This window comes from Juglans microcarpa x Juglans regia, chromosome 8D (assembly GCF_004785595.1).
Source record: "Juglans microcarpa x Juglans regia isolate MS1-56 chromosome 8D, Jm3101_v1.0, whole genome shotgun sequence".
In the NCBI taxonomy this organism is placed as follows: Eukaryota; Viridiplantae; Streptophyta; class Magnoliopsida; order Fagales; family Juglandaceae; genus Juglans; species Juglans microcarpa x Juglans regia.
The window spans coordinates 20,085,539-20,157,627 of record NC_054608.1 but is presented as its reverse complement, the minus strand read 5'-3'; the positions used below and the strand labels follow the sequence as shown (position 1 = coordinate 20,157,627).

Below are 72,089 nucleotides of genomic sequence, written 5' to 3'. Positions count from 1 at the left end.
GTAAAGCTACTCTCACCACTCCCGGTCCCTGTCCCGGTCCCGATCCTGCTACTGGTCCGTTATATATTTTTTAAATTTTTTTAATATTTTTTTTACTTAATGATTAAGTAAATATTTTTTAATAATATTATAATTTTTTTATTTTTTTTAAAAATATTTTACAGTGTTAAAAAAATACATATATAAAAAAATAAAATAAAAAAATAACATTTTACACTATCGGTGGCTCCCAACGGGACTGGGACCGGTGGTTGTAGAGCCACCCTTTTATAATAAATTAAGCCACGCTGAATTAAATTTAAAAAAAAAAAATTAAAAGGCAAAGATTTGAACATAAACTTTTGAGATGCTAATACTAATTATTTTTAGAGGAGTCACTCACTCAAAGGTGGTGTCGTCACTCTAAGAGAAGGCTAAGGAAAATATTAGTATAATTTTTATATGTGTCTATTCATATATTTTAATTTTTTTAATTTTTTTATTTTTTTAATAATTAAGAAAGTGACTATAAATAAATTTATAATTTTTATTTTATTTTTTAAACAGTTAAAAATATTTAAAAAATACCTAAAAAAAAAAAGAAAAAAAACTATTTACACTAATGTGCATATATATTTAGAATGCACCCTAACATTAACCGACGACCAAAATAAGTCTTATTAATTCGACTACTAACCACTAGTCAGAGATCACAAGATCCCAACATCTGGCCACACGATTTTTGGTGGTCAGCAGCCACCATCAATTAAAAAAGAGTAGATTTATAATTTTACTTTTAAAATTTATTTTATTAATTTTTATTTAAATTTTAAATTTATAATTTTATAATTTTCATTACTATCAAAATGTGTGTATTTTATTATGTATCATTAAGTACATTTGGCATTTTTCTTTATAAATTTATTTTATAAGTTTTTTTTTTTTTTTAAAACCAAACATTTTTATAAAAGAAGACAGCCAGTTTATAAGCATGAATTGAGTCGTGTCTCCCTAAACATGAATTGTTAAAAGGAAACAACCAAAAACAGAGGAAGAAAAATGCTTCACCTACAAGAAAAATCTGCCAATTAGGTAATGATACATAATCAAGATTGTATAAGTAGCATTGCTTTCACTGAACAATATCTCAAAATTTTTTTTTTTAGAATTCGATAATCAAGTTCGAAGACAAGCAACAAAATTATTCTCTCTTTCTCTCTAGAGTAAGAGAAGAAGTTGGTAGTCAAAGGCTCAGCCTTTGGGTTATTCAGTGTATTGGGAATAGCATGGAGGAGATTGTAGACAATGGAAGTGCTTGAGATTGACTGAGGAAGAGGATGATACGTTGGAATTGGAAGAAGAGATTCCAGAAGAGGTGAAAAGAAAAGGAGATCGAAGTGTGGTGGGCAAGGTATGGACGGAAAGGAGCATTAAAAGAGATGTATTGAGTTCGACAATGGGGAAGGTGTGGAAGATCAGTAAGGCGGCATCCTTTATGGAATATCAGAAAAATCTCTTTATCATCACGTTTGAAATGGAAGCGGATAAACAGTAAGTTATGGAGGGACGACCATGGCTCTTTGACAATTCTGTACTAGTTATGAAGAATTTTGATGCGTACACACAGTCGCAACTGATGAATTTGGAGTATGAACAATTTTGGGTGCAACTACATCAGTTGCCAATGGCTTACATGAATGAGAAGTGTGGATCGCGTATTGGGAATTCATTGGGTAAACTCATTGAGGTGGATGCCCCTGATGATGGAGTGGGATGGGGGAGTTTTCTTCGCCTTAAGGTTGAGTTATGCTTAACAAAGGTGATTGAGAGAGGGCGTACTGTTAATGTCCAAGGTAAACGTGTATGGATTCCATTACGTTACAAAAAAACTCCCGAAGATTTGTTTTACTTGTGGTCGAATAGTGCATGCAACGAATGATTGCCCAAAGGATGGAAGAACAAGATCAGGGGATACAAGTATCAAGCACAGTTCGGTGCTTGGTTACGAGCAGAATCAACACAGAAGTGGAACTTAGGTGCGAGTTTTCACAGGTACAAAAAGAACTCTTTTCCTGAGTATTGGAAGGTGCCATATCCTGTATCGTCCATGACCGACGGAGTTTTGCCGATACAGGCAGGGGCGGAGGCAGAGGGAAGGAAAGCCGTGGAAGGCGGAGTCAGTTACGGGAAATTGAATTCAAATTTTGAAAACGTACGAGATATGAGGGATGATGAGGATAGCGAGAATTTGGGGCATTCAATTGCTTCCGAAGATACGTTGGGTCAGACTGATAGGGATCAAATTGAGGATGAGACCTTGGCAGTTATGGAACCTTGCACTAATATGGGCGCGAGAATTTTGGGAAGGGATCCCTGTCATAATACTATAGATAAGGGTGAGCATGCTAAAAAGGTGGCGTATGAAATGGTCTCTTATACAACTGAAGATAATGGGCTGGTGGGCTGTATGCAAACGGGCCCAGTTCATGAAGTCAGTAATGATAGTGGGTTGGGCAAGATAAGTCGGTCTGAGGGGTTTGAAGATAGAAAACATTCCGTCGAAAGCCGAGGAAGGGAAGCTAAGACAGATACGGGGAGGGCTACTTGGTGGTTATTCTACTCGAAGCTGGAAGAGAAGGGCTAGAGGGAAGGAAAAAAGCACAGGTGAGAAGGTGCAGGGAGGGATAGGGAAACAAAGTTTAATTGAGGAAGAATGTAACGCACAGAACCAAGGCTGTTCAAAACGCATGCAGGGTGTTTGTGATAATGCCGAAGAGAAGAAAGAAACAGATAAGGCGATGGCTGCGTGGTAGCCCACCAAGTATAATGATTCTCCTAAGTTAGAACTACCGAGGGCTTGGGAACCCTCGGATAGTTCATGACCTTTGCCTCTTGGTGAAGGATAAGCAACCCAATTTTGTTTTCCTTATGGAAACATAACTATGTGCAAGCAGATTTAACTTTCTGAAATAGAGATTGGGGTATGATGGATGTTTTGTGGTGGATGCTAAAGGCCGAAGTGAAGGTTTAGCCTTATGTTGGAAGTCTAAGTGCTTGGTGGAGATTATCAACTACTTCGAGAGACATATAAGTGCATGGATTACTGATGAGGAGACTAAGGTAAAGTGGATGTTAACGAGATTTTATGGCCACCCCGATGTTGCAAAAAGAATAGCAGCTTGGGACCTCTTGGAACATTTGAAACCAGATTTTCAACATGCATGGTGTGTGTGTGGGGATTTCAATGAAATCCTGTTTAGTATTGAAAAGAAAGGAGGCAAGCCAAGAAAGGAAGCTCAGATGGTTAGTTTCCGTGAAGTTTTGGATAAATGACAGTTATATGATCTCAATGTTAAAGGGGACATGTACACTTGGAGTAACAAGCATGGTGATGGTACCTACACCAAAGAGAGGCTGGACCGTGTGGTTGCAAATCCCATTTGGACTTATAGGTTCCCTAACTATGTAGTAGAAGGGCTTGTAGCTAGGTGTTCTGATCATAAACCCTTGCTGATGAGGTTCAATAACGGGGAGGAGGTACGCAGAAATAGTGTGAAGCTTTTAAAGTATGAGGCAAAATGGGACTTAGAAGATGATTGTGGAGGGGTGGTTCTTGCAAACTGGAAATACAGAGGTCTATCTTCTGATCCTTTGACTAAAGTAAGAGGGATGTTGGAGAACTGTGGCAGTGCATTGGGTGGATGGAATAATCAAAAGAATAGCAACAATGGGAATGAAGTTAAACACTTGTCAGACCAGTTGAAGAAATTACATGACAATGAAGATCAGTATGCGATTCCTGAGGTGCAGAATTTACAATCGAGATTGGGAGTCTTGCTAGAACAAGAAGATATTAAGTGGAAGCAATGGGCTAAGAGGAACTGGTACAAAGGAGGGGATAAGAACACGTCATACTTTCATGCATGTGCAACAGAGAGAAAGAAAAAAAACACTATCAAATCAGTGCAAGACGAGCATGGGAATGTGTTGACAGAGGCCTCAGACATAGATAGGGCTTTCATGGATTATTTTGGGAACATATATAACTCTGATGAGCCTTCAATTGAGGCTATTACTAGTTGTTTGCAGTCTCTAGAAGCTCGTGTAACATCTGAGATGAACCAGATTCTGGATACAGAATTTACAAGAGCAGAGGTTGATGAGGCAATCAAAATGATGGGGGCTCTAAAATCTCCAGGACCAGATGGGTTCAGTGCATGTTTCTTCCAGAAGCATTGGCAAGTTGTTGGAAATGAAGTGAGCAATGCGGTTCTCAATTTCATCAATGAAGGGGGGTACACTTTCTAACTTGAACTACACTTTATAGCTTTAATTCCCAAAGTGAAAAATGCTATAAATGTTAGTGCTTTTCATCCTATTAGCCTTTGTAATGTTATTTATAAAATTATTGCTAAAGTAGTGGCTAATAGACTTAAGAAAGTGTTACCTTTGATCATCTCTTGTAATCAAAGTGCTTTCCTCCCGGGAAGGTCGATAACTGATAATGTTATGATTGCATACGAAGTGCTACATTTTATGAAGACTCGCAAGAAAGGAAGAGTGGGGAGTCTAGCTTTGAAGCTAGATATGTCCAAAGCCTATGACAGGGTAGAATGGAGATTCTTGGAGGCACTTATGGAAAAGCTTGGTTTTAGTTAGGGGTGATAAACGGTCCGGTCGGACCGAACGGACCGACTGTTTAGGTCTAGACCGGACCGGACCGAGACTTAGACCGGTCCGGTCTGGTCTACATTTTAGAGGACCGAAACTTTTCGGTCCGGTCCATGGTCCAAGGTTTTTTTGGACCGGACCGGACTGGACCGAATGAAAAAAAAAATTATATATATTTTATATATAATAATTGTACAATTAACAATATAAAAATTTAAATATATTATTAATACTTGTTAATATTCTATAAATTAACAATATTATATATATATATCTTCATCTAAGATATCACTATTAACAATATAAAATTTTAAATATGTTATTAACACTTGTTAATATTCTATGAATTAACTAATATATAATATCAATTAGTTAATTATATAGTAATTATATAAATTAATAATATAATTTTCATCTAATTTATTATCATTGACCATATAAAATATTTTTTTATTGAGTTTGTTACATAATCCACATTAATAAGTCACTTAATTTAATTTAGTATTTTAAATAAATTTTTTTTATTAATTATTTAAAAAAATAAAAAAATTAAGCCGGACCGACTGGATCGGACCGGACCGGTCCGGTCCGGTCCCTTTGGGTGTTCGGTCCGGTCCGAAAAAATGATGGACCGAAAACATTAGGTCCATCGCTGGACCGGACCGGACCGGACCATTTGCAGCCCTAGTTTTAGTGGCAAATTCATAAAGCTGATTTTGAAGTGTATCAGTTCAGTAAGTTTCTCTGTGTTGGTGAATGGCTAACCAGGAGATGTGTTTTTTCCTAAGAGGGGCTTGAGACAAGGTGAACCTTTGTCACCATACTTGTTTATTTTATGTGTTGTAGGTCTAAGCTCAATGATTCAGGCTGCAGAGAAGAAGGGAGATATTAGGGGAGTATCAGTGAGAAGAGGTGGCACTAGCATCAACCATTTAATGGTTGTGGATGACTGTATCCTATTTTGTAGAGCAAAGGTATCAGAATGGGAGAAGATTCATGAAATTCTGAAGGGTATGAGGAAGCCTAAGGTCAACAGCTTAATAAACAGAAATCTTCTTTTTTCTTTAGTTCCAACACAAAAGTAAAGGATAAGGAAGACATCATCAAAGCAGCTGGAGGGAGTGTGTGGGAGTTATGAAAGATACCTAGGGCTGCCAGCATTGGTGGGGAGATTCAAATTCAAGACTTTTAGAGGCATAAAGGAACGTGTTTGGCAGAAAATAAGTAGTTGGAAATCATCTTTCTTATCCCAAGCTGGGAGGGAGGTACTCATAAATCTATTTTACAAGCCATGACAACATACACTATGAGTGTGTTTAGATTACCAAAGAATCTATGTCATGATATCACAAGTCAAATCTCAAAATTTTGAAAGATTCATTGGAAGAGTTGGGGCACAATGGGGAAACCAAAGAATGAGGGTGGTATGGGGGTTAGGGACTTGGAGAGTTTCATTGAAGCTTTACATGCCAAGCAATGTTGGCGCATGATGTAGTTTCCTTCCTCTTTGGTTGCTCAGATTTTTCAAGAAAAGTACTACAAACAGAAGAATATCATGGAGTCTAAACTGGGTAGGGGTCCATCTTTGATTTGGAGAAGCTTATGGTCAGCCATTGGGTTGTTGAAAGAAGGTCTAAGGTGGAGGGTGGTAATGGTCAGAATATAAAGATTTGGGGGCATAAATGGCTTCAATCTCCAACTACTTTCTGTGTTCAATCTCAAGTAAGGATCTTGGATCAAGATGCCTGTGTTCAGAAGCTTATTAATGTTGATGGCCATGGCTGGAACAAAGAACTAATAACAAAGATTTTTGAGAATGAGGAAGCTGAGCACATTTGTAATTTACCCATGAGTCGTCTTGGAGGTCTTGATAAATGTTACTGGGGGTATTCAAATGATGGGTTTTATACTGTGAAAAGTGGGTATTATACTGCACTTCAACAATAGAGAATGAAGAGGGGTGACTTCTCAGTGGCGAGTGGATTGGAGAAATGCTGGAAGAGGCTGTGGAGCTTGGAGATTTCAGGGATAGTGAAACACTTTTTTGTGGAAAGCATGTCAAGATGTGCTGCCAACTAGGAAGAACCTTTATAAGAAACAAGTTCTTAAGGATCCTTTGTGTATGAGCTGTAAGGAAAAGGAAGAAACAGTCACTCATGTGTTATGGAGGTGTATTGCAGCCAATGACATATGGGTGGACAATACCAGCCTAGTTCAGAAATGGAGTGTGAATGAAAGTGAATTTATGGAGCTATGGAAGAGATTTAGTGATGGTTTGATAGAAGCTGAGCTGGAATGGGTAGCTATTGCTATGTGGAGGATCTGGCTAAGAAGAAATCACTTCCTATTTCAAGGCAAGATGATGGATCCTAGAAAGATAATCCAAGGTACTGATGAGCTATTGGAGATGTTTCATGAAGCACAGGAGCAAGGGCAGGGGTTCATCAAGGGGATCCGAAAGGCATATTGCTCAAAGATGGAAAAGACCAGCTGAAGGTTTCATTAAGGCCAGTTGGGACGCAGCAGTTGATGAAGGTGCAAGGAGAATGGGAATTGGGGTGATTGTGCGTGATTATGAAGGGGAGATATTGGCATCGCTGTTTGTCAACAAGCCATTTCATTCAAAACCAGTTTTAGCCGAATGTTTTGCTTTGTGTAGAGCTATGGAACTATGTAATGAACTTAACTTCGGTAATGTTATCTTTGAAGGTGATGCACAGGTGCTTGTGAAGGCAGTGAACACTAAGGGTAAAATTGGCTTTGGCTTGGACAAATTGTGGAAGATATACAATAAATGCTTTAAAGGAGGGCAAATTGGAAGGTGTCATAGGTTCCAAGAACTGGAAATTGGGTGGCACATTAGTTAGCTAAGCTAAGTTTCCGTCATGAGAGTGAGATTGTAATGATCGAGGAGGGTCCTGAGATTATCTCAGGTAATGTCTTGTTAGAAAAACTCTGTAATTTATCTATTTTATCAATGAGATGTCCTTTCCAAAAAAAAAAAAAAAAACAATATCTCAAACTCAATTAAAGAGAACGTCATACCAACTATGTACGTACCTGATATTGCTGATTCCATGAACGATAGAGGGATCCTGATGACCCAAATGTGTAAGCCAAAAGCCAATAATGCCGGATATAACAAGAAATCCAACTGTTTGTAGAAGATAGGAAGCCTGAAAACAGTCTCTGCCATCCCATCTTGATGGTTTGATGATTCCACTAACATCCTGAAGTATCTAGATTTTTCTTTTCCTGGATGGAGCAAGGTGATCAGCTAGCTAACCCGAGGATACTCTATTTGCCTGCTTTGCAAATCAGAGGCAGCTTTGAAGTGGACAACACCAGACACTCCTGCATTTCAAAAATCTTATTATGGACTTGATACCTCTTCCACTTCACCCCTAAATTTCATATAACGGACTTCTTCCCCACGAGATTTCTTCAATGCAACTTGAGCATGGAAGAATGATTCTGCAACTTCATTGTCATCAGGTAGTTCCCTCCTCAAGATCTCATAATCCTTCACAGCATCAGCCCATATTTCCAACTGCAATCCACGGTAACTAATGGCACAAACCATACAAATTCTAAAAAATTTGAAAGAAAATAAATTGAACGTATAGTTGAGCCAATTACCTTGCTGTTTGAGGCAACCATTTGAGAAAAGTGCTTTTAGCTCACATGGAAGATAAGCTGGACCATCGTCTAAAATAAATATTAAAAAACTAAGTTAAATAGATAATAAATTAATATAAACAAGATTTTAAAGTTTCAAGTAATTTATATATAAATTTTACCTTCAAGGTCAATCGACTATACACATTCATCCAACTCACAGATGTCGACTGATTTGATCCTTTGCCAATTTTGGCCAGTGCAAATGAGGACTAAGACGATGAACATCTTAAAGGATCCAAGATAATTCCTCCAATACAAAATGTGGACTCTGATGCAACAGTGGAAATATGGGTGGCTAACACATCACGTGTTACCTTAGCAAGGACATGATAATAGGTGGCATTAATCTTTCACCAATCTAAAATATCAAAACCAGGTGAGCTTTTAACACACCCCTCAAACAAATACCTCTCTAGAGTCGATCTAAACTCCATAAAACCCTGCTCCTCAAGGAATTTGTCTAACATGACATCAAATCTACGCAGAGGCAGTGTTGATTCATTACCAATGTTTGTAGAAGTAGTGCTTGGCCTCCCTTAGTCTCTATCCTATCCACCAACTCGTGCCCTCTACAATTTTTTAACCAAAACTTAATTATCATTACTATTGTATCATGGCACAGAAGCAATTCAAACATAATAAAAATTTAGTGGTGGGCACCTTAAGTTGTTTTCCATTATAGCTCAGAAGTTCTTGTGGATTACATATACTTCCCTATACATCCCTCTTAACATTAGATGTTTGACTTTTTTGAATTCTTTTAATTTTAAGAGGAGAAGTTTCACATTCATTATGGAGGTGGTGCATCATGGATGAAGTGTTTCTTGTAGTGGCAATTGAATAGCTTAGCGCAATAATTGCGCTGGACTTTCAAATTATCATGGTCAATAGGTTTCCCTTTAGTAAAATGTTTCCATACCACGATTGATTGCTAGATGGTTTTTTGGATTTCTTGAATAAAAGTGAGATGAAATGGGTAGGTTTTTGTATGTGTGGATAAAGGGGTTGGAAAACTCTCAAACTCCACCATTTTCACAGAAAGAGAAGAAGAGTCACCACCAACCCATTGAATTGTACAAACATTACAACTCAAAGTATATTCTTTCATCTGTTATTGAGTAATAAAGACCACTAAATACACTAGAATAAATAATATAAAATATTTAAAATGATGATTTTGGTCACTTGCTGCAGCAAAGTTACAATTACATATTAAAATTTTTATGTTTCATTATTGACATAATATATGAAATAATGGAACAGAGGCAGAAAATGGAGGCCATAGAGACATGTGAACTCATAAATCGTGTTAACGGGTTGTATTCGTGTCGTATCAAGACATGTACATTATACTATATCGGTGAATCCGAACACGACCCATTAAGGCTATCGTGTCAAAATCTCAAACCCTAACACGACCTATTAACTTAACGGGTTGACATGACCTGTTTTGACCCATTAGTGAATACAAAATAGATTGACCCGACCCGTTTACGTTAATGGGTTGAACAAACCCATTTCAACTCATTTGACCTAATTGATTTTATATCAATATTAAAATATAAATAGTATCTATAAAAAATAAAAAAAACTAACTACAAGTCTAAAATTACAATCCAAATAATAAAAATACTCTAGGGAACCATTTCCATAAAGCTTCTTATAAGAAAAGTCAACAAAATGAAGTTTGTATCGAGGATCCAATATAACTACTATAGCCAACAACACATTGAACTCAGACTAATATTTCTCAAACTTAGCAAGCATTTGACAAGACATTTTCATGTAGTCATCTTCATTTTCAGAGTGCTCCTTTATGTCAAATAAATCAAAACACTGTTGGAAAGTACAAATTGGCTGCAAGGTATTTGGTTCCAGAAAAGTCACAAGTGGCATCATAAACACTCCTAATAAACTGTTAATCTTCTCCACTTTTTCCCACTCAGATGTTGATGGACAATGCTTAAAATTGGAATCAGTCAACTCCAAATAGCTAAAGGCACAACGATAGAAAATAGTACTCTCAAGGATAAGAAAAGTAGAATTCCATCTAGTAGGGACATCCTGTCTCAACCCTTTCCGAGTCCAGCATGTCGAAGTCAATCAAATCGTCATTTTCGCCTGCTGCCCCACTCATCTGACAACAAACAATAAGAACATATGTTAACAATGTTAACAACAAACAAGGTTGTCTATGAAACTATAAAATGTATGCCACTTAAAAAAGACAAATGAAATGGCTGGATGAAGAATAAAAGATCAAATCCATGCATGCATCAATAAACACTAACAGAACATATTGTACGTTGTTAATCTCAAAAATTCATTAATTAGTGGTGGTGATTACTATATATCTAAGTGTTGGACTGAAAATCGTGAACTTAAACAGATTAATTAGGACTAGGACACTTGAAAGACTTCTTAAACATTTTTCTTAGCTATTGACTTGTTATTATCTCCATATTTTCGTTAACTAATATATATGAGGTATGCATGCATTGTATGGGTTAATTAGACCCTCAGAAACTTAATTTGGGCTTAAAGATCAGTTTCGTGGGACCTTAATATTATATATATATATATATATATATATATATATATGATTTTGGCTCTACCCATGCATGATAGTTCAGAATTCATTTCAAATAAATAAGCAAAATCAAATGGGTAGTTAGCTAATCCTCCACTACTCATGATGTCTGGCACACTGAAATAATTAAGTTACATTTGCTGCTTGTATTATTCTCACTTTTTTCCACTAATAAGTAATATGCGAGAGTTTTCTCAGAGAGATCAAAAACTGATTAACATAGACACGCGCACGTACACATGGGATTGTATTTGGCCTCAAATACAATAAATAGAGTTTTAAGTTACAGATCAAAAGGCTGATCTATACACACGCACACACATGAGAAGCCTAACAACTCAACATGCATAATCAAACTGGAATTTCTGCAAGGACTCATGTCTCTGTTGTTTCTTAGTTTAATTTGTCTGATTTCCTTGTGCTTTCTCTTGTGATTCTACAGCTAGCCCTAGGGGTTCACATGCTAAATTAAACTTGATTGTGTGTATATATATATATATATATATATATTTTGCAACTTAATTGGCTATATACTAAAATGTGACTCTGCAAGTTGCCAAGGGTGGGCGAATTTATAACGGTGTTACCTTTGTGTGAAGATCCCTAGGTTGAGAGTTTGAGCCAATTGAAGATCTCTGGAAGAAGAGTAGAGGGGGAGACTGTAGTGGTCTGAACCAACTAGAAAGGCAATCGTGGTGAAGGCATTGAGGATGAAAGAGGCTGTTAGTTAATTCTATTAATAGTTTACTTCAAGTGTCGTTTACATTTTAATAGAGTTAGTAAGTGCTACGAGTCGTTTAGCTCATAAGGGAATAAATGAAACGCACGTTTTGATGAAAGTATGAAACGGTGTCGTACGATATTACTGTAACTATAAAAACAGATTGAATGAGAGAGAAACACACGAAGTATATTCATTAAGTTGATTTCTCTCCTGATCTTCTCTTTCCTTTTCTCTCTCTGATTGTCTCCCTCCTTCTTATTCTTACGTAAATCTTTTCCATCTTCTTACTTCTTCCTTTCCCTAAGATCTTATCAAGAGTTGGGTCCATTACACATGGAAGTGGGGATGAAACACACTTTCGAGAATCAGGTGATAGAACCATCTTAAGGGGAATCAAGATTGAGTTTCCAAGATTTTTTGGTAAGGATCCTTCGGCTTGGGTGTATAGGGCTAATCAATATTTCCTATACAACCAAGTGCCACCAGGACAAAGAATTTTTATTGCCTCCTTCCATATGGATGAGGAAGCATTGGTATGGTTTCAAGATGCCAGTGAAGCAGGATTATTCCAGTCTTGGAGGATCTGACCCAAGCAATTCAAGTAAGGTTTGGTTCATCTCCCTATGATGATCCAATGGAATCCCTTACAAGGTTAAAGCAAGTGGAATCTATCACAGCTTACAAAACAGAATTTGAGTTAATCTCAAATAGAGTGAGAGGCATTTCTGAAAAGAATAAATTGAGTTGCTTTTTAAGTGGCTTAAGAGAAGAAGTGAGGCTGCCTGTGAGGATGTTAAGTCCCAAAAGTTTAAATGATGCATTGGGCTATCCAAGATTCAGGAGCAGTATGTTATGATTACAAGAAGACCATGGAGAAATAATTCTTTTGACACATCAGTTCTGTCATAAAAACCAACTCCAACTCCTTCAATTTTGGGACCTCCACCAGTCAATTCTAAGGTACAGTTTGCTCCTAAACTTTCTTATCAAAGACTGATAGACTCTCAAATCCAAGATCGAAGGAGGAAGGGGCTTTGTTTCTTCTGTGATGACAAATGGCAGCAAGGTCATAAATGTTCAAGGCCAAGATTGTATGTCTTGGAGAGCATGGATTTATCTTAGTTGGAGCCATTGGCTTTTAAGGAAGACTCTGATCAACCCTTGGCCATAGCTGATAAAGATGTGCAAGATATGGCCACAGTTACTTCCATCTCTATGCAAGCTATGGTGGGGACACCTAACTTGAGGACTATGAGGGTTTTTGGTCAGCTAAAGAAGAGGTGGGTCACCATTTTAATCGATACTGGCAGTACCCACAACTTTGTAGATACTACAGTTGCGAAGAAGTGTGGCTTGTTGATTCAGCAATCTGTTCCCAGACCTGTAACGCCCGTCCTTGTGGTGCCCGTTCTTGTGGTGAGACTTTTTATAAAATGATTTTAGAAAGGACGACGAGAATTACCGTTCGATTTAAAACTTTTTACTTTCATATCCAGGGTGCAATACTCTACGTTATAAAATAAAATGTGCTTTAAGAATAAAAGAGGTTTACAGCGGAAAACATTAATTTTAACAATAAAATGCTTCTCGTACATTTAAACACTTATGCCTAGACTTCCGTGCTCTTCCCCATGGGCCATATCCGTCCTGACGCATACTTCTCATTCAGTTCCTGTGGGAGGGGGGGGCGAGGGGCATGCATAAAAACTAAAATGAGTCGATGACTCGTAAGCATTACTTCATACAGTTAAAATATAATAACATAGGTTTTCATTCATGCATTTATCATTCAATACATACTATACGTACATGAATACATGCATACGTGCGTTCTTTTGAAAACATCACTGGACGGAGTTTTCTTTTAAAAAATGGCTTTCTTTTCATAAAACATTTCTTCCGTCAGTTGCTTCATTTCTTAAAGAGTGTGATGCATTCATGCATTCTTTCTTATCACTTTCATAGGCTAGTACACATTGTTACACCCCATGTGTTGGGGTTAGCGGTCTTCCTTTGAACCCGGACTCCACCCGTGGCCACGGATTAAGAATCCCTTTTCAGTCAGGGGGCAGCACTGGGTGCACCTCTAGTACTACTTACTCGGCATTGTAATCTGCCCATTCATTGGTACCCTTTCCATTCATTCATGTGGTCGTTACGTATTTTCATACAGTAAACGTTCATTTCATTTCAGTCCTTTCTTATAGTTCAGTCCTTTCAATTCAGTCATTTTCATTTAACAGTTCATTCATAGAAAAACATATTTTAAAAGCATGAGCTTAAACATCATCTTTTAATGACATCCGTAAAACATCAGTTCATGGCATCATAAAACATCAGTACATTGATTTTCTTTAGAAAATACATACAATAGATACAACGTATAGTCATCCATTCACATATGTACAATTAATACTTTTGGTGCGTAAAAAGAGGTTGCCAAGGAGGGGCCATACATATTTATACCTTTGAACACTTAACATTTTCTTTTGTAAGGCGTCTTTCGTGTCTTTTCGTAAAGCATCTTAAAGAGAAAAGCGTTTCGTTTTCTTTTTCATATATTTTAGAAAACTCTAGAAGAGTATGAACGTAATACTTACCTAGACTCCATGCTACTTTCATATCATGCAGTCCATTCATGTGCGTGTCAGATGGCAACCTACATGCATATACATAACTTTCATGTCATTCTTTATATAATGCATAAGCAACTTAAACTATAATTAGAACTGTACTTCACTTGGAACGCTCTCCTTTTATTTCATGCTCTTACGTGCCCTTTACTATGCTAACACCTTCGGGGACCACTTACGGTCACTATCTCTTTCCAACTCGACGTTCTTGTCTCGAGTGCTCATCACTGAAGTGAACTTGTGATTTACCTTAGGATTAAGACACTAAGACATTCGTCTTACTCTTCCTGTTGACCACATTCAGACCGACAGAATCACGCATCCCAATCCTAGACAATACATTCGTCACTACCTTCATGCACCTTAGCCCACACTCAATCCTCATTCCCATCCATACACGACACACGGCTCTAAACCAACTCTGAGGCTTAAGTACCGTGTAACCATGCTTAGGACAGATTACCCATTACGTACGGTGAATCTGTCCGGTACATGTGTCTCACCAGATTACACATGTATCTTACCCCTTTATCACCTAAGATCAACATATAACACGTTGATCACCTGCTTGTGTAAACAAGCACCATACTTCGATACCAACCTTCTCTTAACCCGGCTAGCATGACTCTTCACGCTATCCGTCCCTTTTGACAGTTCATCCCAACAATTAACACGACAAGACTCCATTTACAACTACGCCTTACGTCATGTCATATAGCTTGGGACTACTCCCAAGCTGCACCGTGACCTTGTCACATCACCTAACATCCTACTACGTCATTTCTACGCCAACTCCTAACTCATCACGAGTATGGTCCCTCACGTACTCCTGTCACATCGTGACATCTTGTCACGTTCCTGCTACACCACTTCAAAACTAACTCCTCACCCATCATAAGCATGACTGCTGGTAACCATGTCACTTCGTGACATTCCCTAGTCATGCTTCCGCTACGCACTCTTACACTTGTTCTGCCACTTCACGCCTATTCCTAGCCATAAGTCAATTACGGTGACACTTGTCACCTTAGACTACAGGCCACACCTTAACTACCTCGAGCCACTGTTCCACAGTTCCCGGCACTACTCGCCAAGCTCTACGCCCATCAATCACACAATCATCCTTATCTCTGCGACACGTCACAAGGTGTATCGCTGCACCTCATGGAGTACACTCCACATATACTCCCTTCACACATGTTACGCCACATCACCACTATGGCGTACACGCCATATGGTGCATCACTCCATCACATGGAATACACTCCGCGCATACTCCCTTCATACATACTACACCACACAGAGTACACTCAGCGTGTACTATTCCCATTCCACATCACACCAAGAGGGTATATTTTACATTTACTCGCCTTATCCCACACTACACCATGAGAGTACACTCTCTCTTCCCAATCCACACGATGTCACGCCACTATTACAGCACAGTCCACAACACTAGACAACACAGTTCTCAACTACGCTCCACACTTCACTACACAAAACATCACAATACAGCGAACTCCATAATACTAACAGCACAGTCCACAACCTAATCAACTAATCAACATCTAACATAAATAACGAGATATAGAGGGTTATACCATTGAAGGGATAACCCGTGTGTTGCTCTCTGATCGTCATAGTCGATGATGTCGGAAGGGTCGTACGTGGCGGCTAACCCACGTATAGTGGCTATTTGGGCGTTTGGATAGCTAAGTGTGGTCTTGGAAGGGCTCATGGTGGCCTTGTGATGGTGGCAAGGAGTTTAGCATGGCGGATCTGGCCATGTGCAGTGGCGGTCAGTCACACACAGTGACTGTCCACTGTGTGTAGTGGCTGCCCACCACATAAAGTGGTGGTTCGGGCTTAGGGTTAGACCAAGGGAGGTCAAGGGAGGTTGCTGGTGGAGTCGTGGAGGCTCAGTAGTGGTGGCATGATGGTCCACGGTGGTGGAGGGGAAACTGGCTGTGTGTGAGAGGGAGAGATGCCGTGAGAGAGTGAGGGAGCATAGGTGGCAGATCGGGGCCATGGGTGGTTGGGGTAGGTCGATGGTGGTCTGAGGATGCCAGAGAGGGTGGTGACACGCCGTGGGTGGCGGCGTACGGTGGTGGAGGTGGCCTAAAGGGAAGTGGGCGTCAGTGAGAGAGTGAGGGAAGGTGAGCATGCATGGTGGCTCAGCTAGACTTGGGGATGGCTAGGAGAGGTGGTCGGTGGCCAAAGGAGGTCCCGGTGGTGGTGCGGTGGCCGGAGGAGATGGAGCTCCACCGTGGGTGTGGAGAACCCGTGCAAGAGAGAGGTGGACTTCGTGGGGGCAAACGACAGGGAGATGGAGGCCGAGCTCGCTGGAGGTGGATGGCCGGTGGGAGGGGAGACTACCTTGGAGGTGGTGGTGCAGGAGGATGGCGCACGACGGTACAACAACATCAAGCCCATTCTGGCAGTGCATTGGCTGTGCACTGTCGAGAGAGAGGAAGATAGAGTGTGAGAGAGGGAGACCGGTGTAGGGGACTCGCCGAAGTGAGGTGGTGCTAGTGGAAGGGGCGGTAAGGCTCACTGGCTCATGGCGGCGCCGGGCTGGGCAGTGGAGGAATCGGGCAAAGGGGGAGAGCTGTGTACAACGTACGCTGAAGGAGAGGGAGGAGAGAGAGAGAGCCGGGGGAAAAGTGAGGGAGAAAGAGAGAGGGGCTGGTGCTTTATTCTAAAACCCAACGTCTGGGGATCTATGCAACGATCTAACGACGGACCTCAAACACTGATTTAAAATACGTAAACATTAACTTAATTAAAAAGAGTTTTGCTATATACAAGCAAGTTTGCGTACTAATCTGTGTACTAATACTGTTGTCTTCATATTCTAAATTCAAATTAGCACTGTTTTCAATAAAGTTTACTTTCTGACCAATCATATTGAATGGGTGCGCGTATTAGTACGCAAAATCGCTTACAACTAGATTTTTCCAATTAAAAAGCACTGAGAGGAATTAAGATAGAATATTATTTAAAATAATATTTCTTCAGTATTAATAAAATGATGAAGTCTTGTTTAATATCTTTAAAGAATAAAATCATTTAATTTAATTAGAGTTTTCAATATAATTTAATTCTCATAATATTTTAAATAACTGAAATCATTTTAATAAATAATATTAAAATGATTTTCGACAATTATAATATTTTTGGAGCTCGTAAAAAATATTATAATTGTCGTATTTAAAATCAAGTTTAGTTCAATAACACTGGAAATATCTCATACATATTTCCAGTACATTTAAAATACTGGGCGTACTTTAGAAACACCTAATATCTTTTGAAACATGCCATCGAGGTCTGGCACTCATAACGAGACTCGCAGTTGAATTTGCTTACGTCAGAAAGAATTAGCCTTACATCGAAAAGAATGAGTGTACGTAAGAAGGAAGGAGCGGGGTATTACAAGACTAGTCAGAATTGCAAATGGTGACATGATCAACAGTGTAGAAAGATGTGACGGAGTGTCTTTGCATGTGCAAGGTACAACATTTGAAACTGAGTTGCTGACCTTGGATCTGGGTGGCTGTGATGTGGTTTTGAGAATCCAATGGTTGCTGTCATTAGGTCCCATTTTTTAGGATTTTGGTAAGCTTCACATACAATTTACTTATAAAGGCAGTTTGACCTATTTGAATGGTTTAGTTTCTACTTCTAGCAATTTAGTTGATGATGTTGAGATTGCTAAACTTACCTTAGTGCATTCCAAAGGTCTACTTTTGCAAATAACATCTCTTCAGTCCCAAGAAGTGGTAACTAAGTTACCTAAGGATATCTTAAATCTGTTGGACAGATTCACTAAGGTTTTTGATGAACCTAAAGGCCTTCCCCCTCAAAGGTCTCATGACCATCAAATTACCTTAAAACCAGGTACAACACCAGTTAGTGTAAGACCTTATAGATATCCATTTTATCAAAAGACTGAAATTGAGAAAATAGTGACAGAATTATTGTAGTCAGGGGTTATAAGACCTAATCAATCTCCTTTTTCTTCACCTGTGATCTTGGTAAGAAAAGGAGATGGTTCTTGGCGCATGTGTATAGACTATAAAGTACTTAATGAAGCAACACTCAAAGCAAAGTATCATATTCCTGTGGTGGATGAGTTACTTGATGAGCTTTTTGAAGCAATTGTGTTTTCTAAGATTGATCTTAGATCAGGTTACCATCAGATTCACATGAAGGATGAAGACATCTTGAAGACAGCATTTAGAACACATGAGGGTCATTATGAGTTCCTTGTAATGCCCTTTGGACTCACTAATGCACCCTCCACATTTCAAGGACTCATAAATGATGCGTTTAGACCTTTTTTAAGAAAAATTGTCATTGTCTTTTTTGATGACATATTGGTTTATAGTCCAGATTTTCACTCTCATTTGGATCATTTAGCTTTTATATTACATACCTTGGAACGCCATCAATTGTATGCAAAGCAATCCAAGTGTCACTTTGCATGTGCTGAGATTGAGTATTTAGGGCACCTTATTTCCAAGGAAGCGGTTAGAGTAGACCAGAAGAAGTTGGACTCAATGCTAACATGGCCTGTACCTAAAAATGTGAAAGCCTTGAGAGGTTTCCTTGGCTTAACTGATATTATCGAAAGTTCATCAAGCATTATGCCCTCATAGCTGCTCCACTAACTGCCTTGTTGAAGAAGGAAGCTTTCCAGTGGACTGCTGAGCCAACCAGTGCTTTTAATCAACTTAAGCAAGCTGTAACACAACCTCCTGTTTTATCTTTAGCTAATTTTTCTAAGCATTTTATAATTGAATGTGATGTGTGTGCTAGTGGTGTAGGTGCTGTATTAATGCAGGAGAAAAGGCCCTTGGCTTTCTTATGTCAAGTCTTGAAGGGAAAAAATCTGCTGCTGTCAACCTATGAAAAGGAGTTCCTGGCATTGATTTTGGCAGTCAAGAAATGGAGGCTTTATTTGCTTGGGGGCTCTTTCATTGTGAGAACTGATCATCATAGTTTAAAATATTTGTTTGAACAAAAGATTGGAACCCCTACTCAACAAAAGTGGCTGTCAAAGCTACTGGGCTATGACTTTTCTGTGGAATACAAGAAGGGTGTGGATAATAAAGTTGTTGATGCTTTGTCTAGAAGGGGTGCACATGAAGATGACTCAATTTTGCTCACCATAACTGTTCCTAATCTAGTTTGGTTAGAAGAAATAAAGAAGGCTTATGAGGCTGATCAAGCTATCCAGCAGCAACTTACTCAATTACAGCAAAGTTCTTCAAACAATGCAGCCTATTGTTGGAGAAGAGGTGTTTTGTTCAGAAAGGGAAGAATTTACATCCCTGATTGTGCAGAGTTGAAATTGAAAATATTGCACTTCATCCATGCAAGTCCTAATGCTAGTCATTCAGGGTTTCACAAGTCACTGCATCGAGCTAGAAATGACTTCTATTGGCCTAGAATGAAAACTAAGATCAGGAAATTCATCAAGGAATGTGAGACCTGCCAGAGAAACAAGGTTGAAAATGTCCTCCCAGCTGGGTTGCTACAACTCTTACCAATTCCTCAACATATTTGGACAGACATTTCCATGGATTTAATAGAAGGATTTCCTGTCTCTAAGGGTTACACAGTGATAATGGTAGTTGTGGATCGATTCTCCAAGTATGCTCATTTTTTGGCTCTCAAGCATCCATTCACTGCACCAAATGTTGCTTCTGTTTTTATGAATAACATTTTTAGGCTTCATGGCATGCCTAAAAGTATTGTCTCTGATCGAGGTTCTACATTTACAAGCTCCTTTGGGAAAGATTTTTTTAAGTTACAAGCTGTGAACCTGTCCTATTCTTCAGCATACCATCCTCAAAGTGATGGTCAAACCGAGGTTGTCGGCTGCGTTTGGATGTTGAACTGAGTTGAGTTGAGTTGAGATGATAAAATATTGTTAAAATATTATTTTTTAATATTATTATTATTTTAGAATTTGAAAAAGTTGAATTGTTTATTATATTTTGTGTTGAAATTTGTAAAAGTTGTAATGATGAGTTAAGATGAGTTGAGAGGAGTTGAGGATCCAAACGAACCATTTGGAACACTTTTTGAGGTGTTTTTCTAGTAACAAACCTAAACAGTGGGTTGAGTGGTTACCCTTGGCTGAATGGTGGTATAATACCACATTCCATGCCTTTACTAAAACCACCCCATATGAGGCTGTTTATGGAGTAGCACCCACTAAGTTGCAAGATTATATTCCAGGTTTGTCACCTAATGAAGTTGTGGAAGAAATCTTAAGAACTCGTGAACAGATTTTAGACACTTTGAGAAGTAATTTGGTGCTGGCTCAAGAAAGAATGAAGACTCAATTTGACAAGAGACATACTAAGAGGTCTTTTGCTGTAGGGGATTGGGTGTTTTAAGGCTCCAACCATACAGACAAAAGTCTTTGGCAGTTAGAAAAAATATGAAGCTTTCCCCAAAATTTTATGGTCCTTTTCAAGTTTTGGCAAAGATTGGCCAGGTTGCTTACAGATTGCAACTTCTACCACAGTCTCAACTACACCCAGTTTTTCATGTTTCCTGTTTAAAGAAAAAGGTTGGACAACATGTATCTCCCCTCTCAACCTTACCTCCTGTTGACAGTCATGGAGAGTTGGTGCCTGAACCCTAAGCTATTTTACAGAGACGCACCAGGAAATACAACAATAGAGCCTTAGTTGAAGTTTTAGTACACTGGCAAGGAACTGATCTGGAACACACCACTTGGGAGCCATATTGGCAGTTGAAACAACACTATCCTCACCTTGTGGGCAAGGTGCTTTGAAGGGGACGGGTGTGTAGTGGTCTGGACCAACCAGAAAGGAAATCGTGGTGAAGACATTGAGGATGAAAGAGACTGTTAGTTAATTCTGTTAATAGTTTACTTCAAGTGTCGTTTACATTTTAATAGAGTTAGTAAGTGCTATGGGTCGTTTAGCTCATAAGGGAATAAATGAAACGCACTTTTTGATGAAAGTATGAAACGGCGTCGTACGATATTACTATAACTATAAAAACATATTGAATGAGAGAGAAACACATGAAGTATATTCATTAAGTTGATTTCTCTCCTGATCTTCTCTTTCCTTTTCTTTCTCTGATTCTCTCCCTCCTTCTTATTCTTACGTAAATCTTTTCCATCTTCTTACTTCTTCCTTTCCCTAAGATCTTATCAAGAGTTGGGTCCATTACAGAGACCGATGTCATGGGATGCCGCGAAGAGCTATGTACCTCTGTGTGAGGAGGACGCCGATGGCTTGGGCCACCACGAGAGTCTGAGACAGAGAAAGCTCTAGGCCAAGACTACGCCGCTGCGTGGGTTATATCCAGTCCTAATTGCCAACCCACTACTCCACTCCTACACATGGACATCTCCCCCTCCCTAGGTTTCTTTTTGGTTCTCAATCACATACATACATACATACATATATATATATATATATATGTTTATCCTTCCTGCAAATAGAGACGCTACCCCAGCCGCAAAGCTTCAGTGTAGTACAACCTCCATGTTGCATGAAAACTGCTGTAGCTTCTAGCCACCGTCGCCTCAGCCTCCTTCTCCCGCTTCCGGTGAGCATCGAATGGTCTTTCCTTCTCCAGCAGATAATTCTTCATCAGTTAATGCCTTTTATTTTATTTTATTTTACTGAAAAGTATATGCAACTACAAGTTTGACTAGTCTTGCCGTAAGTTGTTTCCCTTTATGTGTGTTTTATTTTCACCCTTTCCCAAAAAGCCCCTCCACTAATACTATAATTATATTTATAAACTTACATATATATTAATTATGGAGACTATTACGTCATTTTATTTGAAGTTGAATTGGGCTTAATATTTCAAGTTGAGTTTAAGGAATTTCAAATGTATTTTAAAGTATACTATTGAGCCTATTATTTTAGTTAATATTCCTCTTTGTCTATTTAGTTGGTTTTTAATAAAATCATTATGTTATACTTTAAATGGAAAAATTAAGAAATATGTTATGAGTTTTGAATAATATTATTATGTATTAATTAATATGATTAAGTCTATTTTATTAATCAAATGTTTCCACCAATTATTTTAGATACAAATATATATATAGTTAAATTATATTTTGAAAGATTAGATATCGTATTAGTATTTAAAGTTCAGTAGTAAATAGCAAGTGTTTAATCTTTATGTCTATCATATGAAGAGAATTTCTACTGTTTATTTCAATAGATTTGATATAATTATGCTATTAAAGTCGTAGATTGAAAATAAAGAAATATGTTAAGAATATTTAAATGACATTAATATTTATTAGATTTCTTATTGAATAATTATGCTAATTATAAGAAAGGAAACCAATTTTAAGAATTAAATTTTCATGACTTTTTTTTAATAGAATTAAATATATCTCAAGTATTATACTAAGTAAGATTTTGAAAGTAAGAATATGCTATTAGTATTTTGAATAATTTAAAATATCAATATTCATTGATTTTTGTGATAAACAGAATATTTATTTGATTATGTTCTATGATATGGATCTAATTAAGTGGGATAGTAGGACACGTTTTCCTAGACAGATTTAGTGGCATTAATACTTCGTATAGGTGACAAGCTACGAAGTGAGTTTCAGATAGCAGCACAGCGAAGCAAGTAATTTGATCATAAATTAGGATCATCATAGTACAGCTTATATATAAGTATTATTCAAGCCAGTTCATTGACATCCACTATTTATGTACTACTCATGTCATATGCAAGCATGTCACCAAGCACAACACATGACCATGTCATTCAGCATCATTTTCAGATTCAAAAAGTTACAGTTATTTTATATCAGTATGTATATCATGCATCACATGTCGCATAAGACATACAAGCTATCTTAAGTCAAAGTGCAAGATAATATTAGATCAATTTAATCAGTTAAGTTTCTTCATATCAGTTAATCAGATGGTCATTCAGTTCAGATCAGGGTGTGAGTGCAAGCCACGGACTCAAGCGTGGTCTACCGTAGTATGCCAAAATACTTCTCAGCGACTCCCCTCGCTGGAGTGGGATGTGGAGCCGGTGCACAACCTTGCATATAGTGTTAAGTGTGCGGGCTAGTTAAATCAGTCAGAGCAGTTAAATCAGTCATAACAAATAAATCAGTCAGATCAATTAATTCAGTCAGTTCAGATAAATCAGTCAGTTAGTTAAATCAAATTAGTCAGTTAATTCATATAAATTAAGACAAGTCATGCATAACATAAACATCAGTATGATCAGCCATGATTTTAAGCTCTCAACATGAAAATCTTATGAAAACCTTATACTTATTATGTTTACGTTGTGATGGATTTCTTATTGAGTATTCAACTCATTTTAGTTTAATTTCATATCTTTCATCACCCAGGTGATGATAATCAATACTAGCAGGCGTGCTAGGCCTAGAAGGGGCAGACTATGAGCACAGTAACTTATTGTGTGACTACATTTCCTACTTCAGTTAGTGGAAATGTGGATATGACTATGTTGAGACAATGGCTTGACTTAAGTTTTCTTTTGGAATAAACAATGTTTATTTATGGAAAAATTATGCAAGTCTCTTATCTGGCTTCAGTCACGTCTGCACGTGACACTCCCTAGCTTACGGGAAGGGGGAGTTACAAATTAAGTGCTTAATTCATTTTTGGTTAAACAATTTATTCACTTAAGCAACTTAATCATGCAACTTTAACACTTTATTAAAGGGTATAAACATAAATTCAACTTTCTTAACTAGTGACCCATTAAGTAGTCGTGTCTTAATGGGTCAATCCGTTTGACCCCAATCCGTTAAGGTTAAATTCAAATCCGCTTTTATCGTGTCATGTTTATGTTGGATTAACGGATCGTGGCACATATTACTACCTCTAACCCCTTGTCAAGCGATGGTGTACACAAACATCTTAAAATTTCCACAAGTTCTGGCATGTGGACGAAAAGAGTTTTGCATCTATGCCCACGAGGGGATGGGCTACTACACGTTCTAGCAGGTTTGTATGCATCTTTATTATTTTTATTATTATTATTATTATTATTGTTGTTGTTGTTGTTGTTGTTATAATTATAATTATTATTATTGTTATTATTATTATAATTGTTAATGTTGCCAGCTAACATTCAAATGTCCTTAATTAGGGTAATGTTGTCTTTTACTGCTTTAGCTTATGGGACTTGAATCATCATATATTGTTAATTTGTTACTATTAGAACTGCAATTTCAGCCTGTCCAATGCCACTAGTTTATAGCTTAAACTGTTCTGGGAAAAAGAAAAAAAATGAAAGATTCAATAAGATCATGTTTGTCTGTCAAGTCACATAGGCCATGCGGTTTTAATCCTCAGCCTAAAACGACGTGGTTTTGATACTAAATTAACTTTTTAAAATCAAAATCGGGTACTAGATTTTAAACCTAGAACTCAGCTTCTATAACCATACTCCACCCTGGTTAGGTCGGATTGGATGTTCTGGTTTTTGGCTCAGGACAAACCCGTTCTGGAGGTTTCGGATCGAACTGAAAAAGACTTGACATAAATAAGCAGTCTTACTTATAAATATAAAATATATTATTAAAGCATGTTTTATATGCATGATGAACCGGCAACCACTTCTCTAGTTTAACAGGATGAATTATTTGATTACATCCATAAATATTCTTTTTTATTTAGTAACTCAACATTCAAACTTCAAAATATATCTTAAACTATTAAAAATATTTTAATGCATGTTGGCCTAAATGAGGGGAGTGTTAAAGTTTTTAGAACATTGACATTGATTTCATTAAAGTCATCTTCAAAATTTAATAAAAAATACATATTTTTCATAAATCTGAAATCTCTCTATCCATAACTCCACATTGGATTAACTATTGAATTCATTAAAAAAATAATATAATATTATTTTTTTACTAATAATATTTTTATTTTTTTTTTCAAATTTTACAATTACACTAACCATATGTACATTAATAATTTAATTTGATGCTTCAATTATTATTTCTCAACCAAATTTTTTCATCAATCTAATTACCCACATCATACTTCTGGTTATTGTTTACTATAATTATTGCTTGCCAAATTCAATGACTCTCATTCCATCACTATATGCCAAGTATTTGTTTACCTATTTTGGTACCTATACACAAAAAATAAAAAGACGGTTGTGGAATTAAACAAGAATAAAAAAATATATTTGGATTGTGAACAGTAGCACTCCAAATATGAAGGAAAATAGTGTTTTACTGTAGCTCAAAATTTCCAATTATCTTTTGGCTAATCTAATGTAGCTGTGTTTGGAAGAAATAAACTATACTTTGCATTTGATAAGGCTTTTGATCATGAGCCTAGTCAAATGCAAGTTTTGAATTAAATATTTTATATGTTGGCCTAAACGAGGGGATCAGTGCTAAGACAACTAGCATACCATAAATATAAAAGAATCATTGTTTTAAATTAAGTTATTTTAATAACTGAAAAAATGCCACGGTAGGTAATTCTTTGGCCGCAATATAGAGTCAAGACATTAAGGACAAGAAACGCCAAAGTAAGACCCTACCCAACAATTTCTTCTTATACGTACCCTTTTCTAACTTCATGTGATGGTGTGGGACATCCATATGCAATAATTATGGCCTTGACGAATACAATCTTGCCCACATTAGAGCAGTAAATGAACCAGTTTGTTCGATTGTCCGTTCGGTATCGTTCAGTTAAACTCGAATTGTACTAGACTCTTGAAAAAAGAAGCTCGTTTGTCAAAGTAGATATCCGTTCAATTAGTAAATGACACGTATTCGACAAAACTTCTACTAGACTCGACTAAGGCTCATTAAGGCCTGCTAGTTTATGCCCGAATCGACTTGTTAGTTTGACTCGATTAAAGCTCATTCATATATTGATAAATATATACATATATATATATATATTTATATGTATGAGCTAATAATCTAAGGATATCACTTTTATAATTAAATATATAACATGTAACCTAATTACTTATGCCTATATACTGAATATACTCCATAACTATATTTTATAATTTGTACAATAATTAATCGATAAAATTTAATAATTTCATATACTACTATGAGGTAACCATATATGAAATAGATATATGCTATCATATTATGTATATGTATTAAAAATTTATGTAAGCATATAACATATTGTTATTATGGATAAATATTAACTAGCTAAATATTAATTATTTATAAAATTTTAAAATATTATAATTCAATAGAGATTCTACTTGTTAGTTGTACAAATTCAATATTAGATTTGTTATTTATCTAATTTATTAATTATTAAATCTTATTAAAAAATAATAATAAGCAACTCGAGCAGAGCCGGGCTCGACTCGAGCTTCAATTGGAAGTTTAGCTTACCGAGTCGAGTTCGAACAAAGATTAAATATAAATCTCAAGCTCGAGTTTTTTGAGTCGAGTCTAGCTCGGCAAGCCAAAGACCAACTCGACTCGGCTCAATTACAGCTCTAACCCCAATTATGGTGTACAACTTGGAGGGTATGCTGAAATTAAAAAAGAAACAATTAGAAAGTTGGATTGCAAGTTCTTTTTTTTTTTTTTTTTTTAAAGAAATGGTAAAATAACAGCCAATTAATTAACAAGTTTCACATAATTTATTCATAAATATTAATATTTTTTAAAATTTTCGGAATTTTTCTTTAATTTTAAAGGGTTAGAACTTTAAAAATAATGAGAACATTGTGTGAAAATGGCATCTAAAGTTAGAAGAAGTTGCAAGGAAATTGCCAAGAAGTTACTTGATGCAGGACATGGATACAACCAACGTGGCAGCGGCTTCCTATGATTTTGGAACATGCAAGTAATCGGTGTGAAGATGGAGTTATCAAGCCTGAAGTTACAGCGTCAACTTTACCTTTAGAATTGTTTCTGTTTTCAGGATGATTTACGATTTGTTTTCAATTTATTATTTCCGTTTCTAAGTATTTCCTTTATCAATTGTCTGCTTTCCTTTTGTAACCTCCATAAATATTGGGCTATCATTGTAATGGAGGATGAAGTTTGGAATAAAAACGGACAGTGCTTTATTTTTTTTCTCTGCAATTCAGCGATAGTTTTTGGAAGACACAGTTCTTCCGCTATTCTCTATTTTTTCCGTAAGTTTAATTCCTCTGTTTTCGTATTGAACGACTTCCTCTACGCCATTACTGAACATCTTTCTTTGAATAATTTAACGCGGCATTGACTCAATTCATGACTTCACACGGCATTGACTTAACGCGGCATTTTTTTTTTTCCCCCTAATCAAGCATATTATAGATTAAAAAAGAGATATAGAGTTTAAGGAGGATCTATCCACTATCAATATATAGAAAATATCTAGGAATATTATCTAAGGGTAGGCTTTCAAAAGCATGATTAGTAGCTGTCCATTGCGTAACTGAGTGTGCACATCGATTTTGGATTCGATGTATCTTAGCAAATTTTCAATCTTGATGAAGATTGAATATGTGTTGAATGTCCTTGATAATAGTTGATATGTTCCAGAATGAATAGGTATCTGGACTTTCGATGGATGTAATTACTGATTGGGAATCCCCTTCAATTATCGCAAAGCATTGAGTTGAGGCCATATTGGCTGCTGGCAACGCTGCTTTTGCTTCTGCAATTAAAGGGATAGTAGTTTGTACCTTTTCCGTTATTATTTCCAGAATATCTCCATTGTGATTTGTTCGAATTGCTGAGACTACTGAAAATTGATCACGTACTGCTGCATCAAAAGAGAAACTTTGATAGTTTGGAAGAGGATATCATTTTTCTTCTTTGTTTTGTTGATCAACTTTTTCCTTCCACGCTTCTTTATAGCCTTCATAGATGCGCTTTATCTGAATGTTTGCCTCCTCAACTGATAGAGAAGTGTGATTATGAATAATGTCGTTTCTCTTTTTCCAAATAAAGTCTATCATTATAACGCGGCATTGACTTAACACGGCATCTTTCTCTTAAGTTGCCATGAAGAGACCATTAACTGATAGCTATGGTGTGAGAAAGCGGCATGGCCTGGAGTTGTCCTTTTAAAGGAGAGTCGATGATTTCCAACTCTCTACATCCAGTAAGTAGAGTGATCATTAGGCATTACATACACACGTACACTGACTAATTTATTCCATGGCCTTATCTACAATCTCTTCTAGTTCATCCTTTTCTTTAGACACCTCTCCATGGCGCTACGATGTGTTCTTGAGCTTTAGAGGAGAAGATACCCGTAATACTTTTACTGCCCATCTCTACCTTGCTTTGAATCGAAAGGGAATCCTCACCTACTTAGATGAGGAAAAGCTTAGACGAGGTGATGAAATTTCACCTGCACTCCTCCAAGCCATAGAAGATTCAAGGATTTTCATTATTGTACTTTCAAAAAATTATGCATCATCAACATGGTGTTTGGATGAGTTATTGAAGATGCTTGATCAAAGTAAAAAATCAAAGCAACAAAGGCTTCTACCTGTGTTTTACCATGTAGATCCATCTAATGTACGCAATCAAAAAGAGAGTTTTGGGGAAGCATTGGCTAAACATGCAGAGAAATTGAATGTAGATCACATGAAGTTGCAGCTGTGGAAGGCAGCCCTTCAAGAAGTTGCCAATTTGTCTGGATACCATCTGATCAGAAATGGCGGGTATTTCTAATTGCTTAATTAATTTGTGTTGTTCATTCATGATTTCCCCCCATTCTATCATATGTATAAATCACTAGTCTGTGACTCTGCATCTTGTATATATATGGGTTTTAATATGGAACTAAAACATTAATTTCTTTATAAGTTTATTGGAAATTAAAGCTGAATAAATTGAACTAATCACAACCTGAATGAAACTATATAAAAATCCAAGTTTTTGTTTGGCCTTTCTATGATCGCCAACTAGAGTACATGCAGAGATCGATCAACTCGTACGCTCTGCTTATGTTCCTTGTCTTTCTTATTTTAGTTTATTTTCTGGTTGTGGGAAAAAATTTATTTAGATTATGTTCCTTGTTTTCATGCAAAGAGCTGTATTCATTAATTAATCCTTTTTTCTAATTTATATTATATATAAATAGGAACGAATCAGAATTCATTGAAGAAATCGTTCAAGACATCTCAAGAATGGCAAATGATCATTTATATTTACATGTTGCCGAGCATCCCGTTGGATTAAAACCTCATGTAGAAGATGTCAGTTTGCTTTTAAGCATTGGAACGAAAGACATACGAATGATAGGAATTTTTGGAGTTGGGGGAATTGGTAAGACAACTCTAGTCAAAGCAATTTATAATTTGATTGCTTTTCGATTTGAAGCTAGTTGTTTTCTTCCAATTGATAGCGTCACTTGGAATCAAGTGAATCGTTTGGTCCAACTACAAGAGACACTTCTTTTTAACATTTTAGGAGAGTGTAGAAGTTTGAAGGTTGACAATATTGATACGGGAATCAGTAAGATAAAGCGTAGGCTTCACTCTAAAAGAGTTCTTCTAATTCTTGATGGTGTAGACCACTTGGATCAATTAAAAACATTAGCAGCAGCTCGTGATTGGTTTGGTAAAGGAAGTAGAATCATCATCACAACAAGAGATCAACACTTGTTGACTGCTCATGGAGTTGATTCAACATATGAGATGACGGGATTGAATCAAGATGATGCTTTTCAACTATTTTGTTGGCATGCTTTCAGAAGTGAGAAACCGGTTGACGGTTATGGAGAGTTTGTAGAACAGATCATAAATTATGCTGGGAGCCTTCCACTAGTTTTAACCGTGCTTGGTTCGGATTTATATGGCAGAACTAAAAAAGAGTGGGTAAGTGCAATGGATGAGTACAAGAAAATCCCTCACCAAGATATTCAAAAAATACTTCAAACAAGTTATGATAGATTAAGTGAAAACGAAAAGAATGTTTTTCTTGACATTGCATGTTTTTTCAATGGACAATGGCTTGATGATGTCATTATAAAGATACTAGATAGTTTTGGTTTTTTCCCAAACTCTTCGATCCCAAGACTTAGGGAGAAGTGTCTTATTTCGAAGTCCGATCGAAGATTGCAAATGCATGACTTGTTACGAGATATGGGTAGAGAAGTTGTTCGACAAGAATCGCTCAAAAATCCAGGAGCACGTAGCAGATTATTCTTTCATAAAGATGTTCGCAAAGTACTAGAGGAAGATATAGTAAGTCATGTCAAAATCTCTTTCAATTAAGCATTGTTTCAAATTTGGAACTTGCGACATATTATACGTGTGTGTACATAAATATATGCATAGTTTATTTTTTGATCTTGTTGGCACACTTAAACATGCATTGTCTTCCTATATAGGGAACATATAGAGTTGAAGCAATTGCTGTAGATCTTCCTGAAGGTGCTGATATCATCCGCTTGAGTCCCAAGGCCTTCAAGAATATGAAAAGACTCAGATTATTTAGATGCCGCAATGCACACTTTTCTGGCGAACCTAATTGTCTACCTAATTCAGTAAGTGTGCTTGATTGGCCTAACTGTCCTTTACAATCTATGCCATCTGAATTTCGTGGAGACGAACTCTTTATTCTACGCATGCCTGGTAGTCGCATTCAAGAGATACACTTGGAATATTTTAAGGTACAACTGTTAATATTTTCAATATTTCTTTCTTTAAACTTAGTTTGATTTTCTTTTCTTTTAACAGAATCTCACTATTATGAATTTCCGTGATTGTGATTTCTTAACGAAATTGTCGGATATTTCAAGTTGCCCAAATTTGAAGGAAATAGATCTTCTTTCTTGTAAAAATCTAGTTGAAGTTCATGATTCTGTTGGATTCCAGCTTGATAAGCTTGTTAAGTTGAATCTTGGTGGATGTTTCAATCTAAAGAGCTTTCCAAGGGGACTCCAATTGAGATCTCTGAGATTCCTTGATCTTAGTGATTGCTCAAGCCTTCAAAACTTTCCTGAAATAGAATGTGAAATGAAACATTTACAAGAAGTCCACTTAATGGGCACCTCAATAGAAGAATTGCCTTCATCTATTGGGTACCTCACTGGGCTTGCATATTTACTCCTAAGTCGCTCCATAAACCTTAAGCGTCTACCAAGTAGCTTTCATCAGTTGAGATCTCTACAGTATATTAGCCTCGACCATTGTCCAAATATTATAAGTTTTGGGATGGAGGAAGAGATGCATAATGGACAACCCACACCTTATGTAGTGTCTACAAGCTGGGAAAATGAAGCTTCATTGGATGCAGAATTATTCCCAGTGCCGCCTCCAACAAAATCAACCACTTCTCTTAAATTGTTTCTTATCAACTCTGGCCTATCAAAATCGAATTTCTTTGGGCCATTTAGTTGCTTTCGCAATCTGGAACTGGAAGTATTAGATCTGTCAGGTAGTGATATCGTAAGCATTCCAGCAAGCATCAAAACATTTGTTAGATTGTGGAGACTTCATTTGGATGATTGCAAGCAACTTCAAGAAATTATGGAATTTCCACCGAATCTAGAAGAGCTTTATGCTAATGGATGCATATCACTGGAAAGATTACCAGAAATATCAAACATATTTCATTTCCCACGGCTAAAATGGATTACGTTGACCAAATGCTATAGTAAGTCCCTATATATATATATAGTTCTCTTTTCCTTATATATCCATTTGGTGTATTGTGTGGCTAATCGATTTCTGTATTTGAATATGGTTGATATATATTTAATGATTTATTCATCCAACAGGCTAAGATGATATTTCCGGGAAATAAGATTCCAGATTGGTTCAGCCATTGCAAGGAGACTTCAAATGGTAGTCATCGGTGTGAATTTGATATTAAAGGGTCCCCACGGTATAATTTGGATGACATCATAGGAATTTCTTTTTGTGCTGTTATTGAACCCGTTGGGACTGAGCGTTTGACTGTTGACATCATGATAGGATCAACTAAACTCATAGGTGACAGATGTGTAGGAAAATTTAATGAAATGGATTCAGATCATGTATGGTTCGAGCACTTACGACCACGGATTGTAGAGCCAGTAGACAATGATCTGAGGATTATATTTGAAAGCGATCCAAATTTAGTGACCTTCAAATGTTGCGGAGTTCATCTGTCATACAAAAACCATGAACAGAATGTGAAAGATGATGAAAATGTTGATGTCCATTTGGACGCACCCATTGAAGATATTGGAAATTTAGCAAATCCAATGGATCATGGAAGTCAAATTTCAAAGAGGCGTCGTGTTGATTATGATGATGATGATCGCAACGTCATTGAATCCGACTTGTACCCACAACAAACGAAGCCAGCTTCAACCTTGGACATCAAACTTTTTCTGAGCACGCTGCCGCCAATTGATCCTACCTTTTTCCATAACCTTATGAAAAAGTATAAATTAAGTCGTGATTAAAAGTACATTTCCTATTATATATAATGTCCAGGTCTTTAATTTCCATTATATACCCATGTTTTTATCTATATATTAAATGAGTTGAATCTCTATTTCATTCCATTATTTTTCTCTACTCCAATTGCCTGAAAATAATTACGACGTTGGATTGCGCTTCATGTCACCTATAAGAATGTTTTTTCATTACGAAATCTATAAATTGATTCTATAAAAATATACATGACTTGATGTGAGACGCTAGATTTATTTTATAATAAAAATAGTTTTAAAATCTAACGTCGTACAACATCAAGACACATGATCATTTTGCAAATTTCTTTTTATAATATTTTTTTGTAAACCAAACATTTTTCTAAAAGATGACTCCAGTTTAAAAAGCATATTGGACGGTGTTTGAGATGAATGAAGTCATGTTTCCAAATAAAGATCGTACAATTAACATTGCTTTCACTGAACAATATCTCAAACTCATGAATTAAAGAGAACGTCATACCTGCAACTAACTCATAAAGACAGAACAATTAAGCACATGCATGCATCCAGATAAGTAAATAACCAGGTTTTATTGAAAATCAAGTTATAATTTGTGCGCGCCTTCGTTAAAATATTGTTCAACATTAAGATGAACATAAAAAATGACCTACGTGCTGGTATATATGTAGAGGTCCGCTTCTAAGCAGTCCGGCCGTTTATCTCTAATAAACAACCCTCCTACTAAAATCAGCCACGTCAGAATTTACACCAAAAGAAAAATAGTCGCAGCCACACAAGATCAGCCCTGCCCCTTTCACTCTCTTCTTCCCTGCCGTTCAAATCACACAAAACTGCCCTGTCCCTTTCAAATTCATCTCACCGAGACAAAAGCATCTCTTCCGTCAGATCTCTTCCGCTCGAGTTCATTGCCCGAGTTCGACCCCATGCGTGTAAGATCGAACCTCTGATCTCTCCCTCTTTCTCTCTCCTCCACAAGGATTTAAGAGCAAGACATGAGACACCAAATACTGCACAGTCAGCACCAGCACCTCTATCTCTCTCTTTCTCCTCCACGAGGATTTAAAAGCAAGGCATTATTGGACAATGCAAGAAACAAGACCGTGAAGACGCACCCGGAAATATCAGGCGGCGATCCGATGCGGCAGACAAAAATAAAGATGAAAGGGAAACACCAAAAGCCAGTAGTCATTCTAATCGAGTTTGGTGCGGTCACACGAAAATAAAGATGAAATGCGTACGTGTCCAAATACTATTGGTGGACTGTTTTTAGTGGGTTATAAGCCCAACCGGTCAGAAGCTTTTCTCATATACATATGATCATAACGTAGAGATTAAGTTAACAAATTGCAGTATATATTTGAGGACTAGAAAATACTTTTGATATAAGCTCATATCAAAATTATAAAAAGAATATATAATTTGAGGAAGTAAATTTAAATAATCTTGCACCCACCAAAAAACAAATTAATGGAAGGAATATATATATATATATCCACAAATTACCAGAAGTACTATATATATATATATATATATATATGGTTCATATCACTTATCTTCTCGAATAATATTAGGTACAAGTCATAAATAGAAAAGTCTCATGCAGATCCTTGGTAAAAATGTGAGTCACATTAAAAAATAATAATTTTTATTTTTTATTTTTTTACACTTTTTCAAAATGGGTTTACTTTTTTATAAAAGCGTGCGTGAGGTTTGTTTATCTGAGACGTGTATAAATTATTTCTCTTCTCTTTTTTTTAGTACAAGTGAGTAATGATCTTTACGAACACAATCATGGTCTTGGAGGGTATGCTAAAATTACAAAAGAAAATAAAAATCGCAGTCTCTTTCTTAATTTTACCAACTCTTATCCTTTTTAATATATTAATATAAGGTGGGATTGACTTTATTATATTTTGTTGAGTAAGGAAGTTGCCATAATTGATAGGTATGATGCATGGACTTGTCTTTTCTAAGGAGATCGAGTAGTGGATGTGCAGTGCAACTCTCTCTAGTAAGTAGTGGATGAGCAGTATAACTCTCACTACTTGTGGGATTGACATCAAGGACCATGCTATTGAGTCCCGTCTACGTGCAGTCCCCGATGCCCACGCAGACTTGAATATTTTGTCCCTAAAAGTATTTCAATTACAATAATGCCCTTCCATCAATGCTAATTTTTCCTCCGATTGTAGAAAGAAAGATCTTTTTGGTGTTTGGTTTACGTGCAGCGGACGATTTTGCAGAGCACAAAAGCAATGACGATTTTTTTTTTGGTAAGTGAAACAATGACGAGCTTGGTTGAAACCCAGATTTGAAACAATGATGAGTACTGTTTATGTGGGCCGGGTTTTTTCTCGGCCCAATTAGGAACCTAGAAAATTGGATTCCGGTTCCGGGTTCTGAACCAGATCAAAACGGATTCAAAATCTGGATTGCAAAACCTGGACCAACACGTACGAGTTAGGGACCTGGATACTGGGTTTAAACTCGGTACCCGGGTCTTTTTAGACAAAACCCCGTGTGACTGGCCCTACCCCCCCCACTCACTTTTCTCTCTCTCTCTAGTCTCTCGCTCTCTCTCTCTCGTTGCACTGCGGAAGAAGCATAAACCCAAGGTCCCCAGCTGCCGCAATCGTGATCCTGTCGCCGCATCTCTGTCTCTGTAGACCTTTGCCTCTAGGTCGTTCCGATACTCTCTCTCTCTCTCTCTCTCTCTCTCTCTCTCCCGAAGAATCCCTAGCCTCCCTCCCTCAATGCTGACAAAGAAACGCTAGCCTCCCTCCCTCAATGCTGACGAAGAAACCCTAGCCTACCTCCCTCAGTGCGAACGAAGAAACCCTAGCCTTCCCCCTCAGTGCCGATCGAAGAAACCCCGTCATCCTCGAGACCCCATCATCGTCGTTGCCGACTCGCCTCATCCTTGTGACCCAAGGTTTGTTCTCTGCAATTTGGGTCCGTTTTATTCTGATTTGGGTCTGTTTTATTACGATAAGAAAATGCTATCTGCTGATGTTTATTCTCACCTCGATCTCTCTCGCTTCTCACCCTCTCTATCTCGCATCGTCAGATACCTTGGAATGACGATGATGAAATGCTATGGCTTGTGTAGCTTTTGTTCAGGTAAGATCTGTGCTACGACATTCTGTGCTAGATCTGAGTTTTTTTTGTTATTTTGTTAAACATGGGTATATAGTATATGCTGTTAGTTTGATAGATCTGGGTTTTTTTTTTTTTTGTTATTTTGCTAGTAAAATGGCCTAGAGATTAGAACGTATTTCCGTTTGGTGGAAGTGTTGCTCTATCTCTCTCTCTCTGCTATCTGCGATGTCGAACAGTGGAAGTGCTTGAGCTTTCGATCCAAGAGATTAGAACGCATTTCCGTTTGGGTATGTTTTCTTTCTTCCCTTTGTTTTGTTCTCTCTTTGTTGATTTTGGGTTTTTTTCTTATGAGAATGTTTGAATGTTTGAGTAGTATTTTTATGGGTTAGATCTGTTTGAATGTTTGAGGAAAATTTAAGGGTTACATTTTTTAAAGCTTCATGTTTCCATCAAGCTGATTCATTGTCTTTGGTGAAGCAGCTAGTCCTCTAATCACGTTTCTATATTTAATTGTGAATATCTATTACAAGTTTCAACCTCATGCATTTATTTTTCTTGTTAAATATCCACTTTGAGGCCAACTTTGGGGATCAGCAACAATTTCTTCACAGTCATGGTACTGCACCAACTATTTGAACTATAGTTTGTATAAAAATACTTGAAAAAAAAGGTTTGAAATTGCATGCTTCAATGAAACAAAGTGGATGTGCATGCGTCAGGTTTTGTTGCATGCTTCAATGAAACAAAGTTGAGTACGTACTAGCACAAGTACTATTGTATTAAGCATTTTGATATTCATATTGTTAAGCGAGTGAGGACAAAGATAATGTGTAGCTTTTTTATAGTTGAGTACTACTCTGTTTTATGTTCTTGTTTATTAATTTTGCTAAGAGAAGTGGTTGTCTAGGGATATCTATTTGAATGAAAACTCTACAAAATATTTGTTAGTGTGGGTGTATTTGGAAAAAAAAAATAAGAATCCATTCTCATCTTAATCTTTAATTTATTAAGTGGAATTTGTCTTAATCCTTGTATATAATCATTGTTCAAAACTTTGTGTGTTTTGCATGATCTCAGTCAAATTACTTGAAGTTGCTATTTGGTGTAGAGATTAAATCATTGATAGACATGTTACTGATTTTGCAATTCATATATTGTAATTTTATATATTGTAATGTAATGTATAAATATCAAATAATGTAATACGTAATGGATTGCATTGTGATGCATGCATGAATGAATTTATACATTTAGTATTTAGAACACATTATCGGTCTCAACTTGACTTCTTTAAAAAAAAATTTAAAAAAATAAAGGCTTTTGAATAAAAAATAATTATGGTTTAAAACTTTTTGTGTTTTGCTAATTGAGCTTTTAGAACACAAATAAAACTTGACTTCTTAGAAAAAAATTTTAATAAAATAAAGGCTTTTACTAAAAAAAAAAAAAATCTGGGTACAACCCGGATTCACCCGGGTTCTAGCCCGGGTCTGATCCGGACCAATCCCAGGTTCCGGTCTGGGTATACTCGGCTTCCTAAGTCGGAATCCGGTGAACACCCCTAGGATGTGCAGTGCAACTCTCTCTAGTAAGCAGTGGTTGTGCAGTATAACTCTCACTACTTGTGGGATTGACATCAAGGATCATGCTACTGAGTCCCGTCTACGTACAATCCCCAATGCCCACGCAGGCTTGAATATTTTTTTCCCTAAAAGTATTTTCAATTACAATAATGCCCCTCCATCAATGCAAATTTTTCCCCCGATTGTAGAAAGAGAGATCTTTTAGGTGTTTGGTTTATGTGCAGTGGACGATTTTGCAGAGCACAAAAGCAATGACCATTTTTTTTTGGTAAGTGAAACAATGACGAGCTTAGTTTAGATAGAAACGCAGATTTGAGAAAAGGCTTTAGACAAAATCGGAGAAAAAAATAGTCTTCCCGGATAGATTTTTTCCTTTTTATGGTATGAGTGAGGGCGGAGAAAAAAATAGTCCTTCACCACCGTTGGCCTCTTCCACCATCGTTCATCTTGGTTGTAAATCTCCACGGTGGGTTATAGAGTTTCGACTGTTTCCACGGCATTCTCTATATTTCTCGCCCCCCCCCTCCCCCCCTCTTTTTATTTTTTTTTAATGTTCAGTAGATTCTCTCCACATGAATTGCTAGCTAGTGTTAGGAAAATCATACAACTCATCGATCCTTTTCTTTTCATTGCTACCATCTTGGTTAAATTATTTTCTTTTCCCGACAAAATTTAGCAAAAAAAAAGGGCTTTCATGTACTAATCAACAGACACTTTCTCTTTCAGATGGATCTCGTTGAGGTACGGGAGAATGAAATCTCACGCTGAAAAAGGGGGAAGGAATTGGCAGTGGTATGTGCTTCCTCGAAACGATGCATTTTTCCATTTAATGAAACACATCGTTTCATTAAACGGGGGTGTGCACATAGTCCTCACTCGGAGATTGCAAACAAAATTTATCTTATAGATATTGAAATTGGGCATTAAGAGAGAGCAGAAATCAGAAATCAGGTACCGAACGTTTTCGAAATTATATGGTATGTCCCGAATTCTGGCCCGGAATTTTCGGGTTGGTTAATTTTGTTCGGGTCGATTAAGTACTTAGGATATGCTAACAAAGCATGTCAATCGTGAATGTGTGACTGTAGTATGAACATTATAGATGAAGTTCAAGGATTAACAAAAGCATAAGGAAACAAACAATGAAAAAAAACTATTGTGAAAAGGATGACAGAAATGCAAAAGGTAACCAGAAGAATTAAACAAATATTTACATGAAACAAATTTAATGTGGTTCAATAACGTGCCTGCAGAATTGTAGAGGATCTTATTTTGTTAAGAAATCACAAAATACACTTTGGAACAAAATTCTACTATTCAAAATAGCTATATTGTTCATTAAGTACATATTTTAGGGGTGCTACCTGCCCCCTACGGGCGGGGTAGACCCCACTCCGCCCCGCATGGGCTGGGGGTATTTTTCAACCCCGCCCCCGGAGTACGGGGGTTGAGGACCCCGTCCCGGATAACAGGGTGCGGGTGGAGGGGGTCCTCCATCTACCCCCCCGCACCCTACTGGGCCAAAGGCCCAGAAACTGCTGAAATGGGCCGAAAATGGCCCAGAAATAGCTTCTGAGCCATTTTGGGCCCATAAAAATAAAAGTTTGTTTTTTTTTTCACAAAAAAAAAGAGTTCGAAAAAGAAAAAAAGTTACAAGAATAAAAATAATATATACACACACAATTTTATATAATTAAGACTCTAATGAAGTAGTACTACTACAAGTCTACTACCTAATAAACTAAAAAATAATAATAATAACTAAGTTATTACAAAAATAAAATGAAAAGTCTAAACAATTACAAAATTACAAAATCAAAAAGTGTCCAAGGGAAATTGTATCAACATTACAAAATTACAAATCAAATACATAATACGTACAACTGATTCAAATTTCAATATTCTAATAAATTAATAATCTAAAAAAAGAGGCGAGCTGTTTGGGTCTTTGACTGTGACATTTAGGGCGGTCGGATGGGCAGTCTTTTTCTCCTTGAGCACATATTCATATTGCAGTAGAGGTAGACATTCTCTGAGTCGTCTCAGGTGTTGCTACAACAATCAATACTAAAATTAATACTGATGAAATTGAAATGAATATAAATAAATCAAAATAATAAGATAAAAACAACAATAACCAGATGGTCCAGATCTAGACTGATCATCACCCTATTCGTCGGTCTCTTTAAAATCTAAGACATCCAGAACATAAACATCTTTTCCCATCGTCCAACTCTGTGTGCATATCAATGCCTCCACAGTTGTATGAGACAATGAACTAGGGAAATGATCCAATATGCGCCCTCCGGTACTAAAGGTAGATTCCGAGGCAACAGTGCTAATTGGGATGGCCAACATACAACGGGCAATCTCAGAGAGGATGGGATATTTCTTTGATGCTGCTTTCCACCATCCTAATATGTCAAAATCATCATCATCTTGAATAAGATCCCTTGACAAATAATTATCTAACTCTGAAACCACCTTCGTAGATTGATAGACTAGTGTGGGATTATGTGCGAGGGTCTTAGTCCATGCTTGATCATGCGCAAGTCCCAAACCATATAACATGCCTGAAATTTTTAAACGGGGATCAAGAATAACAGCCACATATAACAAAATATTTAGTCTAGTCAAATCTCCCCAATACCTGTCATATTTGACCCTCATGGTCAATGTCATCCCCATCATCCTTATATTGGAACCCCTACACATATCGTCTAATTCTTCTTTCACCCTATATATTTGTTGACAAAATTCATGGAATGTAGGGTATAAAGAAGCAGATAACTTCAACGTGACATCGTAAAAAAGCTTGAGAAAATCAACAAAAGTAGCAACTACCTCCCAATCATCATCATTAGGCTTTCCTAAAACCCCGTACTCATCAAAGTATTTGACATATTGAATGTCTTCATCACCCAGTAATTGAAAGGCTGCCTTATATTCTTGGGTTGCTTCCAACATCAAGAAAGTTGAGTTCCATCTGGTAGGAACATCAGTACAAAGACCATTCTTTGATGTTATGCCCACACTTTTGCAGCAATCTTGAATTTCTCCAATCTATATGGAGAAGACCTCACAAATTTCACAGCCAGTCTAACTCCTGCAACCGAGTCATTGACATCTGTCAACCCTTCAGTCACAATTAGATTCAAGATATGTGAAGAACATCTAACATGCAAATATTTACCACCCAAGAATGTCTTATTTGTCTCTCTAAGATAAGTCTTCAGATATCCCATGGCGACGTCATTAGACGAGGCATTGTCAACCGAAACTGTCAAAACCCGTGCCAACCCCCACTCCTTTATTGAGGCCTCTAAGGCCTTCCCAATCGTCTCACCTTTGTGATCAGTTATTTAACAAAACTTAATAATCTTTTTATGAAGAATCCAATTAGAATCAATGAAATAAATAGTCAAAGACATATAATTAAAATTTTGGACAGAAGTCCAAGTATCGGTAGTGAGGCAAACTACCAAACCCGCCAATTGGCATCTCAACACATCTTTATCTTTCCAGTACATCTTTTTAATATACTTTGCCACAGTGTAGCGAGAAGGAAGCATAAATCTAGGTTCCAATTCTTGGACAAATTCTTGGAACCCTCTCTCATCCACAAACTGAAAAGGTAGCTCATCTATGATAACCATACGAACTAACTTCTACACTCATCAGCATTATACTTTGTATACCCCTTCAACGTTGGAACCCCCACTACTCTCATCCGCCATTTTTTTTAGTCCAATTTATAGTCTAGATTGACTGTTCTCCAGTAAGGAAATTAATATTGGACTCTTCTTGCACTGTTTTTCTGGATAGACCTTTAACTGGGATGTATCATATTTTCTATAATGACATCCATATATTTTTCCACAATAATTACATTTAGCTTGGGGGTTATTGGGGTCACCACCCTCTAGTTTGATAAAATGAGACCAAACTACGGAAACATGTTTCTTGCTTTGTGTGGACTTAGGGGCAGGGCAAGGTGTATTTCCACTCCCTGGGATTTGAATAGGGTTAGGTGCTGGGGCAGGGGTACTGGTAGGGGCATGGGTATTGCTAGGGATAGGAGAGCTATCAGTGAAATCCCTTTGAGAAGACATTCCTGATTCCACAACATAATAAAAAATTATAAAATCAATCAACACACGACATAAGAAAATCATAATAATACACCACACATGAAAAAATAAGGCAAAGTGCAAAGCCAACACAATTTAGGGTTTCGGATTGAAACCTCTAAATTGAAAATTTCATTTGAAACCCCTTAATTGAATTAAGGGGTTTCAATTTTATATATATTTATATATATATATATTTATATATACTAGTAGTAATAAAACGTCCAAGGGACGTTTGCCTAGTTCGGTCAAACAAATTTTTTACAAAAATAGTATGATTTTTACAAGAAAATTTGATTAATAAATAATTTAATGCATAGAAACAAAAACAAAATTTGATACAAGTTTACAAAATAAAATACCATACATGCCTAATGTCTACTCTGTTTGATACAAGTTTCCAAAATAAAGTGATACACATCATATATGAACCATAGCTTAATACATAATTCTGCATGTTGCGTACTTTTCTGCCTGAGTTATTGATAGAATATTGAATTTTTTTATACCGTTGCTTGAGTTGATCTATATCTGCACCAAGTTGAATCATCCGATCTTTTTGGGAAGTTTGTGTTGCAATATTCACATCTTCTGATTTCCAAAGAACAAATAACACTATTTTGAAAAATCACATCATCTTCTGATTTCCACAACAATAACATCTCAGATTTGAAATTTGAAATAATAACGAATCTAATATGTGAAGATGTGTTGCGATGAATAGGGAAAAAAAGCAACAGAATCAACATTCAATCATTTATGTACAGACTCACAATAGAAGAAAAAAAAAGAAATAAATCTGCAGATTAGAACATCTTCTCTTCAAACATATGAAGATCTGTTAAGATCTATACAGCACAGGAAATCGGGTCTACACCAACTTCAAAAAAAAATTAATCCACTCTGATTTGTATGTAGAAGACAAACAAAATAGAAATCAAAGAAATAAAACCACTTAAAAAAAAATACATCTACAGAAAAAGATAAAACAAATAAAAGAGGTTGTCTACATGCTTTCATGGAATATGAACTTCTCTTTGCTTCCATATTTAAACTTAAATATGAATTTTCCCATGCTTTGGAACAACTATTGGAAACAAACAATATTAACTAAGGAAAAAAATAGAAATAAATCTGCACATCTCAGAAACAGACAATATTAACATCTCAGACAATAACATCTCAGATTTGAAAACATGCAGGTCTTTTCTTACTTTCTAATAGAGAGCCCGTTTGAAAACATGCAAATTCAGTAGGTTCCAGACATTGGCAACGACACCCCTGGAAAGAGAATGGTTTGCTTGTTCTATAGCCATGCGATGTGAATCAAGAACTTTAGCATCACTGAATAGCTCCTTGAGCACTTTCTCAAGCTCTACTTTTCCAGAAACCTGCATGGTCACAACAAAAGACCCTCAGCTATAAGTTTAATATAGTTCCTAAAGGAAAAACTTAAAAAAAAGTCATGTATCATAATGGTTCAAAAGTCCTTTTAGAAGTCCTTAATACGCTCTTACAAGACCTTTAAATTTGGATTATCTACTTGACTGACCTTTCTTATTATAATTTTAGCAGAAAGAAGCCCCACGAGATTCAGCTTAAATTTTGGCTGGACATAAGCACCTTCAACCTATATGGCTCAAAGTGAGTTAATTCATGGCTTTTGTAAGAGTTGACCGAAGTAGGGAATTTGTCACTTTTCAACTGCTACTAATCTACAACACTAATCAACTGAGGAGCAACCCATGAGGAATTTCTTCCTCCTGGCATAACAATAACATAAGCTTGCTAACATTAAATCATTTACCAATATTTAAGCCCACCAAGTAGGTGGAGTCCACCTGTCGGGGGTATGTTCACTATAGACAGAGGATTGAACAATTCACATTAACTAATAAATTAGCTATATATGGGGTACTACAGACCTAGAAATTAATTAGTAATAGAAAAGACAGGTTATTTGTCTATTTATAACAGATTTTCCTGGGACAACTAACACGCCACGCTGTGAAACTTCAATAACCATTTAGAAGATTTGAATCTAAATAATTTTAAAAGCTTATAGTTTGAAAAAAAATTGTCTACTAAATTTGAAAGAGGAGTGTTCAAATATAAATTATATAAGTAAACTCACTTCTTCCCATCAGTTAAATTTTTTGGCCAAATGGAGATGTAACATGATATTAGAACAGGGGTTCTTAGTTCAAATTGACTCCACACCTCACCCACATCAATTAAATATTCTCTTTGAAAAATCCAACCACACATGAGAGGGGGTTAGAATACAAATTAAATAATTAAATAGACCTCTTCGTATCGCTTTGAATTTTTTAGACAAGTAATAATTTAACTACAAAACTTGATCAAGAAGAGGCTCTTCAAACCTGAAGAACAGACAAAGGATTTAACCATTGCATTTCAAGAACCATGTGTGAGAAATGCCCAACATGATGACCTGAAATAAGCTAAGGAGAAAGGCTTTCGGACTGGTAATTCAAAAATGATAAGTTAACCAAAGAAGGTATAAAAAACTAAAGTTCACCAGTCAAAACAGCACAGCCAGCTGCAACAGCTTCTGATATGTTATGGCCAGCTGTACCTGGGAAGAATGAACCTCCAACTACAGCAATTGGAGTTACGTCATATAAGTATCTTAACTCACGTACAAAACAAATTTGAAAGGACACAATGACTTTATGGGACAAATCTCCCCAAAAGCAAGTATAAAATGGGCACCCCTATGAGGTATGATGTTCACACAAGATTAGCCTAATAGAATTCTAAGTTCACTATAAATACATGTTATTGACTTTTATGGAAGCCATGACTGCAATCGAGCTTCCAAGTTCAAGAACGTCAAGAGGCTGAACTGAATGGTTGTATTGACACTACCTGAATTCTTCAAACTGAAAATTGTAAAATGAAAACCAAAGGTAATGAGGGTGAGTTTAAGGAATTGGTGATGAGAGGTTATACAACTTGTCATTATTGTAGAAAATAAATATAAAAATGATAAAAAAATATTCTTTTAATATAAGTAAAAGAAATACCTAATGTGTCGACAATATATATAGTTGTTCCTGCCACCATCTTTTCACGTCGAGACCTCAATGCTATGTTTTGACCTTCTTTCTGTAATTCCTGCACCACTTAAAGGCAAAAGCATTTCTTTTAAATATTTTTTTTTTATATTTGAAGATTTAACCTCTGATGTGTTGAATCATAATGAAGGCATGCCTTAGAATTTAAACTTAATCAGATACAAGATAACTTTCTTCGCAACATTAGCCCCTGTATGCAATAAAAATATATGAAATAAATCTCTAGGTTAGGGCATTGTAAAATTTATAGAGCAACTGGTGATGAAGCAGTAATATCCGTAATACTTACAGAGCAACCAGTGACAGAGATCTACTTGAGGCTGAAGACAACTCGTAGGAAGGTTCTTGCCTCCTTGGAGTTTTAGCACCCAAGATTTTATTCTTTGGTTATCATGTAGCGTTACAGGTATCCCTATGGTTAGTTTAAAAAAAAATCTTCTTTTTTTTTTTAAATAAGAAATTTCAGAAAATTCATGTTGTAATGTTTTCCAATGCCAGTGGAACTCAAATCAATACGGCGATGTTAATTTTTCTGCTTCACAGTGATGACAAGCTACAGTTATTCCATATCTAAATGAGATACAGGATGAATAACAAGCAGAGGAAAGCACAGAAGGAAAAAAGTACATACCGTGTAAAAGATCAGGGAGGGTTCTATGAGGAAGATAGTCATAAAGGAGGAGTTTTTCCCCTCGCTTCCCCTGATAGAAAGCTCTCAATGGAATCAAATTCTCATGGCGAATCTTTCCCAGTTGCTTTATCACCGGTAAACATGAACTCCTATCTTTGCAACTACCTTCCATTAACAATCTCAAAGCAATGGTCCCTCCACTGGAAAGCTTTGCCTTATAAACGGTTCCATAGCTCGTCTTCTCCAGAACTTGACCGGTTGCATTCAACACATCCTCTTATGTCAAATGCTCTCCACCTTGAAACAAAATAAGCTTGCCTTCACCACCACCACAAAAAAAAAAGAACAGATTTAACATGCAACCGAGAAACCCAAATAAAAACTCCCTCTTGAGAAAAAAAAATACTCCTGCAAAAATAAAATTTTAGAATTTTTCTTCAAAGACAACGACAGAGAGATGAGGAACAAAGAGAAAAAAACAAAAAAGTGGGGAAAAAATATGGATCGGCGAGACCAACGAGACCAGTATCGCCAATGCCAACAGCGCTGTCGGAGGCAAGGGCAAGGACAGCGTCAACAGCAGCAATGCCAAAGCAAGTGCGAGGAGCGCTTCGAAGAGGAGCAAAGAAGGCAAGAAGAAAGCGAGTGGGTCTGGGTTGAGAGAGAAAACTCGAGAGGGAGACGAAGAGAGACGAAGTTGTGTGGTCTGAAGCGGAGAAAATATCACTGACACAATGTCACATCACATGATATAAAGACTAAAATACCCTAAGCAAACGGACACAAAACGTGAAAACATAAGGATAAAAAGGAACAAACATACAAAAAATGGATCACAAGCACGGAGGACGACAAAACTAATATTCACTGCGATCCCCACTTATTATATAAGTATATTATATGTATATATCTATATATATATATAGATACATAGATCTGTACAAATGAGTTATGATCTTTACGATCGAATACAATCCCGACCCCAATCATGGTGTTGGAGGCCGGCGGGTATGCAAAAATTAAAAAAAGAAGTAAAGTGGATTGCAAGTTTTTTATTTTTCAGAAATGATAAAATGACAACCATGCCACTTAACAAGTTTTAAGCAATTTATTCATAAAATATTAATTTTTTTAAAAACTTTCTGAATTGTCTTTAATTTTTATGTGTTTGAATTTTAAAAATAATATTATTTTTCTATGTAGGAGTATTAATAATGGTAAACTGCATCTCTTAAAGTTTTAAAGTCGCAATTATCATTATCTGAAGAAAAATGTTAGTGAAATCTTTCAAACTTATCGTTCATGTAATTTAATTTTATCTATTTATTACTAAATGGTTAAGAAAGTGACTATTAGTAAAATTGTATATTTTTTTTATTCGTTTCATAATAATTAAGAATGTTAAAAAATACTTAAAAAATCAAAAGAAAATATTCAAAAATTTTATAACTAGCGGTACGCCGAGCGGCAAAGACTGGCGGCCTGCTAGCATGATCCTTGTCTGAAAATCTCATCTCTTAAAGTTTGAAGAAGTTAGAGCATTGGCATTGGATTGACTATTTTACTCTTCAAATTTTGACTAATATGTAACTATTTCACTTTTAGCTAATCATTCAAAACTTAAAGTCTACATTGGATTAGTCATCACACTCTCTATAATAATAAAATATCATTATTTCATATTTTTATATTTTTATAATTAATTTTTATTTTTTAATTAATTCTATTTTCATAACCTCCTATAATCTCCAACCATCATATTCTTATAGTGCATAGCGGTTGGAGATTGCATATAATCTCATTTCAGCTCTTTGAAAGCAATTTACAGGTTCCACCATTGCTCTTCTACATCTACATCAATTTCTTTTCAGAAAACAGAGTCCAAACCAATAAGAAAAAAAAAAAACCCCATAGACCAGCAGCATTCATGCTGGCAACAGAAGTGTATAGAATAACAATAAGCAGCCCCTCTCACTAGACAAAAACAAGTAAAGCACTCAATTCTAACGTTGGGTAGTTGGATCTACACAATTGCAGTTATCTTCTTCTATACCTCTGGCTTGTTGGCTCCTACAAACTTCTCAACTTGTTGTCCATCTCTCTGAAAGAAGAATGTTGGGGAGGCTTTGATAACCCACCAAGAGATGAATTCCCGAGACACTCAGTGAGCAAGGAACATTTTCCATTAATATACTTGGCGTAATCTAGAATAAAAACACCCAGTTACAAGCATTCTGCCACTTGAAACTTAAACTGAAAAACAAAAAACAAAAAAGTACACTCTCAAAGCAAATCAATCACAAGTGTTATGCAACACTCAGTTTGTGTGGTGACTCAAAACAAGTTTCCGTTGAGCAATTGATACACATTGAAAATTTGTTTTACCTATATTATAATTGATGATATTCTTTTGGGTTAGACAAGTGTCACACATTTCTTTCCCATCACTAAGTTTCTTGGTTGTTGGCAACTGGCATGACTAATGAGGCAACAAGTTTCTATCTAAAAAAAAAAACAGTATACTCGACTATGTGTATACAGTTGGCATAAAAAAACAACCTAAAGAACCAACTTGACTTTGTTGAATGGTAAAAAAAAACCAAAGCATAAGCACAAGAAGTTAAGGAAACCACATAAACTAGGTTTCTTATAAACACAGGAATTTCTTGACAAATCACAGCTTGCCTATTTGCTGAAATATATTGCATTAGAAACATTTAAATTTTTCTAAAAGTTGTAACTAAGAGGAAGGCAAAGCCACAGATTCGGAAAAGAGCAGTCACATACAATGTATAATACATTTGATAAAAGGAAAAAAAAATTGATCCCAAAATCAAGCCATAATGTTCATTAACTACTTTAATTTCAAAAAATCCAGTGGATATTTCACTATCGGGGTCCGAATCAGGGCTAGACCGTGGCTATGGTGGGAAGATTAAGCATGAGAGACCTATAATTGTTCTAAATATACAGGTTGTTCATCTTGGCCATTTTGCATTGCTGTTTCAAGAACCGTGCAAATGCGCGAGACCATCCACAAATTCAAACCCTCTGCTCCCTTGCCACTCACTCCCCGAGACCAACAAATTCAAATCCAAACATCAAGAAAATCCAACCAAACATCAACAAAATCAGGGCTAGAATCAAAGTTAGGGTTTCGAATCACACCCAAGCAACATCAACAAAATCAACAAAATCAAACCCAAACTAACAAAATCATCATCAAAATCAAGGTAGGGTTTCGAATCTTACCGTGTGCTTGGAAGTGTCATGCTGCCGCTGTGCCGTGCTGGGGAGTGCCGTCATGGGAGAGAACGTATGCGGGAAGGAATGGTTGTGGGAGAAGAGAAATGGGGAAGAGGAGAAAATGGGGAAGAAGAAAAACAGGGAAGAAGAGAAAAAAAAAACGAGAAGAAGAGAAAGAACGAAGAGATGCGGGAGAGGGAAGAAGAGAAGAAGAGAAAAAAAATAGATGAAGAAAACAGAGAAAGGAGAGAAAGGAGACGCGGGAGATGAAGAGGAAAGAAGAGAAGAAGAAACGCGGGAGAGGAAGAGGGAAGAAGAAAGAGAAAGGAGACGTGGGAGAGAGAGACGCGATATTAATAAAAAATTAATTTAGAGATGAAATATTGCTTTTCATATTTGAAGAAAAATATGAATTTACTGTAGCTAATATTTAGGATGACAAGTGTTTGGCTAATTCAATGTGGGCCAACTATTGATGAAGTTAGTTAAATTTAGAGATAAAATGTTATTTGAAGAAGCCAATGTGGATGCTCTTAGCAATAATCTTTCTTTTACCAATAACAGCACAAAAAGCAATTCCTTATATGATGATGTCATCCAAATACGAGGGAGGCCCTTTAATATCTAATTCACACCAATGACTATTTGAAGTCTCCTTGCAATGGCTGAACCAATCTAGAATCTTATTTCCTAGAAATATCATCGTCTCAAGGATGCATACATCATAAAATATATATAAACTATATTCATATATATAAACCGATTAGGCACACAAAACGAGTATAAAAGGAAAAGACAAATATATAGGCACTCACTCAATTCCATGTAGGATTTGGCATACAATTCCCCATAGAAAAATGCTACTCGAAATTTCCCTGGGAACCCCCGCGGCATCGCGTCTGATGTGGCAAATGCAACGACATCGTTTTTGTTCCCTCGAAGACAGAAGGGGCTCTGGTGGCCTCCTTTCCCATTTCGCCCCAATCCTCACGAAAACTACTATTTTCATTGTCTTCGTCTTTGTCTTCTACATCCCCACGAAGCCATCGCCCCACGAAGCCACAGCCCACTGCAGCCTAGCTTCGTTTTCTACACAGTTAGTGGATTCTGATTCTATTGGGTATTTTTCACAAATTTTTTGCTTGCATTATATGGCTGACTGAAGGGGGTTTTTCCAAAAATACATAATACACTTACTCTGTTTTACAACAACCATTTTGGGTTTGGGAGCACTCACAGCTGGCCTTCATCAACGAACAGTGATTTATCTGGAAAGATAAAAAAAAAAAAACCAATAGAAATACGTTGAAAATGAGTTGGGCAAAACCTAGGAAATGGGTTTGGCAAAAATCTGGATATGGGTTTGGAAAAAATATGTTAATGATGAAATCTAAGAGATGGAATTTTTTTTCTTAGTGGAGAAATGCTTCAACGTACTAAGTTCATTTGTTTTGATAGGCAGCTCCCTCAACCATTCTCTTGTTCTATCTTGAGCCAAATTCGTCCAAAGGCCTCACTTTATGCTGTTATTAAGAGATGGGAGAAATAGGAGGAATCGCCCAATGACCAGCTATCAAAGAAGAAAAGAAAGGCACTTTTTTATCCACTCTCACGTAGGCCTTCAGAAGAAGCTGCTTGAGAATCAGTTGTAGGGAATGCCCTCTTGCTCTAGTTTGCTAGCACTTGAAGAAGAAAAACTCAGCATTTTGCCTTTCCACTTTTTTCTTTCTTTGCTTTTTAAGTTCATTTTTACTTTTTTATTTTTTTCACTTCCACGTAGGCTAGCTGGTTACCCCACGTTTGTACGTGCCGGTTGTACCTAGCAGTTTTGGAAAAAATGAAAGATATTTTATATTTCCGACAAATTTTCCTATAATATGCATCTCGCAGCACTTACCACTTCTAGGTTTGGTGGAAACTCTACAATTTCTTGATTGTTTTTAAACAAAACGAGGTCTAGGCCTCTTATTATAAAAATCCTCTCTGAGGTGAAGGAATAACCATGAATACAACTTGACTCAAAATAAAAATTACATCAAAGTCGAATATAAGGAATTTCCAATTTATCCAATTGAACTAAACCCCGTAGTTTTCCTTGCACGATTTCTTAAAGTTGCAATCAATCATCCAATATAAGATTCCACATTCTAACAAATGTTTGGATGCTTGTAGGACTGCTTGCGATATCTTTGCCTATAGATCTGATTCTCCCAGATTAGGAAAGAAATGAAATGGCCCAAATAAATTAGATTTTGATAGGCCAAAGTTTCTTGTAAGATTCAATTGCAACAACGACCAAAATGGTAATAAGGAAGAATCGTGAAGAAGAGAAATGGCTGAATTTGTTGGAGGTGGCAATGGGAATAATTCTGCACTCGATGAAGCTTCATTTTCCCTTGTAGACACCATATGTGGGGAGGATTTTCCATTAATATTATAGACCTCTACGTCCATCCCAAAACGATTTGGACAATCATCGAGGAAAAGATACTTGAGAGATCTCAACTGATGAATGCTACTTGAGAGATTTGGAAAATCGTATTTGTTATTGTAGAGTTTGTAATATTGGTTTTATTATATGTTAAAATTTGAAAAATATTGATATTTTTTGTTAGTAGATAGTCTTATTTTTTTAAAAGATATTATAGCTATTAATAAATATAGATTTTAACTTTTATGTGAAATTATGTTAATAAGTTCAAATAGATTATGTGTGTTAGTTAAGCCAATTTACATAAAATGAGTTTAAATGAGTCACGTCGTGTTAACCTATTTCTAATTAATTATTAAACGAGTCAAAATGGATGACACGACAAGATCCGTTATCTAAATGGGTTGAGTTCAGGTTGACATATATTATCGAATATTCATAAATTGACATGATACGAACACGATCCAAAAACACGAGTTGCCACCTCTAGTTCTCGAGATAAACAAAATGAAAAAAAAAAAAGAAGGTAAATTTTAAAAGAAAATGTTTAAAAATTTCTTTGCAACTACCTAATTACTTGAGAAAGCATAATGACGCCATTGCAGCGTTGGATTATCTATTTTTCTAAATAAAAATATGCAAAACATAACAACACTAAAACTGCACAAATGATTTCCTTCAATAAATATATATAACCGCTAAAGGCCATTCATCTTCTTAACACTAACGGGTTACAGGACGATGATACTTGCACTAGATTATCCCTACCACAAATAAATAAGTTAATATATTGAATTGAAAATAACAAAGATATTTGCGAGAAATAAAGTAGAGTGAACATTAAGTCAGCAAAAGTAGGGGAAAATGTGGAAGATGCTCCATTCCTTTTGATGAAGGATGAACTCCATAAGGCGAGCAATCTCTTTAATGACAATATTTTATGTGCTTTATTTGTTATTTAATTCATGAATAAGCATCCGAGTTACCGAGTATCGGATCAATGTCAAAGCTATCATCGTTGGCCATATGGCCATTCTGTTATTTTCTTCATGGCGTGAGTATACCAGATGGACTCCGCAATGTTTTAAGATCACTGAGTTTTTACAACTTTCAAATATAATCCTCAGATTGCCTGGCTCTACCATCACTTGATACCGCCTAAAATATTCTACAGAAAAAGTACCCCAAGCAGACATGATCATCATCTGGATCCATTGGATGAATCACTCCTACTTTCTCATAAATATTGCCAAACATAAGAACATTAACAACATCGTTCAATTCAACAGTAGGAACAGGTTCAACCACAGCACCAAATGCAATTCCTCTGACTTCGTCCAAATATGGTGGCACATTAATGTCTATTTCACACCACCAACCATTTGAACACTCCTTGCGATGGCTGAGCCTAATGAATGAATATATCAAAAAAATTTCAATTACATAAATTGAAAAGTAAATGTAGAGAAGTAGGGGCATACCTGATTCCATGGAGGATTTGGCACATGATTTCTTGTATTCACTTGCAGTTTATTGCATTCGGACAAATCAATCGAAGATAGCTGTTGTAAACGGAATATTTTTTATATTTCCGGTAAACACTCCAGTGATCTGCATCTCCTAGCTTCAACGTATTTTATATTCGGTAATTTCTTGAATGTTCTTGCAATCACCTAATAAAAGATACGTCAATCCAACAAATCTTTCGATGCCTGAAGGAAGACTAATCATATCACTGCCTGATAGAGATAAAAATGTCAAAGAGGAAGAGCAATTAAGTGTCCCAAACAAATCCGTTTTTGACCGGACAGAGCTTCGGAGATCCAATGGATGCAGCGACGAAAATGCAGTTGAGCTGGAAGAATCAGGATCAATAGAAATGGTACTTGAATTCGTTTAAGATGGCTTGTATTGTCCATTTTGCCCCGCCTCCTTCCCAAGATTTACAACATTTGGGAGATGCTTAAGGTTCACGCAGCTTTCAAGTCTGAGCCATTCTAAAGATCTCAAGTTGAAGCTCGCAAAGATTTTAGTTTGGAGCATCTATATAGACTCAAACTAACAAGCTTATCAAGAAATCCCACGGAATCATGAACCTCAACCAGATTAACACAATAATCAAGAATGATTTTCTTCAAGCTTTGGCACTTTGAAATATCCGAGATTCTTGTTAAGAATTCAGTCATTGTGAATTCTTAACGAAAATCTCGAATATTTCAAGGTGTCTAAATTTGAAGGAAATGAATTTTAAAGATTGTTGAAATCTAGTTGAAGTTCATGATTCTGTTGGATTTCATGATAAGCTTGTCAAATTGATTCTTGATGGATGCTATAACCTAAAGAGATTTCCAATGAGACTGCAATTGAGATCTCTGCAACACCTTGAACCTGGTGGATGTTCAAGCCTTCAAAACTTTCCTAAAATCGAATTTCCAATGGAACATTTAGAGACCATCTTCTTAATGGGCACCGCAATAGAAGAATTGCCTTCGTCCATTGGCTACCTCACTAGGCTTATACATTTATGGTTAAGTGGCTGCGTAAACCATAAGCATCTACCAAGTAGCATTAACCGGTTGAGATCTCTAAAGTGTATTTTACTCGATGACTTTCCAAATTTTGTAAGTTTTGGGATGCAGAAGGAGGTGCATAATGAAGCTTCATCGAGTGCGACTCCAACAAATTCTGACATTTCTCTTAATCACGATTCTTCCTCTGTAGGGTTTTCATTGTTATGGCAATTGGCCTCGTTTGTTTTCAGAAAACATCTCATCTCATCTCATCGCATCTAATCATTACAACTTTCTCAACTTCCAATACAAAATAAAATAAACAATTCAACTTTTTCAAATCCCAAAACAAAAATAATATTAAAAAATATATTCTAACAATACTTTATTTAACTTTTTAACTTTAATCTCAACTCATCTACGAAAACAAACGAGCCTAAATGTTAGAAACTGTCCTATCAAAACTGGATTTCTTTGGGATATTTGATTGCTTCTATAACGCCTCGGTTCCGAATGGGTCGGAGAGTTACCTCTTAACACTTAGTATCCAAAATATCTGAAAAATGTTGTGGAGATAAGGGGTGAGCTATCAACAACTTAGTAAGCAGAGAACATATACTAGTGTGCAAACATAAGCATTTACAAAGTACAGTATGCAGAACAAAATATTTTCCAAAGTTGTCATGCAAAACAAAAAATATTTTCAAACGTAACAGAGCGATGGTTTTAAGACACAAAAAACCCAGAATACTTTGGCATAACATAACCTAAGCATCATCATCACATCAAAACAGAGCATCTCACAGAGCAGAGACCATATTTCACCCCCGTGATAGGGTTGTGCTATCCCCGGTGGCCAAACCGGGCAGAGACAGCGGTGAAATCTTTCACTTATTACTCTCGGAGCCCTGAGTGTGCACACAGGAAAGACCACATAAAAATCACTTTATTTTCAAAGTGAGTGCACTCAGAGACAAAGAAGTTAGTACCAACCCAAACAGAGCAAAGATAGAGTCAGATACAAAATTAGTACACCATGCCAAAGATTTTCAGATGCCATATCAAAACAAAACAAAGTACAAAAACATAATCAGATCATTCTCACATACCAAAAACAAAAGTCGGAGCATCTTTCTAAATCAATGCACAATTTTTTAGATTTTCAATATCGCTCATTTTAGATTTCAGAGACAGCATGACAAAATTTAGCTTATGTCTACACATTGCATGTCAAAAAATACTTTCCCTTTTTTGTACAGATTTCATGAGTAATGCAAATAACAGACCGATGTTGGTTTTTCCCAAGTTCTCATTTCATCACAAAAATATGCAAAGTTTTCAGAAAGTCAACCTCAGGCTCAATAATTCGTATAAAGCCTAGCATAGGAACCCCGCTTACCTGGACTTCTTAGCTTATAAGAAATTCTCCACAACAGTACTGAACAAAAATTAATCGTCACCTATAAAATAATCACGTAACTTCCATAAATTTCCAATCGACGTATTTCAATATCTAAACCTGAAATACCTATTTTAATACTTCAAAACTTACAATTTCTCTTAACTCTATAATACCATTACTTTCTAAATTCATCATTTTTCCATTTAATAACTCCTACCAAAACATTAATATTAACTAATATAATTTTGTACTATAACGTGAGAGACAAAACCCATATAGAATACTAAAATATTTATTGAAAACGACGTAGCCTCATGGAAAAACATGTCCTACCGAAACACTTGTTCAAGAAACAATTGGCTAAAAGGGTAAAACTGTAATTATAACTCAAAATATTTACTGAACCTATGGAAGTTTACGGGAACTAAACACTTAGACTAGAAACAAGGCATCGTCGTTGCAGTTGGAGAGTAACAGAGGACTTACCGAGAGAAGTTTTGAGCGATGGAAAGCGGCTGGGCACAGCGGCTAGGGTGGATATGCTTGCGAGCTGGGCACGGTGGTGGGGGCGGCGGCAAAACACTGGTTAGAGAGAGAGAGACCATGGCGAGAGGGAGGAATTACGCACCGAGTATGACGGGGAGCTATGGACTGGGGTCACCCAGGGCAGCGTCCAACGGTAGAGGCTTGTCGTCTGGCATCTTCTGTTGTTAGCTGTGTCTTATGAGGCTGCGTGGGTAGTGCCTTAAGGGCAGTGGGTATTTGAGACAAAATACTCTGTTTTTGAGAGCCAAAACAGAGGTACTTACGGTTTCGTGTGGGCTGGGAATAGTGGTGATCTAACGGAGGAGCAGCGACGTGGTTGGCTTGGTTTCAGGGTGGCGAGGCTGCTAGACGTAACAGAGGCTGTGGGCGTGAGGGTGCAACTACGTGGGAGGCTATGTTGTAGTTTCGGTTTGTTCTTGACTCTTGGTGATGGTTAAGCAGCGCCTCCATGGGTGGCCGAGATGCGATGCATGGTGGCAGAGGGTTGGGCAGTGTTTTAGCATGGTGGTTCGGGTGGTGCAAGTTGAGTATCACTGCGGCTTATACTCGGTGATGCATGGTGGTACGCAAAAGACTACAGCATGCTTGGGCGGCGTTGCTCTAATTCTGGTCTGCTAGTTCACGGCAACCGTGGCCACATCTTGTTGCTGCCACTGGATCGTGCATTGTAACGCCCCGTCCCTGAGGGGTCCGGAGAGTTAACTCATATCACGTAAAAATCATTTTGCAACCACACAGTACATACTCCAGTTTTTCTCTATCACACAAAATACTCATTAATTCACATCAATTACTCCAATATAATTATTCTAAGACAATACAAAGTCTTAATATAAACATCAACCTCCTAACAAATCACATCATCAGAGCACAACAAGCTTACTGAATAAAAATCCTCACTACTCATATTAACATTCTATGCTTAATTCATCATTCTTAACACATCTCACCCATGCTTCATATTCTTGATCATCAGCTGAAACATTCAAATCATCTTAAAAGTATTGTGGAGATAAGGGGTGAGTTATCAACAACTCAGTAATCAGATGACATATACTAGTATGCAAACATGAGCATTTACAAAGTTCAGAATGCAGAACAAAACACTTTATTTTCAGAATGCAGAGTCAAAACATGTTATCAAAAATATCAGAGCAAAAGTTCAAAAATATTTTTACTCAAAATTTCCTTGGTACAACATAACTGAAACATCATATCAGAACATAATTCCATGTTTAACCCTCGTAGTAGGGTTGTGCAAACCCCGGCAGCCAACTGAGAAGAAACAGAATGTGAATCTTCCCCTTATCATTTTCGGAGCCTCGAGTGTGCACATAGGAAAGACCACGCAGAAAATTATTTTGTTTCCAAAGTTTCCAAAGTGGGTGTACCAGAATCAGAAAAGTTGGTACTAATCCAAACAGAGGCCACAATTTTACACCCGTGGTAAGGTCAGAACCGAACAGAAACAGAATGTCATGCTAGAGGTTTCAGAAATCACATCATATCACATCAGAGTACAGAAAATTTTCAGAACAGAACAGAATTAGATCACAAAAATATAATTTATGCACAATTTTTCATATTCACTCTCTTTTGCATAGTTTAGAAACAGAATGCCAAAACTTTGCTCTTGTCTACACCAGTCATGACAGAAAGTACTTTATTCTTATACAGAATTTCATGAGTCATGCAAAACAAATAACTGAGGTCATTTCAAATTTCTTTTCATAACAAAACATGCATATTTTTTCTAAGAGGGACCTCAGTTCATTTTATTTTTATGCAAAATCTAGCATAGGAACCCCGCTTACCTACACTTCTTAACTTTTTAGAAATTTCCTCAACAATGCCCAACAAATATTAATCGTTACCAATAAAATAATCACGTAATTCCCGTAAATTTCCAATCGAATACGTATTTCAAAATTTAAGCCTAAGAAGCTAAAATAATCTATTTTTAATTCCTCAAAAACCTAAACTTTCAATCCCTAAAAATATCATCACTTCCCAAATTCCTCAATATCCTACTCAATCTCTGACTAAAATATTAAATTCTAACTTATTTACTATTGAAAAATCAAACAGTCAAATTTAATACTAAAAAGAATAATTATACCAAAATATTTTAAATTATACAACCTTTTTTTAATAAACTCGATCATATCTAAAGTGTTTAAAATAAAACTACACAGTTATCGTTTACTTTTGAAAGAAAACTTTACTTAACAACAATTTAAATCACTTACAAAAATTTCTGTATATAAAAGATTTTAGACTATTATAAAAGAAAATAAAGCCCACCTATACACATTAAAATTTTTAAAACAGACTAACATAGCTTGTAACTCACGGGTAACACTGTAATTTCATCATAAAAAAATATTTTATGCATGACCAACTTTACGCTAAGCTTCTATGAGACTTTGATATCAGAAAACATGTTCGTGAAATCGTAGTCTGCGAGGCAGAGGCTCACCGAGAGGAAGTGAAACGTGCGGCAGAGCAATGGGCTGGGCGGTGGATGACAGTGGTCACGACAGCAGGACACTGAGAGAGAGAGAGAGAGAGAGAGACCAACGAATGAGAAAAATGTGCGAAAGAGATAGAGTAAGCCGAGAAAGGGTGACACGGAGGTGCTGTCAGTGGCTTACAGAGAGGGACGCGACGGGGTAGGAGCGGCGTGGAGTGACCGTCAAAGTTTTCTGTGCCGGTGGTAACAACGTGGAGGGGCTGGAACTGTGTGTGGTGGCTTTGAACAAAAAGGGCACCGAGCTATGTGTTGCTCTGCTTTCGAGAAGCTAATACAGGGGACAATGAGGTTGTGTGGGGTACGGTGGTGCAAGGCAGTACTGTGGAGGAGCTGTGATGTTGCACCAAAGCTGAGTAGTGGCTATCACAGTGGTTTTGTTCTGGGCGGTTTGGTTTCGTGCGGTGGGTGACTCGTGTTGGGCTTCCGTGGTGGGAGGATACGGCCTGGAGTTGAACGACGGCTTGGTGGTCACGGCTAGGCAGCCCAAGGCTGGCGGTTGGATGTGAAGGTGCTGACGGCAGCGAACGAGAGGGAGTTAAAGTGGTGTGGAGGTGCAATAAGGCAGGCTGCAATAGCCTTATTTTGAGAGTTTCTTCGTGCAGGAGGGATAAATGTATGTGTGTATACGCGATTGAAAACAAGAAAAAGGGAAAAGAGAGACAAGAAAGAAAGGGGGGTACGGCGCAGCAGAGAGAAAAAGAGATGAAGCCCTAGGGCTTCTTGCCAAAACTGACGTTTTACCACAAGGGGCTGGGCCCGTTACTCACACTCTCCAATTGACCCAACAATCCACTTACAATAATAATGATAATAATAAATAAAATAAAACCCCCAAGTTTTTGGGGTCTCACATGCATGATGTTCCTCGTGTGATGCAAGTGATTCTCTCCAAGTTTGGTTTTCTAGCTAGCAGCGAGGGGTGGCACTCGGAGAGATACTCAGAGAAGAAAAGAGAGGGAGAGGGAGAACAGTTGTTGAGAGAAGAAAAGAACGTGGGTAATGGGGAAGGAAAACTGTCAAGGAAACCGTCTGGTGGGGGAGAGAAGAGAGTGAGAAAAATTAAATAATAATAAAACAATATTAATGAATAAGATAAAATAATAATAATAATAATAATAATAATAATAAAATAAATCAAATAAGAGTACACACCCTACTCATAAATAGAGCGGTTTTCCTTAGCAACAAAGTTTTTCTCTATGAGCCTGGGTTAAGATTGGGTCTGGTTGTTACATTCCACCCTCCTTAAAAAAAATTTCGTCATCGAAATTTGCTACACCTAATGCAAGATCTAAAATACTTAAGCCTAACATCTTCCACACCTATTTTAATCCTTAATCATTTTGTCAAGTCTAATGTTCTAAGATTTTAATCCTCTGATAATTTAGTAGCTCGGTGCCTCGAATACCTCATAATCCTTTAGGCATACACTTCTGTGCACATAGTATCGATCGGCATACTCTCTAGGGTCCAGTTCAAATCTAGAAACATAACTTCAACAATAAAATTACACGCCTAATAATAATTCAAAACCCTTCACATAATATGGTAAGCTAAAATTTGATAAAATCAATTGTCCAAACATCTGCATAGTCTATAACCTTAAATCTAAAAATCACTAAACCCCACAATTAACCAGTCCATGCATTTTTAACTCACCAGAGTCAAAATTCACAAATTCTAACAACATGTTTGTAGCCTCTAACACATCAATATCACAAATCTAAGCCTCAAATTCCTAACCAAAATCTATTCCCAGAAGTCAATCTGAAATCTAAACTTTAAACATCATCTCCCTTTCAAAATCTAAAGTCTGCAAAATTTCAATCTTGGTGTTCAATGAGACTTATGTACACTTTCATGATCTAAACCTTAAATCTTGTAAGAATCATTTCCTACGGTCCACAGAATAAACCTGTTGGAACTAAAATCTCAAATATAATTAAATAAAATAAAATATAAAAAAATCATTTTCGTAAAAATATGCAATATCTAAAACCTTACATTTCATAGGACACATTCCATAGGTCCGCAAGTGCTAAAACCTCACATATCATCAAAAATCATATCCTGGAGCCCGCACAATTCTATGACCTTAAATCTCATCAAAATCACTTTCAAAAATATGCTGCATCTCTAAACTTCATATTTCAGCTCAATCCATAAAATCAGCAAAATCTCAAAGTACTTCAGCAAATCTCAAAAGATCTCTATTAACTCTTGCGCCTCTGCTCGAAGTACTTCAACCGCACTCGGATTTGCTCCTCCTTCATTATTAGTCGTGTTCAGACCCAAACTCTTTCGTAATCGACGACGAGGTGGCATACAGAAAACTTGGATTTTTAATAAAAGTTTCAAACTATAAAGTTCAATAAACATATGCAAATAGCTGTACACACAACCTAATAACAAAAATATCTCTAAAATCTAAACCTTCAACCTTATAAAAAACATTATGTAAGGTCTACAAAATGAGTCTAAAGGTCTCAAGATCGAAACCTGTCTCTGATACTAACTGTAACGCCCCGGTCCCGGATGGGTCGGAGAGTTACCTCTTAACAATTAAAATCATATCTCATTGTACAAATGTAAACTCCAATTACTCATTTACTCATAGACCTCATTGCTTTAAACCATCTACTCCAAAATAAATAACTAAGATTACGACGAAATCTCAAAATAAAAGCCAACTTCCCAAAGTACCAAGTCAACAGAGCCAAACGAAACTATTCAATAAAATTCTCCAATAACGAGTACCCTCTTTGTATTTAATAGACTATGCTCACAAAACTTTACCCATGCTTCCTATTCTTGAACCTCCGCTGAAGTATCCAAAATATCTGAAAAATGTTGTGGAGATAATGGGTGAGTTATCAACAACTCAGTAATCAGAGGACATATACTGGTGTGCAAATATGAGCATTTACAAAGTACAATATGCAGAACAAAATATTTTCTAGAGTTATCATGCAAAACAAAACATGTTTTCAAACGTAATAGAGCAATAGTTTTAAGACACATAAAACCCAGAATACTTTGGCATAACATAACCTGAGCATCATCATCACATAAAACATTGCATCTCACAGAGCAGGGACCATGTTTCACCCTCATGCTAGGGTTGTGCTATCCCCGGTGGCCAAACCGGGCAGAGACAAAGGTGAAATCTTTCCCTTAATACTCTCGGAGTCCCGAGTGTGCACACAAGAAATATCACATAAAAACTATTTTTTTTTCAAAGTGGGTGCACTCAGAGACAAAGAAGTTGATTCTAACCCAAACAGAGCATAGCAAAGCATAACAGAGTAGAGCAGAGACAGAGACAGATACAAAATAAGTACACCATGCCAAAGGTTTTCAGATGCCATATCAAAACAAAACAGAGTACCAAAACATAATCAGATCATTCTCACATACCAAAAACAAAAGTCGGAGCATCTTTCTAAATCAATGCACAAATTTTCAGATTCTCAATATCGCACTTTTAAGATTTCAGAGATAGCATGACAAAATTTAGCTCATGTCTACACAATACATATCAGAAAATATTTTTCTTTTTTCGTACAGATTTCATGAGTAATGCAAATAAGCGACCGATGTTGGTTTTTCCCAAGTTCTCATTTCATCACAAAAATATGCAAAGTTTTTAGAAAGTCAACATCAGGCTCAATAATTCGTGTAAAGCCTAGAATAGGAACCCCGCTTACTTAGATTTCTTAGCTTATAAGAAATTCTCCACAGTAGAACTGGACGAAAATCAATCGTCACCTATAAAATAATCACGTAATTTTCATAAATTTCCAATCTACGTATTTCAATATCTAAACCTGAAATACCTATTTTAATACTTCAAAACTTACAATTTCTCTTAACTCTATAATACCATCACTTTCTAAATTCATCATTTTTCCACTTAATAACTCCTACCAAAACATTAATATTAACTAATATAATTTTGTATTGTAGCGTGAGACAAAACCCGTATAGAATACTAAAATATTTATTGAAAATGACGTAGCCTCTTGGAAAAACATGTCCTACCGAAAACACTTGTTCAAGAAACAATTGGCTAAAAGGGTAAAACTGTAATTATAACTCAAAATATTTACTGAACCTATAGAAGTTTACGGGAGCTAAACATTAGACTAGAAACAAGGTAGCGTCGTTGCGGTTGGAGACTAACGGAGGACTTACCGAGAGAAGTTTTGAGCGGCGGAAAGTGGCTGGGCACGACGGCTGGGGTGGATACGCTGGTGAGCTGGGCACGGTGGTGGGGGCGGATACGCTGGTTAGAAAGAGAGAGACCATGGCGAGAAGGAGGAATTACGCACCGAGTACAACGGGGAGCTACGGACTGGGGTCACCCAGGGCAGCGTCCAACGGTAGAGGCTTGTCCTCCGGCGTCTTCTACTGTCAGCGAAATCTTATGTAGCTGCATGGGTAGTGGCCTAAGGGCAATGGGTATTTGAGACAAAATACTCTGTTTTTGTGAGCCAAAACAGAGGTACTTACGGTTTCGTGTGGGCTGGGCATGGTGGTGATCTATCGGAGGAGCAACGACGTGGTTGGCTTGGCTTCGGGGTGGCGAGGCTGCTGGACATAACAGAGGCTGTGGGCTGCGGGGTGGCCGTGAGGGTGCAACTACATGGGAGGCTACGGTGTAGTTTTGGTTTGTTCTTGACTCTCGGTGATGGCTAAGCAGCGTCTCTGTGGGTGGCCAAGATGCGGTGCATGGTGGCAGAGGGCTGGGCAGTGTTTGAGCATGGTGGTTCGGGTGGTGCAAGTTGTGTATCACGGTGGCTTATACTCGGTGATGCATGGTGGTACGTGGGAAGACTGCAGCATGCTTGGGCGGCGTTGCTCTAATTTTGGTCCACTGGTTCACGGCAACCGTGGCCACATCATGTTGCGGCCACTGGATCGTGCATGATGTTTCTCGTGTGATGCAAGTGATTCTCTCCAAGTTTGGTTTTCTAGTCGGTAGCGAGGGGTGGCACTCAGAGAGATACTCAGAGAAGAAAAGAGAGAGAGAGAGGGAGGGGGAGAGGGAGAGCAATTGTTGAGAGAAGAAAAGAACGTGGGTAACGGGGAAGGAAAACTGTCGAGGAAACCATCTGGTGGGGGAGAGAAGAGAGTGAGAAAAATTAAATAATAATAAAACAATATTAATGAAGAAGATAAAATAATAATAATAATAATAAAATAAATAAATCAAATAAGATAAGATAAGAGTACACACCCTACTCATAAATGGAGTGATTTTCCTTAGCAACAGAACTTTTCTCTACGAGCCTGGGTTAAGATTGGGCCCGGGCGTTACAGCTTCTCCAATATGGAATCTTTGCTTCTATTAGGTAGTGATATCATAAGCATTCCTGCAAGCATCAAAACATTTGTTAGATTGACGAAACTTATGTTGTATCATTGCAAGCGACTTCAAGATATTATAATGGTTCCACCGAATCTAAAAGAGTTACTTGCTGGAAAGTTTATCAGAAATATCAAAAGTATTTCCTTTCCCAAGGCTAGAATGGATTGACTTATCCGAATTCTATAAAGTGAATATGGGGAATTGTATGCCAAATCCTGCACATAATTGAGTAAGTCGATCCTTATAAATATTTCTTTTTTCCTTTTATACACGTTTTGTGTGCCTAATTGGTTTATATATGAAATTTTATGTTGTATTCATCCAACAGGCTAAGATGATATTTCTAGGAAATAAGATTCCAGATTGGTTCAGCCATTGCAAGGAGACTTCAAATAGTAGTCATCGGTGTGAATTTGATATTAAAGGGTCCCCACCGTATAATTTGGATGACATCATAAGAATTTATTTTTGTGCTATTATTGAACCCGTTGGGACTATGCTTTTGACCGTTAAAATTTATGTTAAGATGCCCGTCGGTGATGACAGAATTCTTCAACAAATAGTAATTGCTTTTTGTGCTGTTATTGAGCCCGTTAGAACTGCTGGTTTGTCCGTTAACATTTTTGTCAAGATGCCCGATGAAGACAGAGGTCGTCAAGCAATGGTACTTTATCAAATGGATTCAGATCATGTGTGGTTGAGGTACTTACCTTATATAGAATATATTACACGCCGACAAGTGAGTGTAGAGGCAGACAATCTAAGGATTATATTTGAAAGCGGAGATCCAAATTCAAGGAACTTCAAACGTTGCAGAGTTCATCTGTCATACAAATAACATGAACAGAATGCGACAGATGATGGAGGTGTGCCCCATCATGAAAATGTTGATGTCCATTTGGATGCACCCATTGAAGATATTGGAAATTTAGCAAATCCAATGGATCATGGAAGTCAACTTTCTAAGAGGCGTCCTGTTGATTATGATGATAATGATCGCAAGATTGAGTCCAACTTGTACCGATGACATAGGAGGCCTTCTTCAACCTTGGACATCAAATTTTTTCTGAAGTCTGAATTCCCTTGTATTACCTCAGACCTCGATAAATGTGTATGGAGGAGCCGATAGGTAAAGTAGTTATTTTTATTTTGTACTTAACTTAAGCTTCGTATGAATGAAAACATGATTATTTAGTCTGAAAGTAATATTCCAGCATATGAAGGGTCAAGGTCTTTGCTAATCATTATGTAAAGTGTTCTTGGTGCTCAAGTGCATTCTCATTGAATTATGCAAATGCAAAGTCATAATTTGCATAATATCATATGATTTTGCATTTGACTATTAAAACCTATTCTCACATTGGATTATTCATCTATTAGCTAAAAAAATAATAAAAATTTTTCTATTTTATGTTTTTATGTTTTCATGTTTTACAATTCTACGAATCATAGATTAATTAATAATCAAATTATAATTAACATATGACTAGTAGAGACAAATCGTAGAAATCCTAACAAAACAACTGATCTTCCACACTAGAGACAATATATTTTTTTTTTCTAAGCAAGCTTGCATATATTAGAAATAAATAAAGTACTACAAAGTTTGGGGTGGATCTTTCCCGCTATCAAGAAATAACAGACATCTAGATAAAATGTTAGTGGGTATACAACCAGAAACAAGGTTGGTTGCTGCCTATTGTGCCACAAAGTGCGCACATCGATTTGCAGATCGATGAATTTTGGCAAAATTCCAAAGCCTTTGAGAAGCAGAGATATGCTTGATATCTTCAATGATGGGTTCAATGTGCCATTGAGTAGAGGTTTCTCTATTGTTTATGGCTTCTATTACCAACTGCGAATCTCCTTCCAGGATTTCCGTTTCTTGTTGCTTCGGCTACTAGAGGATTGGAGGTGAGAACCTTTCCTGTCTGGATTTCCAAAAATTTTCCACTATGATCCTTGCATACTGCTGAAGTCAGTGAGAAGAAATCTCTGACTACTGCATCAAATGAGAAGCTCTGAAAATTATTTGGAGGAGTCTTCCAACTGCCTACTTGGCTTTTTTTTTTTTTTTCCATGCTTCTTTATATTCCTGGTATATTTTGTTTAACTGAATTTTTGCTGGATCAAGAGAGAAAGAAGTGTGATTATGGAGTATGTCATTTCTTTGCTTCCAAATGAAATCCAAAATTATCACAGCAAATAGTTGAAAGTGATGAGCTTCTTTCTCTTGCAATCCCAATTCTTTTGTCGGAGAAATGATCAATTTTATCCAATCCATTACAGACTGAATTGGCAACGTTTCCAGCTTCAGTGGCCACGAGCTTTGATACCATAGAATCCTGACAATTGGGCATTTTAAGAATAGATGGAGTGATGTTTCTTCTTCTTGATTGTAGAGAAAACATTCTTGTGTTGGAGCTTCTTGGATAGCTTCTTTGATTCTTGAGCTGATAGGCAATATATTCCATTCAATTTTTCGAAGCAGTAGCTTATGCCTGTCATGGATTTTTAGTTTCCATATGCTTCTGTATATATTCAGTGTAGCAGACTGTTGAACTATCTCCTGGTTGTTGATTATCATTTGATAAGCTGATTTAACAGAAAATTCACCTGAGTTGCTTGGGATCCAAATTATTTTGTCTTGGCTCTGAGAAAAGGAAGGCAACGATATTTTCCTTTATTTCTGTGATACTTTCTTCATCAAACAGTTCTTGCATTTTTTGGACATTCCATGATCTAGGGATATCAGTAAGGAGATCTGAAACTTTTAAGTTTGGATGAGCCTCCTCCATTCCTTGTAATGGCTTAGGCTTGAAACTGCTCATGGTTTGAACCCATGGATGTGTCCATATATTGATTGAGCCTCCATTACTAATCTGGTAGCAGCTTCTTTTTTTGAGCATGTCTCTTGTTTGTAATATCCCTTTCCATAGGCTTGAGTCCGTCTGTTTTGGATTTGCTTGCCAGAAATCCGTGCTATTGAGATATTTTGCAGATAAAAGTGCATGTTAGAGTTTGTCTTGCCCTTTGCTCAGATCCCATCCTGTTTTAGCTAGCATCGCTTGGTTCATGTTAGCCATTTGTCTAATTCTGAGTCCTCCAACGGATTTTGGCTGGCATATGGACTTCCAGGATTTGAGAGTTAGGTTGTGGTGTCTATCTTTAGGGAAACACCCATAAAAATTTTTAAAGCTTGTATCAAGTGCTATGCATTCTAATTTAGGAAGTTTAAATGAAGCCATAATGTAAGTCGAGATAGCACTAGCTACTGTTTTTATCAGTGTTGTTCTTCCCGCTTGAGAGAGTAGCTTTAGTTTTCATCCTTTCAGTTTTTTTTTCTACTTTACTTAGCAACTCTTGGTAATCTTCCTTTTTCTTTATGCTAAATGAAGTTGGAAGGCCCATATATTTCATTTTTGTTGAAACTGCTTTATATGGTAGCCACTGCTTAATTGCTGTTTTGGCTTCATGGCCTTGTATTTCTTGTGACAAAAATGGAGGATTTATGCGTGTTGACTTTTTTACCTGACCACTGTTGGTACTTGTCGAGGCTCTCTCATATCGTTTTTGCACTTTTTTCTGTTGCTTTTGCAAAAATAATCGTATCATCTGCAAAAAAAAGATGAGAAACTGGTGGACTATTTTTGCTGATTTTGACTCCTTCCATTGCACCTTGCACTTCTACCTTTAAGAGGATTCGCGATAAAGCTTTCGTCACCAATATAAATAAGAAAGACGATATTGGGTCACCTTGTCTCAGTCCTCTTTGAGCATTGAAAAATCCCTTGGGAGAACCATTGATTAATATAGAAAAAGATGTTGTCGTGATGCATTCTTTAACCAGGTTGATCCATACTAAATTGTAGCCTAGTTGTTTCATCACCATAAAAAGGAAATTCCACTCCACTTGATCAAAAGCCTTTTCCATATCCAGTTTTATGGCCATCAAACCTTTTTTCCCCCTCATTTTTTTGAGATGATGAAATAGTTCATGTGCAATTATTGTGTTTTCTTTTATATTGCGCCCAGGAACAAAGGCAGTTTGCAGAGGAGAAATGATGTTACTCAATGTGACTTTGAATCTGTTGGCCATAATCTTGGTGATGATTTTGTAGATAACATTTGTGAGGCTAATGGGACGGTATTGGCTTGGGCTATTTGGACTTTTAATTTTTGGGATGAGTGCAATGTTTGTGTGATTGATCTGTCTAACAATTTTTCGCTTCGGAATAAAGATTGCACTGTATTGATGACATCCTTTTTGATGATGTGCCAATAATGCCTAAAGAATAGTGTTGTCATACCATCTAGACCTAGTGCTTTATGGTTCGGAATTTGCTTCAAGGCCCCAAAAGGCTTTGCATTCTGCGGCATGCTCTGCTAAATCATTCTTTTTAGACTGCGGTCTTCCCAATGACTCCAAAATAACATGATCTGGGTGGGCTATTTCCACAACCATGCACCTTGAAAGTGAATTTGCAAGATATTCGAGTTACACGAGCATTCCTATGATCAAATTTCTTTCATTTCTGTTATTTGATGAGATCGCAAGTCTTGAATAAATTTCTCTCCCAAAACAAGGGGTCTATATTATCGAAGACTCGCAACTGAAGTAGTCCATAACAATAGACATTGTGTGACCCATCTGGAAGATTATTTTCGTTGTTGAGAGAGAATGAATTACTTGTTCCACACTTGATATATATGCTGCAACTAAAATAAGAGAAATGTTTTAGACACAAATGCTTGGATAACCTATAAAGTGACATAACTTAATATAATAAGTTAGATTGTAAAATTAATTTTATTACAAAGTAGATCTAACGGATCACATGAAACGACATTATTTTGTTGGTTTACTTTTATATAATTCCTTTGTATACATAGCACTTATCAAATAATTGCATTTGTGGGTTTGGCGGGAAAGGTTGGATCATGGATGACTTGGGACTACTGGTCACGTGTGAGAGCACATGAGTTGTGTGTAATCTTTAGGCCCCTTTTGGATACAGAAACGGTTTCATCTCATCTCATCATTACATCTCCTAAATTTCAACACAAAATATAATAAATAATTGAATTTTTTTTTCAAATCCCAAAACAATAATATTACTAAAAAAATAATATTTTAACAATATTTTATTCAACTTTCAACTTTGATCTAAAACTATCTCATCTTATCTCACTATATCCAAATGAGCTTAAATCAAACTCAATATTAGGTGCGGGAGCAAATTCAGTAGCTAGAGTTTTACACCCCCAATTGCACACTGCTATATATATCATGATTCTGCCTATTTTGTATTGAATTAAGCCAAATTGAAATTAAATTTTAAAAAAAATAAATTGGTGCAAACAGACTTTATACATATTGTGGAGAGAGTAGTTCGAAGGAACAAAGCTGGGGAATTGGAAAGGCTATTCTTATGTGCTTGGGGTATTTGGTATAGCAGAAACCAATTAATTTTTTAGAATAAGCGGATAGGTCCAGAACAAGCAATAGATCATACTCTCTCAGTTGCAAAGGAATATGAGTGTGCAGTAGCAAAAAAACAAATGGGTTCTAAACCTCATTGTGGCTGGCTCTACCCACCTGTTGGTAGTCTTAATCTAAATGTTGATGGGGCTCTATTTCATTATCAAGGCAGATCTGGTGTGGGGATGATACTACGAGATGAAACTAGGAAGGTGCTTTTTGTAGCTAGTAAACCCGAGCATGAGATCATTGATCCTATGGAAGTGGAATTGCTGGCAATACTAAGGGATCTACAGTTATGTTTGCTTTTGGGAATTCAGGACCTTCAAGTGGAAAGTGATGCTCTTTTGGTTGTGCAAGAGCTTACAAAAGGGGAGGAGTCTATGTCTATTTGGGGAAGTCTAGTTCTTGAGATTAGAAATCTGTTACCAAGGTTTCCTAAAGTTGTAATACAACATAGAGGTCGTATGGCCAATGCTGCAGCCGATTGTCTGGCTAAATATTCTTAGCATCTTTGTGACTTAATGGTGTGGTGGAACTCATTTCCTGAAGTGGTTTCACATATCATTGAGCATGATGCCTTGTTGTTTTCTTTGAAATGAATAAAGCTAGTCTTGTTATCATAAAATATAAAATAAAATAAATTCTAAAATGCTAAGATTTGAGCATAAACTTTTAAAACTGCTAATACTAATTATTTTTAAAATAACTTTTAAAATCCAGGCTGTCACTCTGAGTGGCGGCATCACCCAAGGTAGACAACCGCAATAGTCACCATTAATTCACGTACCGACTAGTGGTATACGCAATTGCCTGAAACCCAATAGCTGGCCACAAGATTCTCGGTGGTCGTCGGTAGCCACATCAATAAAATAATAATAATTATAAGTTTTAATAGTGTATGAGCGAGCCTATTTTACTTATGATGAAAATGTTGTAGAAGCTTTTTGTTGGAGGGTACGTATAAATTAAGTACTTCAAAGTTCAAAGTCTTGATTAATCTTTTTTAAATGTACATTTCCTATTATTTATAAGAGTACTGATACGTACAGTCATAGAGTACACAAACATCATATAGTCACTTTAAAAAAATGTGGAGTCCATATTAAAAATTTAATTTTTCTTTTCATGTGGGTCCCTTATTTATTTACTTTTTTAAAATGATTGCTTGCGCACTCACGATTACAACTATAATTTCTCTATATAGAATGTCCATGTCTTTAATTCCCATTATAACCCGTGTTTTTATCTATATATATTAAATGAGTCTTTATTTCATTTCATTAATACCTTGTTTGGTTACGCAGTTCAGATAAGATGAGATGAGATATTTTATTGAAAATTGAATAAAATATTGTTATAATATTATTTTTTAATATTATTTTTGTTTTGAGATTTGAAAAAATTAAATTATTTATTATTTAAAAATTTGAGAAAGTCGCAATGATTGTATTAGATAAGATGAGATGAGATAATTTGATTTTGTATAATCAAACCATCCCACTTTCTCTACTCCATTAATTGCCAGAAAAATATGTTGGATTATTGCTTAGGTCACCTATTAGAATTTTGGTGTAATTGATACATGATAGTGATTATGTAAAGTAGTCTTTTTTTTATCAGTTAGAGAAATGTTAGATCTATAAGTTGATTCTCTAAAAATATATGTGACTTGAGGTGAGACGCTAAATTTATTTTATAATAAAAGTGGTTATAGACGCTAGATTGAATTAACAGTTCTTAATTGACCTAATTACCCTTTACAATCTTTTCCGAGGAGTTTCAATTTGAGATCTCTAAAATGGCTTAGACTTGAAGATTGCTCAAGTCTTCAAAACTTTCCAGAAATCATGTGCAAAATGGAACATTTGAAAGCTCTTTGTTTAGATGGCACTGCAATACAAGAGCTGCCTTTATCCATTGCATACCTTAATGGCCTTGGATATATATATCTAAAAGGCGGTGTAAACCTTAAGCATATCCCAAATGGACAACCCAAGCCACGCATCTTCAACGAATTCAAATACCATTTCTATCGATCTGTTATGATTCTCCTTGTAGAGTATTGAAATGTCGCAATGTAATGTAAATCAGAGAAACAATCAATGGAAATGGAAAGGTACTGTCATAAATTCGTCAACCATAAATACAAGGGATATTTCTTTTTTCTTTATTATTATGGAGGACAGAACCACTAGGGTTTATTCAAAACCTCACGTGTGGCAGAGGAAAACCGTGGTTACAAATTACAAACCAAAAAAATCAAACAGAAACTAAGCTTCCAGAACTCTAGCAAAAAAACCAAGCATAACCAAGCAAAATCCCAGAACGCCTAAGACAGATTACACAAAGCAGGACAGTTTATCCATCTCGAAGATATGGTAGTCTAGCTTTATCCGTCTTCAGAAGACCACGAAGCTTACAAGGTAAATCAGAAAAATATTCCCAGCAGTTAGTGCATCCCTCCGAGCCCATTCTAGCTAAGAAATCTACTGGAGCATTGGCTTCCCGATAAACATGATTGACAACTACATTCATACTTCTCATCATATCCGTCAATTCTTCCCAAAACTCTTCCACATACCATAAACCACAAACTGATGTTTTCAACCATTTTATCACAGTACTAGAATCCAGTTCTATATCTAACTGAACAATACCCATACTTCTAGCCAATTTTAATCCATGATAAACCGCCATGAATTCTGCAAAAGAAATTGTTCCTTGATCCAGGAAACCGAAAAGGCTCTAACCAAATTACGTGAGGAATTTCGGATTACTCCTCCACCTCCAGCTTGCCCCGGGTTGCCTCGGCTACTCCCATCGGTATTGAGTTTGTATCTTCCCTGGTATGGTCGAAACCATTTGACAACCTACAATGTCTTCTTTGTAACCCTTTTTGGAGGAACATTTAGCTCTTTTAAGATCACCTCGTCTCTTCTTTTCAATTTTGTTCCAAAACCTGTAATTTCTCACCTATTATGGTAATCCAATAGCGAATACTTCTCTAAACCTGTTCAACGAACTCACCACTGCCTTCCATACGAGCTTTGCATCTTCTCAGCCATAATCTCCAAGTAATAATAGAAGGGATGATCCCAATAAGATTACCCCTAGTAGACGATTTAGTAGCAGTATTATACCAACTACCAACTATTTCCCTCCAAGACTGACCCTCCCTCAAAGTCATTCCCAATTGTATAGCACTTTTCCTCCAGATACATTTAGCAAACTCACCCTCAGCCAACACATGGTTTAGATCTTCGTAAGCTCCATGGTCACAACAGTTGCACTTTGACACAATAGGAATGCCAATTCTTCTCA

General features: G+C 36.7%; 1 protein-coding gene and 2 long non-coding RNA genes across 5 annotated transcripts; 2 read left to right on the top strand and 1 right to left on the bottom strand.

The window, feature by feature from the left end:
* Window positions 1–7,657: 7,657 nt before the first annotated feature.
* On the bottom strand, window positions 7,658–8,860 carry LOC121243276. Its single transcript, XR_005936095.1, has 3 exons — window positions 8,451–8,860; window positions 8,290–8,358; window positions 7,658–8,216 (listed from the first exon to the last, which is right to left on the bottom strand). It is a non-coding gene; the product is annotated as an uncharacterized LOC121243276 (long non-coding RNA).
* Window positions 8,861–28,385: 19,525 nt separating this feature from the next.
* Window positions 28,386–32,821, top strand: LOC121243275 (disease resistance protein RUN1-like). 3 transcript variants are annotated; one of them, XM_041141368.1, is made up of 5 exons: window positions 28,386–28,969; window positions 29,392–30,496; window positions 30,643–30,924; window positions 32,035–32,141; window positions 32,256–32,821. In XM_041141368.1, exons 1-5 carry the CDS (start codon window positions 28,458–28,460, stop codon window positions 32,704–32,706), a joined length of 2,457 nt encoding a protein of 818 aa, XP_040997302.1. In that variant the 5' UTR covers window positions 28,386–28,457; the 3' UTR covers window positions 32,707–32,821. The 3 variants fall into 3 exon arrangements, with proteins under 3 accessions (XP_040997302.1, XP_040997303.1, XP_040997301.1); XM_041141369.1 differs by having other exon boundaries at window positions 32,035–32,101; window positions 32,256–32,380; XM_041141367.1 differs by having other exon boundaries at window positions 32,035–32,821.
* Window positions 32,822–43,837: 11,016 nt separating this feature from the next.
* On the top strand, window positions 43,838–60,198 carry LOC121243274. Its single transcript, XR_005936094.1, has 3 exons — window positions 43,838–43,850; window positions 56,780–56,783; window positions 60,067–60,198. It is a non-coding gene; the product is annotated as an uncharacterized LOC121243274 (long non-coding RNA).
* Window positions 60,199–72,089: the final 11,891 nt, after the last annotated feature.

Bases quoted from the DNA above. Each gene is read 5' to 3' on its own strand.
- LOC121243275 (XM_041141367.1), top strand. From the start codon at position 28,458: ATGGCCTTATCTACAATCTCTTCTAGTTCATCCTTTTCTTTAGACACC. The intron at 28,970-29,391 runs GTATTTCTAATT...ATATATAAATAG, and splicing joins CATCTGATCAGAAATGGCGG to GAACGAATCAGAATTCATTG. The intron at 30,925-32,034 runs GTACAACTGTTA...TTCATCCAACAG, and splicing joins TACACTTGGAATATTTTAAG to GCTAAGATGATATTTCCGGG.